At 34.2% G+C, this 60,858-nt stretch overlaps 11 protein-coding genes and 1 long non-coding RNA gene across 18 annotated transcripts in view; 3 read left to right on the top strand and 9 right to left on the bottom strand.

Moving 5' to 3' along the window:
- The first annotated feature begins 858 nt into the window (after window positions 1-858).
- LOC123218786 (MACPF domain-containing protein NSL1) lies at window positions 859-5,831 on the top strand. The gene is made up of 7 exons (XM_044640413.1): window positions 859-1,305; window positions 1,663-1,901; window positions 2,110-2,296; window positions 3,017-3,100; window positions 3,238-3,421; window positions 4,347-4,513; window positions 4,991-5,831. The coding sequence occupies exons 1-7, from the start codon at window positions 1,039-1,041 to the stop codon at window positions 5,678-5,680; spliced, it is 1,818 nt and encodes a 605-aa protein (XP_044496348.1). The 5' UTR covers window positions 859-1,038; the 3' UTR covers window positions 5,681-5,831.
- Window positions 5,832-5,918: 87 nt separating this feature from the next.
- LOC123218785 (putative pentatricopeptide repeat-containing protein At5g52630) lies at window positions 5,919-8,958 on the bottom strand. The gene has a single exon (XM_044640412.1). The coding sequence runs from the start codon at window positions 8,877-8,879 to the stop codon at window positions 6,030-6,032; it is 2,850 nt and encodes a 949-aa protein (XP_044496347.1). The 5' UTR covers window positions 8,880-8,958; the 3' UTR covers window positions 5,919-6,029.
- A 79-nt stretch (window positions 8,959-9,037) lies between these two features.
- Window positions 9,038-10,262, bottom strand: LOC123218787. Its single transcript, XR_006502741.1, has 2 exons — window positions 9,758-10,262; window positions 9,038-9,460 (listed from the first exon to the last, which is right to left on the bottom strand). It is a non-coding gene; the product is annotated as an uncharacterized LOC123218787 (long non-coding RNA).
- Window positions 10,263-13,705: 3,443 nt separating this feature from the next.
- LOC123218762 (protein DEHYDRATION-INDUCED 19-like) lies at window positions 13,706-17,846 on the bottom strand. The gene is made up of 5 exons (XM_044640372.1): window positions 17,509-17,846; window positions 17,287-17,426; window positions 15,333-15,410; window positions 14,915-15,198; window positions 13,706-14,029 (listed from the first exon to the last, which is right to left on the bottom strand). Exons 1-5 carry the CDS (start codon window positions 17,591-17,593, stop codon window positions 13,921-13,923), a joined length of 696 nt encoding a protein of 231 aa, XP_044496307.1. The 5' UTR covers window positions 17,594-17,846; the 3' UTR covers window positions 13,706-13,920.
- Window positions 17,847-18,272: 426 nt separating this feature from the next.
- On the top strand, window positions 18,273-19,256 carry LOC123218763 (uncharacterized protein At4g28440-like). The gene is made up of 2 exons (XM_044640373.1): window positions 18,273-18,718; window positions 18,822-19,256. Exons 1-2 carry the CDS (start codon window positions 18,409-18,411, stop codon window positions 19,028-19,030), a joined length of 519 nt encoding a protein of 172 aa, XP_044496308.1. The 5' UTR covers window positions 18,273-18,408; the 3' UTR covers window positions 19,031-19,256.
- A 93-nt stretch (window positions 19,257-19,349) lies between these two features.
- On the bottom strand, window positions 19,350-22,611 carry LOC123218764 (protein NUCLEAR FUSION DEFECTIVE 6, mitochondrial-like). 3 transcript variants are annotated; one of them, XM_044640376.1, is made up of 3 exons: window positions 22,348-22,611; window positions 22,103-22,224; window positions 19,350-19,651 (listed from the first exon to the last, which is right to left on the bottom strand). In XM_044640376.1, exons 1-3 carry the CDS (start codon window positions 22,602-22,604, stop codon window positions 19,644-19,646), a joined length of 387 nt encoding a protein of 128 aa, XP_044496311.1. In that variant the 5' UTR covers window positions 22,605-22,611; the 3' UTR covers window positions 19,350-19,643. The 3 variants fall into 3 exon arrangements, with proteins under 3 accessions (XP_044496311.1, XP_044496310.1, XP_044496309.1); XM_044640375.1 differs by lacking the exon at window positions 19,350-19,651 and adding an exon at window positions 20,238-20,586 and having other exon boundaries at window positions 22,348-22,596; XM_044640374.1 differs by lacking the exon at window positions 19,350-19,651 and adding an exon at window positions 20,994-21,166 and having other exon boundaries at window positions 22,348-22,594.
- A 262-nt stretch (window positions 22,612-22,873) lies between these two features.
- LOC123218636 lies at window positions 22,874-24,327 on the bottom strand. The gene is made up of 3 exons (XM_044640147.1): window positions 24,169-24,327; window positions 23,375-23,548; window positions 22,874-23,289 (listed from the first exon to the last, which is right to left on the bottom strand). Exons 1-3 carry the CDS (start codon window positions 24,178-24,180, stop codon window positions 23,023-23,025), a joined length of 453 nt encoding a protein of 150 aa, XP_044496082.1. The 5' UTR covers window positions 24,181-24,327; the 3' UTR covers window positions 22,874-23,022.
- Window positions 24,328-29,619: 5,292 nt separating this feature from the next.
- LOC123218221 (protein E6-like) lies at window positions 29,620-31,019 on the bottom strand. Of its 2 annotated transcripts, XM_044639518.1 has the most exons (2): window positions 30,607-31,019; window positions 29,620-30,522 (listed from the first exon to the last, which is right to left on the bottom strand). In XM_044639518.1, exons 1-2 carry the CDS (start codon window positions 30,954-30,956, stop codon window positions 29,868-29,870), a joined length of 1,005 nt encoding a protein of 334 aa, XP_044495453.1. In that variant the 5' UTR covers window positions 30,957-31,019; the 3' UTR covers window positions 29,620-29,867. The 2 variants fall into 2 exon arrangements, with proteins under 2 accessions (XP_044495453.1, XP_044495452.1); XM_044639517.1 differs by having other exon boundaries at window positions 29,620-31,018.
- A 5,299-nt stretch (window positions 31,020-36,318) lies between these two features.
- On the bottom strand, window positions 36,319-39,950 carry LOC123218056. 2 transcript variants are annotated; one of them, XM_044639258.1, is made up of 9 exons: window positions 39,623-39,950; window positions 39,407-39,534; window positions 38,979-39,026; window positions 38,739-38,852; window positions 38,433-38,501; window positions 38,247-38,303; window positions 37,888-38,043; window positions 36,860-36,940; window positions 36,319-36,754 (listed from the first exon to the last, which is right to left on the bottom strand). In XM_044639258.1, exons 1-9 carry the CDS (start codon window positions 39,732-39,734, stop codon window positions 36,689-36,691), a joined length of 831 nt encoding a protein of 276 aa, XP_044495193.1. In that variant the 5' UTR covers window positions 39,735-39,950; the 3' UTR covers window positions 36,319-36,688. The 2 variants fall into 2 exon arrangements, with proteins under 2 accessions (XP_044495193.1, XP_044495195.1); XM_044639260.1 differs by lacking the exon at window positions 37,888-38,043.
- Window positions 39,951-41,688: 1,738 nt separating this feature from the next.
- On the top strand, window positions 41,689-43,893 carry LOC123219391 (dnaJ protein homolog 1-like). Its single transcript, XM_044641337.1, has 3 exons — window positions 41,689-42,065; window positions 42,339-42,763; window positions 43,308-43,893. The coding sequence occupies exons 1-3, from the start codon at window positions 41,901-41,903 to the stop codon at window positions 43,744-43,746; spliced, it is 1,029 nt and encodes a 342-aa protein (XP_044497272.1). The 5' UTR covers window positions 41,689-41,900; the 3' UTR covers window positions 43,747-43,893.
- Window positions 43,894-44,491: 598 nt separating this feature from the next.
- Window positions 44,492-56,363, bottom strand: LOC123218466 (homeobox-DDT domain protein RLT1). Of its 3 annotated transcripts, none has more exons than XR_006502701.1 (19): window positions 55,982-56,363; window positions 55,096-55,557; window positions 54,754-54,833; window positions 53,572-53,937; window positions 53,350-53,448; window positions 53,101-53,265; window positions 52,775-52,997; window positions 51,772-51,872; window positions 51,032-51,118; window positions 50,807-50,956; window positions 50,559-50,714; window positions 49,499-49,708; window positions 48,751-49,422; window positions 48,071-48,631; window positions 47,013-47,639; window positions 46,789-46,893; window positions 45,764-46,006; window positions 44,638-45,526; window positions 44,492-44,585 (listed from the first exon to the last, which is right to left on the bottom strand). XR_006502701.1 is itself a non-coding variant. In XM_044639926.1 (18 exons), exons 1-18 carry the CDS (start codon window positions 56,130-56,132, stop codon window positions 44,795-44,797), a joined length of 5,193 nt encoding a protein of 1,730 aa, XP_044495861.1. In that variant the 5' UTR covers window positions 56,133-56,363; the 3' UTR covers window positions 44,543-44,794. The 3 variants fall into 3 exon arrangements, 1 of the variants encoding a protein (XP_044495861.1); XR_006502700.1 differs by having other exon boundaries at window positions 54,754-54,836; window positions 55,982-56,362; XM_044639926.1 differs by having other exon boundaries at window positions 44,543-45,526; window positions 54,754-54,836.
- A 1,862-nt stretch (window positions 56,364-58,225) lies between these two features.
- LOC123217962 (triose phosphate/phosphate translocator, chloroplastic-like) overlaps window positions 58,226-60,858 on the bottom strand; it is a 4,300-nt gene continuing 1,667 nt past the window's right edge. The window contains exons 5-12 of the mRNA XM_044639071.1: window positions 60,592-60,712; window positions 60,360-60,455; window positions 60,126-60,238; window positions 59,951-60,028; window positions 59,733-59,849; window positions 59,413-59,512; window positions 59,206-59,306; window positions 58,226-58,547 (exon numbers count right to left, since the gene is read on the bottom strand). Coding sequence (XP_044495006.1) covers window positions 58,530-58,547; window positions 59,206-59,306; window positions 59,413-59,512; window positions 59,733-59,849; window positions 59,951-60,028; window positions 60,126-60,238; window positions 60,360-60,455; window positions 60,592-60,712 — 744 coding nt within the window. The 3' untranslated portion in view covers window positions 58,226-58,529. The remainder of the gene's footprint in view (window positions 58,548-59,205; window positions 59,307-59,412; window positions 59,513-59,732; window positions 59,850-59,950; window positions 60,029-60,125; window positions 60,239-60,359; window positions 60,456-60,591; window positions 60,713-60,858) is intronic.

The following is a 60,858-nucleotide window of genomic DNA, read 5'->3' as shown; positions in this document are numbered from 1 at the left end:
AACAGGCTTGAGCTTCAAAGAAGAACTTGTCCAATTGATGATTGTTCAACGAGGGCCAAACCTTTTCTTACCAACAAATTATATATATTTTGGTTCATAGTGTTGATTATTCTAGTGTGTTGAAACATAATTAGGCTCTATCCTGGAAGCTACAATGTGAGATTTGCTGTACAAATTGAAATAAAAAAATTTTGGCTTGTTAGGTGTGATTCGTATTGAAAAAAATAAGCTTTTTGACTCTTTCCACAATCCTTAGTTCTACTACGCCTGTAGGCCCTGACTTGAACGTTGCGTGCACCCTATTTTCTGATCCTGGTGTCATTCTTTATTGTTTTGTTAATTAAAAAAATATCGACCTCTATTGCCTTAACATTACGTTTTGGATAAGGTAACCAAAGTCCACTCTGAAATTTCTGATCTCCTGGACTCTGGCCCAAGATAGTTGGCCCAACTTTAAAACTAGAGATGACATCATGTGGGGTAAAGGAGGAATACTCTAGTCTCTGTCTTTAGGATAATTGAGAATTTTCGTCCCTTCACCACGTTAAAATTTTATTTTCCTTTGAATACATAAATAATAATTCAATTTTTTTAATTAATTTAATATTTATAAGTTTAAAAAAATATAAAAAAATATAAATATAGTAAAAAGATGGACGGAAGATGTAGTTTTCCTCGTCCTGATTGCGTCCCCTCCCGGTTATCTTTGAAGGAGCTCCGCCGATCCGAGAGGACAAGGCGGTGCTAAAGGTTAAATTGCCATCCTACTTAAAAGATGCCACGTGGTAATATGAAAAGACAGCCGCCCACCAGCAGAGGGAACCACATTAACATATTCAGAAAGTCAAAATTCAAAATCAGTGGCATTGTCCATTAACGAGGAACGACGAAAATAAAATAAATATTTCTTAAACCAAAGACCACTTCAATGGGTTGTTCCCTTGTTATCTTGAACCAAAAAGCAACTAAACCTCTGAAAAACCCATTACTCTTTCTCTTAATTTATCTCTTTTCATCGCCTTGTGATAATAGAAATCAATGGCGGCCTCGCATCGCCTGGACCCCCAGTCTGCGGCGGAGAAGGCTGTCTCCGTCATCGGATTTGGCTACGATTTGTGTTGTGATGTCCGATTAACGGCATGCAAACCGGGTCCTTCATGCTCCAGGTTGATTGAAATGGATCAAACCAGGACTCGAGACCTTGTTTTTCCTGGCGGGGTTGTTGTTAAAAACGTCTCCAGTTCCATCAAGTGTGATAAAGGCGAGCGTACTAGGTTTCGTTCTGATATTCTTTCTTTCAATCAGGTGATTTTTATTTATTTATTCATTGTTTTAATGAAGAAAAAACTCTGTGCATGCTTAAAGTCTTTGTAGTTCGAGAAGTGACATGGATGCTATAAGTTTAATGGAGTAAATTTGGAAAGTTTGAGATTTTTATTGGTTAGTAGTAACAAGTAATGTTTCCTAAAAGGGAAAAAGTTCCTTTTGGAAAAAAAAATTGTCTATTTTCATTTTAATTGTATAGTGTAGATGAAGAACGAAGAAACAATTTTGGTTATTACATATGGTTAATTGGGGAGTTTTCTCTAAATTTTGATCAATAAAGGTTTGATCAGAAATTATAAATTCTAACTTGTGTGTGTTCATTTTCAACTATTATAGATGTCAGAGAAATTCAACCTGGATATGTCTTTGTCTGGTAAAATTCCTTCGGGTCTGTTCAATGCAATGTTCCTCTTCAAGGGGTGCTGGCAGAAAGATGCATCTGCAACAAAAAATCTTGCTTATGATGGTTGGTTCATATCATTGTATAATGTTGAATTGGCAAGATCTCAGCTTGTGTTGTCTGAGCAAGTGAAACAAGAAGTGCCTACTTCATGGGACCCTGCTGCCCTTGCTGAGTAAGTTCTTGAAGCTGAAAACTCAACATTGAAGTAAAGCTGCAATTTAATTTAAAAAAAAAAAAGAGTTTTGGTCACTTTGAAGCTTGGAGTTGAAAGCTTGTGAACAAATCTAACCGATTCAATGTTTTCTGTTATACCTTTTTTCTCCCATACAATGTGTGATATCCGTTCTGCATACAATCTAATGTTTAAAATGATTTTCCAGGTTCATTGAAAAATATGGTACTCACATTGTTGTTGGGGTAAGGATGGGTGGCAAGGATGTGGTCCATGTAAAGCAATTACGGAATTCAAATCTTTTGCCCTCTGAAGTGCTGAAATCTTTAAAGCAATCAGCCGATGAGAGATTTTCTGAAGATCCAAACTTTGCTGAAGCGTCAAGAAATATGAAGGTAAGAAGTAATGGATCATTGCAACCTTATTGCAAAGTGGCAATATATTTTTGATTATTTGTGTCTTTAAGACACTTCAAAGGGAGGCAAGATGAAAGTAGATTAACAAGTTCCTACATGTAGGAAAGTTGGCCACTAAGTAAAGATCTATCAATCATGTGAAATTCTATTTCTTGAAGCTTTCATCTGGAACGTTGTATCCCTACTTTTAGCTTCCAAGTCCTTTTTCTAAATCTATAATCAAACTCTTATCACCTAAAAACATTACACGAACTTCAATTTGCCTCATGGAACCATAATATTTAACCCTTTAGGTAAGTTTAGCATGTAATCTCTCAATAATTGATCCTCTGTTTTTTCATAAGCATGCTGATAGAATCATAGAGTCTGATAAAGTTGTCTTTTCCTCAGCTAATAATTTTGATATGGGACTTCTATGTGTTTCGAGATTGAGCATGATTTTTATGCATAATTTTTTATCCTTATCGAAGCTTTTTAATATCTTGTATCTTAGTCATTATGTCTGTGAGATATCTTGTATCTTAGTCATTATGTCTGTGAGATTTGCAAACTAAGAAACAGTGAAGAAATAAAAGGTGAATCGGATGAAACATTATTTAAAAATTAACCTTATATTCTTTATTGAGCCATTGTTTTATATAAATTTTCTAAGACATTGTGACCATGATGTTCTATGCTAACATTCTTGTTTTCTTTTAGGATGATTATCCAAATGCTCGGAGTCTCCAGGGAGCATATGCCACCTCTGTTAGACCACCTGTTGTCATTCATTCAAAGAATAATGTGAGTTTCTTTATTTTCTTGTACTAACTTGTTACAACCTTCCCCAACCCAACCCCCCCCCCCCCAAAAAAAAAAAAGAGAAAAATGTTATGCTTTGTGTAAATAGGAAATGAAATAAATTGCATATCTCTTGTTAGGATACGATGAACATTCTCATTCGAAGAGGAGGTGTTGATCTTAATCAGAGTCATAGCCATTGGCTTTCAACTATACCACAGTCGCCTAATGCCATATCAATGTCCTTTGTGCCAATAACATCACTTTTGGCTGGTGTGCCAGGCAATGGATTTCTGACTCATGCAGTGAATTTGTATCTTCGATGTGAGTGTATATGAATCTCTTTCTGTCAGTTTCATCTCTCTATGTGTTTGCTATTACATTACTAATTTAGATGCCTTAAGAGGTCACTTAGTTGCTAGTATTAATTTACCTGCATCACACATAAATTGAACCATGACCAACCACAAAATGCCAAATAAATATTAGAGCATTAGCCTAGGAAATTAAATAGAAGGGATAACAATACATGGATGGATTGACCTATCGTCTTTTAAATAATAAAAGGATTGAACTTTCCAATTTCTTATTGAAGGGATCAAACTTATATTTTATCACATAAAATTGGAACTGACCTCTAATGCCATTAAATATTAATGACATAAAATTTTCTTTTTATTCACAAAATAATTGTTGGATAATTATTGGCTGACATGAATATTGAATTGCTTACTTGGAAAATTTTAGGGCGGACTTGGATAAATTTAGGGCCAACATGGACAATTTCAATTTGCAAAAATAGCAAAATAACCCCTTTCCCAAAATTTTTATGTGATGATGTGGACAAAATATCAACATCAACACACATATTGTCCATGTTATTGCATAAAAAATTTTCATGTCTATGCCCTAAAATGCCCAAGTCAATGTCACTAATGGAAACAATAAGCCACGTCATTGCAGTTTAACATTGTTAAAATACCTTTGAAAGTTTAGTTACTTCAACTGGAAATATTAAAACTTCAGTCCTTTTAATAGAAAAATTGAAAGTTCAGTCCCTACAATAGTAAAATCGGAAAGTTTGGTCCTTTCAATATGAAAAATGAAAGTTAGGTCTGTTCATTAGTCAAAAAAATGATAATTCACTCCCTCTAAGTGTTGTTATTCCAAAGAAAAGCATGTGCCAGTACAGTGATAATTTTTTCAATAGATATTAATATTAGTCTCTAATAAATGTTAAATCATGCAGATAAGCCACCGATTGAGGAACTCCAACAATTTTTAGAATTTCAATTACCTCGGCAATGGGCTCCAGTGTATGGTGATCTTCCTCTGGGTCTAAGGCGCAGGAAACAAGCATCCCCATGCCTTCAGTTTACTTTGATGGGCCCAAAGCTTTATGTGAATACCTTGCAGGTAGCATCTCAAATCAGCCATCAACTACTTGTAAATTTTGGAATGCTTTGTGATAGCACATTATGCTTCCATCACCGTTCAAAGAATTTATGTGAATTGAATTAATGTTTTCAGACTTTGAGGTGTCTAACTATGTTTGTTTTCTTCTGTCTTTTCTCACTTTGGTGGTGGGTTCTTCAGATTTTTAGGAATTTACTAGTTTTCAGGAGGTCTGCTCTGTATATCCCTTGTATTATGGGGCCATTAAAAATATCCTGCATCTAAGTTTGAATTTGACCGGTTACCTACCCATTCAAAATGAGAAGGGTATTTAGGATACTGCAATTGTACTGTAATTTTCTTAAGGTCTTAGATGCTTGTTCAGTCTAACTAGCTTTAAATTTAAGATAATGTTTTTGTTTCTTCATTAAGTGCATCATTTCCTTTCTTATTCTGCCAAATTTGTAGTGTCCTATTTACTAAGTCAGTTACATGCAGGTTGATTCTGGTAACCGGCCAGTGACAGGAATCCGCCTATACTTGGAAGGTAAGAAGAGCGACCATCTAGCAATCCATCTTCAGCATCTCTCAACTGTTCCCCAGACCCTGCAACTCACAGATGATCATAGTTATGAGCCAATTGATGAGCCGACTGAACGAGGCTACTATGAACCAGTTAAGTGGAGCATATTCTCACATGTGTGCACTGCTCCAGTACAGTACAATGGAGCCTGCTTTGACGATTGTGCTTCTATTGTGACAAAGGCCTGGTTTGAGGTTAAGGTTATTGGGATGAAAAAGGTGCTCTTCCTGAGGCTTGGCTTTTCAATGGTGGCATCTGCAAAGATCCGGAGATCCGAATGGGATGGACCCTCAACCATGTCACGAAAATCAGGAGTTTTCTCAATGTTGATCAGTCAAAAGTTCAGTACCGGATTGAGTCAACCCGAGAAGCCTCCTGAGAAAGTGGATTTGAATTCGGCTGTTTTCCCTGGTGGTCCTCCACAGAAGGCACCAAAAATGTCAAACTTCGTTGATACAAAGGAAATGGTCAGGGGCCCTGAGGATATTCCTGGATATTGGGTGGTTACTGGAGCCAAGCTCTCTGTAGAGGATGGCAGAATCTCAGTCAAAGGGAAGTTTTCCCTGTTGACCGTAATGTCAGAAGACTCTATGCTGTTGATCTGAGAAGATTTGAGTAGGAAGCTAAAAAATTGATCTGTTTCTGTAAATGTTGTCATGTATATCATTTTTTCAATATCACATCGGATAATTATCAATTGGCACAAGCAAGCTTGGTGTGACAATGTTGATGTCAATGAAGTGTACTTTCAATCAATCCATGGCCATCTTAGGTTGAAGGAAATTTTGCTGAGAACTGGATAAAATTTTTGAAAAATTAATGCTAATAAGTCGACACATTAACTGTGGTACAGAAAATCTTTGTTTTAAATTAATTAAGAGAGAAAGAGGCTTGTAACAGTTCTTCAATATTCCTCAGCAGGAGGGCAAAGAATACTGTTAACTCAGGAAAATACTACCAATAATCTCTACAGGAACATGAACCACCTCTAAAACGGTGGAATCTGTTTATGTCTCTTACTATAATTTCCCTTGAGACAATTTTTGAAATGAACTTGAACACTGTATGGCAGTCCACACAGACTCGAAGATTTTTTTTCACCCTAATGGTAGCTCCCGGTGGAGTAGCAATCAAGCCAAAAGCCACTGCTAGTTTCTCACTGTGGTGGTATAAAAGCCGCTCCTTTTCACTTGGTTCCACATCATGCAGATCAATCTCTACCATGGGAACATAGCCAGCTTTATTTAAGAGGTCACTTAGCTCATCAAGCTTTGCATAGATTTCCTTGCTTCTAGTATGACTTCTGTCTCCTACTATGAAGGTGTGTATCTTGTCTTTCACTTCAATCCAACTAATCCCAGGCTCCTTCTTCACCTTACTGTCTTTCATTAGTCTTCTAACCTTTGCTACATTTTCCCACATGCCAGCTGATGCATAAATGTTTGCGAGAAGAATGTGGGTGCCCGATTTCTCAGGTTCTAGAGCAAAAAGCATCTCAGCAGCACGTTGGCCTAGTTCAACATTCTTGTGGATTCTTGCAGCACCGAGCAGTGCTCCCCAAACTGAGGTATTTGCTTGAAATGGCATCGTTTTTACAATCTCCATTGCTTCATTTAATTTCCCTGCCCGGCCAAGCAGATCAATCATGCAAGCGTAATGCTCTTGTGTAGGGGTAATCCCAAACAGCTTCTCCATTGATTCAAAATACTGTTTAGCTTCAGTTACCAAACCTGCATGATTGCATGCACACAGGACACTAACTAAAGTAATGTGATTGGGGGGTATACCGGCCTTAAGCATCTGATCAAACACTTGCAAAGCCTCTTGTCCATGCCCGTGTTGAGCAAGACCTCCAATCATTGCAGACCATGAGACTATTCCTCTCACAGGTATCTCAATGAAAGCAGAGTCTGCATCATCAATGCTCCCACATTTGGAATACATGTTAACTAGAGAGTTTCCAGCAAAAATGTCTGACATGAATCCATATTTGATGATGTGAACATGTACTTGCTTCCCTTGTTCATATGCTGAAAGATTTGCACATGCATTTAGGACAGAACTGCAAACAAAGGAATCTGGCTTGATCTCCCTATCTAGCATTTCCAAATAGAGCTTTAGAGCCTCTTCACCTTGTCCATATTGAGCATAAGCTGAGATCATTGATGTGAAAGCCACTAAATCTGCAACTACGGATTCTCTAAATATTTTTCCAGCATCTTTTATTTGACCACATTTTCCATACGTATCAGTAAGGCTGTTTACGACGTAATTGTCAGATACAAACCCGGAGTTCACAGAGAGTGCATGAACTTGTCTACAAACATCGATCCCCTGGAAACTAGCAGCGGATTTAAGGACTGTAGATAAGGTTGTCTCATTGAAGCCGACTCCCTCCTTGTACATCAAAGGAAAAAGTGACACAGCTTCTATGTCTTCACCATTTTGTGAATGTCCGGAGATCACAGCATTCCAAGCAATTAAGTCCTTCTCTGACATCAAATCGAAAGCCAGTCTTGCATCATCCATTAATTCACACTTGGCATACATGTCCACAAGTCCAACACCCACAAAAGAATCAGATTTTACATCCATCTTTATCAAGCTACAGTGCAACTGTCTACTCAATTCCTTGACCCCAAGTCCAGCACAGGCTTTAAGTACACTCGATAAAGTAAACATGTTTGGATATTTTCCAGAAATTTTCATTCGCTGAAACAATTTTATGGCCCAATCATGGTATTCATGAAGAACGCAACCAGCAATCACAGCGTTCCAAGAAACAATATCAGGATGTGAAATTTCCCCAAAAGCAGTAACAGCATCCTCAAGAATCCCTACTTTTGCATACATGTCAACAAGTGCGTTTGCTGAGAATGGATCTGAATCATAGCCAAGCTTTATCAAGAACCCATGAATTTTCCTCCCCTTTCCACTATCTCTCAAACTGGCGCAAGCATTTACCATACCTGACATACTAAACTCATTAGGTCTTGTTCCACTAAAAACCATTTCTCGAAACAGGTCAACTGCTTCTTTATAAAAATCACCCTGCACATAACAAGAAAACAACCCATTCCACGAGACAACACTTGGTTCCGGTATTGTATAAAAAAGTCTTCTCGAATCTACAAAGTCCCCACATTTAGCATACATAACAACCAAACTATTTGCAACATACTCATCAAACTCAAAACCTGTAACAACCACAACCCCATGAACCTGCAGCCCTACATTCAGGTCCTTCTTTATAGTACAGGCCTTAAGCACACTAGGAAAAGCGAACTCGTTACACTTGAGGCCCAACAAATGCATCTCTTGGAAAGCCAAAATTGCTTCTTCACCAAGTCCATTTTGAGCATACCCAGATATCAAAGCAGACCAAGAAACCAAATCTGGTTCAGGACTTCTATCAACCAGTTTACACGCATAACCAAAAACCTGACATTTTGCATACAAATTAATCAAATAATTTATATGCTTCGGGTCATTAGCCAATCCAAATCTGATTAGACGGGCATGGATTTCCAAGGCCGGAGTTAAAGACTTCGAAATAATACATTGTGATAACAGTTTAGAGTAAGGTATCGAAGTGGGCGTGAGCTTAAAATTAAAATTACTGCCGTGGGCTGAGCATAATAGGGTGTTGGTTTGCGGAGCATCAATGAATAAAGAGGAGGTTTGGATGAATTTAAAATGAGTTTTGAGAAAAGAGGGGCTTTTAAAAGTTAGGTAAAGTCGTTGGTGATGATTTTTGTGGAGGGAATTTGAAAGGCTCAAAAGCTTCATGGTCCATCTGATCATTAACAGCTTTGGTGGTATTACTATTGTACTTTCACAGTCTGAAGCTGAGTCGTCGCCGACTATATATATATATATATATATATATATATATATATATATATATCATCCGATTGTCGCTGGATATTGATAATCTTGTAAAGGATGCCACATTAACCCATAAAAAAAATCACCAAATTAAGTGGTTAAATTACTTGTGAGGAGCATTATCCAGTCATAAACTCTCACTTCCATAGTGAAACATCGGAACAAATTATCATACTATGATTAAGGGAAGGAACAAGAAGATTATAAGACAAGTTACGGGTGGATTCATAAACAAAAATTAAAAGGGTTTTTCACAATAGAAAATAGTAGTAGTTGGTTGAGCCTATATTTCAATGCCCGGATCCTTCCATTTATTTTGTTGCTTGCCCAGTTATAGTAGTAGCTTGCCTTCTACAATCTGCTATAAGATTTCATAAATCCTTTACAAATGCGTAACGCCAGGTACTCCATCTTCATCACATGTTGCGTCCAAGAAACAATTTGCTTATCTCGTACCTATTCTTCTTCTCATCTACCAGCCAGCAAATCCCAGAAAGCTGAAACCAATCAAATTAATCCAAAATGTCAACACTTATTTCTCTGAAGAATAATAACATCAGGCTCAAATTACCTTGACACATATGCTTCCTAAGAGCACTAAGACAAAAAGAAAGAATGAATGCAACCCGGCCGGCAGAGGAAGAGAATTTAATACTGAATCACTTCATATAAAAAAACATTTTTCAAGAAAGTTTAAGGGATGAATATAAACAGGAATTAATCTAAACACAATCCGTAAAAATCTGATCATGGAAGTTAAAAAGGCATCGAGGTGTAAAGACAGATGAGCAAACCTGAGAGAACGAAGGGCGAAGTTCTGGGAAATAACATGGAAGAAAAAGTTGGCTCCGTGAAGGAACACCACGACTCCTGTACAACCCAGTACGAATAACCCCACCATCATTTGATCACCTCAACCAAAAAGATAAAACCTTCGATATATAAGATAAGATGCGATCCCTGTGCTGTGGGTCGGTTTGATTAGAAAAAAGCTCTATATCATACATTGTCGGGGCAGACCAGAATTTTATACTTGCTTGGACTTATTCTCAGAGAAGGAGAATATTTCAACAGATTTTAATAGCGGTTCTCATGTCAACATCCATATCCTGGAAACTGTTTTAACCAATTACAGTTCAGAGAATGAAGATATTACCGCATGACTTTGGTGGGTTTATACAGATTGTGCACCTGAGCTGTATGTGAGTGGGAATTGGAATCTTGGCGTGGAGATTAGAGCTGCAATATTTTTGTTGTAAATGTTTTGGAAAGAAATAAGAGCAAAATGAAATCAGCGGGGTTGAGATATAAGCTGAGGGAAAAATATTAATGATAATAACATGTACTCATATAAAAGTTAGTAATTAAGTGTTTAATAATAAAATATATGTAATTATTTAAAATCATTTAATAAGACATTCAACATGCAAAACTGAATATTTCATATAATAATTATCGAATATCTTAGATATAAATTTATTAATATTATTTAGCTATATTTAGGGCTGAATTCGAGCTGAGCCAGCTCAGGCTCGACTTGGTTTATTTATGGCCAGCTCGAGCTCGATTAGAGCCAAATTCTGTTCGGCTCGTTTACGGTTCAGTTCGACTCGTTTTTCATATCAAAACGACATCGTTTTGTATGTATATAGATTACAACGACGTCGTTTTGTATAAAAAATTTTTAAAAAAAAAATCTATCGAGCTAACCCAAGCCAGCTCGAGCTTGACTCGAGCCGAGCAGAGCCCGGCTCGTTTCAGGCTCGAGTCCAGCCCTAGCTATATTATCTTATCAAATAATATGAGAAATATGTTTTTCAATTTGTTGACAGTTTAACATAGACAATATTTTGAATTGATAATAAACAAATGTGAAACCATTATACAAAAACATCTATTAAGACTATAAAATTGATACCTGAAAAAGGAATTTAAAATTAAGAATTTGGAAAAAATGAAATATTATCTCAACGTGTAGATTGAACACAATTTAAATAGAATATTTATATATCAATCAACGTATATTGAAAATATATATAAAATTTATCCTTTGAAGCCCGTAATGGGTGTTTGGTCTCTTGATTTGAAAAAATACTTATTTTGTCTTAAAAAAGAAAGTGAAAAAATACTTAGTTTTGAAGTACTAAACTTAATGTCATTAGTAACTTATTCTATTTGGATCAATATACGAAACTAGATATATTCTTCGTAGTGAATTTATTGATCCGATTTAGCTTTGTATCAATTCGTTGCCACTAGAATATAATCAAATATATACTTTGTTACTTATGTGAAATTAGAGATTTGAAATTATTCTATTTTATCAAATTCCTTAAAAATCCTAGTTTGATTAGATATGCAGATATTGATTATCTTTTTAACTCTTATAAAGCCCGTTCGCAAACGAGATATGTTTTTCCTTATAATGACACAATAATATCATGGTGCTCTACCAAACAAACCTTAGTTGCAACATTTTCAAATCATTCAAAAATTTTAGTTTTCTATAAAGTGAACCGAGAATGTATATGGCAATACTCTGTCATCCATCAGGTCCGAAATACATGCAATATTCCTCCCACAATAAACACATCTTCCATATTATGTGAAGATAATGCGACATGTATTGTCTAAGTCAAAGGAGGATATATTAAATGAAATAGAACCAAACATAACTCTTTGAAATTCTTTTACACTCATTGAGTTCTGACAAAACTAAAATATTGATGTCAAACAAATATGATTTAATGACAACTTTACAGGTTTATTTACCAAGACATTACTGATATCAACATTTGAAAAATTAGTGTATAATATTATTATGTGTTGATTCAACAAGCAATTAAATTAACTCTATTACAAAAGAGAGAACATTCACTAGGGGAGCAAATTTTTTTTGAAGTGTGTCACATATTAGACAATGTGTATTCTATTTTTTTAACTTCATTAGATTTTGTCTCATTAAATTTTTTTAATAAAATTTTTATCGAAACAGTTTAAGCATGTCCAACCCTACTTTATGTGATATTTAACAATTACACTCTTTTGCTTTTGTTTTTTACCTCACTTAAGATTTTTTTAACAAAATTAATATAATTATCTGTAAGTAATAAAAATATAATAGTGTTATATATAAATGAGTTTGCACCATGATGAAGAAAGCTTTCCAATAGATATGGGCAGTGGACCTTAATCCCCCCTCCCCCTGACGGTTCATTTAATTGCTGGTGTAGAGTTGTGTACCCATGCCAGTCAAATTGCATATCTTATTGTATATAAAAAACTTAATATTCTGTAATTATTTGTGAATGAGTTTCAAATCCAATGGTTGTTCACCATCAACGATGGAAATAGGTGATGTTTGTTGGGAGAGAACATTAGAGAGGGAGAGAGAGTATTGGGAGATAGAGATTGATGTTGACAATGCCAGAGAAACTTATTAAAAAGTCTAAAAAAACAATTAAAACTTTAGAGGCAAAATACTTACTTTTTATATCTTATGCCAGCGATAAAATCATTAGTTTTTAAATTAAAAAGAGAAATATAATAAAGTTTTAATTTTTTAAATATTTTTAACTAAATAACAAATTTATCTTTAATTTTATTAATGGATTTTAATAAAATGATAAATTTTTAAATTTTTAAAAATTAATAATGAAAATGGTGCTTTCATCAAACCTTGGGCTGGGAACAAGTCTTTTGGCCAAACCAGAACCAGTAGTTGCTCGTTACTACTTTGCTTCAGTTGAGACGGCGGGTCGGTGAGTGAAGGAGTGGGAATTCAAATTCCTCACCTCTGTATATAATATAAATACAAAATAAAGAATATCTCGTCGGTAAAGTCGGTCCACAATCCAACTTATTGCAATTATAAATATGGGCGGTTGGGCGGTGGAAGTAAATTGATTTCATTGGCCGTGCGGTGGTGGAACCTGACTATATAATCCCCACTTCAATTGAATTTGAGCAGCCACTCCTTTGCTCATCGACCCTTGGTACTGGCTCGGTATAGTTGAGCTTTGTCTAATTTGGATGACAAAAGAGATTTTTTATGTGTAAGAACGAAAGATTATATTTGAATTTTAAATTTTTTAATAATATTTTAAGATTAAATATTTTATTTGTGTGATTTATTCAAAAGCCTCTCATTATTTATTAACCGTTCAATCTAGTTAAAGATGTGAGTCAGATTAATGTTACAATAAAATTATATATACATATTTTTAGTATATATTTATATATTTAAATTATTTATTATTATTTAATTAAATAAATTTGATTAAAAATAAAATTATATGTAACTATATAATAATATATTATTTATATATTTAAATTATATATTAAAAATATGTAAACATAATTACGTAATTACGCTTGACATGTAAAAGGTGGGATTTAAATGACCCAAAAACACCAAGAAAAAAGTCATTAAATCGATCCTTGGGCCTCTCTGTTCAGAGAAACAGAGGAAAGTACATTTATTAAAATAGGATGAAAAGGAATGAGAATAACATGATGAGGCACTAATTGAATAGATCCATATTGTTCTTGAATAAGTAACATTCATTTTGATTTCAAAATGGACAAAATGCTAATAAATTAATATATAATCTGAAGGATTGCATATTCTTTCTTCATTTGGTCCTATTCTGCAGGTACCAACTAGAGCATAAGGATCCATAATGATGCTATGCTGGGAAGTTTGCATTCATAAATTTTATCTACCAATACAACCAGCACAGTTAATAAAGTTTTCAATAGATTAGAAGAGCATTGTTTCTCCAGAATGTAGTACATCTTGGGTAGAGTAGGAGCTAAGGATGGGAATATTATCAGTAAGGCATGCACTGGGTTGTTAAACAACATAAAGCCATTCAAATCTCTCCCAAATATTACCCCATATCAAGATTTTGAACATGTATAATGCCATTATTTTTAACTGACTTACTGTCTTCCGTCAGTCGTTCAACAGAGTTGTCAGCACGAGATCTTGCACAAAACCAACTCTCCCAGCAGCTTGTCTCATCCTTTTTTCCCGTTCTTCGTGACTCAAAGAAGGATCAAAACTGTAAGAAAGAGAAAAGGAGCAAAACAGAGAGAGAAATGGAGGGAGAAAGAAAGAGAGAAAGGTTAAATTTTCAATATAAAGGGCAGTGCTGAAAGGTGCTTAGGAATGCATTAAGTGTAATCTAAAGGGTTAATGCTTGTTCATCATAGAGGTTCTGGCCGGACTAATTTCTAATCTGACTAAATACTTGAGATTCTCAACCAACTCACGAATACTGAGTGCTTGTAAGCTATCTAAACATAAATGGTACTAATTGCAAACCCAAGTCATGCACCCAAAATTTCTGAACAACAATTGCTGGCAACTAGATAAATTATGATAATATTGATGTAGCATAAGACATGCAAAGCATAAGTTTCAGTATGAAGGAAGAAGCCATCAAAGCACACAAGTTTCCTATCACAATATATGTCTGAAAGGAGGCAAGAAAATGATATCAGCCGGTGTAAAACCATTGAATAATTCAATCATGTAAATTTCTAACAGAAGTAAAGTCAACAAAGTAAGCTTTCATCAGGTGTTTGGTTACTAAGATCCTTATTCATGGGCAAAACATCTATGATGAAGTATGATAATTGATGTGACCAAAAACTTTATCTAGAACTTTTAAATATTGTCACTTCTGTTTCTAAAGAGGTCAACGGCTGTCAAGGAGAGCTGTTTGAGTATGCCATGTCAATGGCATCAGCAAAGTCACCACCATAGTTGTGTCATACTGACTCATATTAAATGGATCATAAATCAAATGATTAAAAAATTAAAACAGCCTAGGATGTCTTTGATTCCTTTGTTGCCTTGATGATTAGGAGCTGGGATGGATATGCTTGATGAACATCCTTGAAGCACCTGGTATATGGCAAGAACAAGGGTTAAAAAGTAGTACCTTGATTTCCACATATGTGTTGGTGCTGGATTCTTTGCAGCAGTGTCCTCAGCACTTGTTACAACAGACTTTGAAATTTCCTCTACTTCAGATGTAGGAAAATTCAAAATAAGAGATGAAAGGAAAGGATCAGTTGCTGCATTAGACACATTCACATTGTTTGACCGATGTCCACCACCCCCTAAAAGCACTTGAAGATGAGCTTCCCTGAGATCACGGCCCAGAAGAGACAAAGCTTGACTGCTAGGAATTGCAACTCTACGTAATCTACGACGTCTCTGTAAGTAATCTTCAGTTAAAGAGAACTGAAAGGGCAATTGAGTTTCATCCATAAATATAGCCAGATATTGTTACACATGATTTTTTAAAATCATCAAAAGAAACACAAATTCATGGAAGCTTCCATTGTAAAGGATATCTTAAATAAGTGTCCATGTTGCAGAGTAATATGACTTAACATGTCCCTTGCAACTTTAACAGAGCAAATAGGGCATACCTGCATGAGCAACACAGATATGTTATGAGACTCTTTCACAATGAAACCATCAATCAGGACAGGAAAATAGTCAAACATATATCCTTCATCAAACTCATATTTTTTGAAACAATATATAATAATAAAACTATAGTGATCTTTTGTTTTTAGTCCCACAAGATTGTTCTCATCCACATTCATGAACTGAATGCTATATAGAAGAAAAGAAACCTAATTCCTATTAAGCCAAAATAAGTATGAAATGGAGAATTGATACTTGATGATGAATAATCTTTCAAACCTATGCCTGTTGCCATTAAAAAGTATCTCCATAGTTATTCAATACAAAATTGTAAACCTAAATTAGAAAGCATCTCCTCCAATAATTTAAATTTATTACTTCTCTCTAACAAACTACACCTTTGAAGTGCCTAAGAAATATATCTTATCTTATGTCAACAAGTCTTACGCTATGCTTGAGCTTATCAAAAACAGGCTTAGGCAACATAAATATATGGGGCCAGAAGAGACACATGCTAGAGCTAAAACAACCCCAAAATGAAGTAGGCAAATAATAATGAAAGGTGACAATATCGTAAGGCTATCCCGGAAACCAGAAATTGTTTGCTCAGAGAGAGATAAGCCTGCAGTAAAATAGTGTTAGATTGATGACATGCCCAGAAAATTGTATTGAGCAAGGCCATACCTAGATATTCCTGCCCAACTTCCAAGAAAAAATAATGACTTATGTATCAAAGAAAGAAAGGGGTAGTGCTCAACAGTCAAGACTCCCAACAATCTTTTCAACAAGGACCAGTCACCTTATAGTGTTCACATGATAAAGTGAGTTACAATTGCTTTCCTTGTAAAATAAAAAGCATAAACTCATCCAAAATCCTGTTAGATCACCTTACACAACAAACATCAAATAATTGTTGATATATCTTTGACACTCATTTTGAAAGGCAACCACTCCAATTACTTGCATCTTAAAGAGCCCCACTTATGCTATACAAAAATTAAATCTACCACATCACACGTATCCTTCAAGAGCCCCCCCTCCCCCCCCCCCCCCCCCCCCCCCCCCCCCCCCCCTTCCCACATCACTGATTTGAGCGGCTTGCAGTATTTTCATATATTCTGGAAAGCTTCAGCTTTTTCATTCATAGCTTGCATTACTCATTTTATTATTGTAATTCATGAATAAGACATATGGGAAAAGTTGCAACTCAGTTACAACTCCAGAGGTTATATATCTTCCACCTCAAATTACAGGATTAGAACAATTCAGCTAATAATCTGAGACAGAATTCTTTTGTGCATTTCCAACTCCAAGTACTCTTAATTAATACAAATAAGGCAGCACTGAACACGACCCAATCTCATATATGATTTTGTTCTTCATAATAACAATAAGAAATAGCAAATCAAGCTTTTCCCCTGCCTCCGATAGCCCATTATGCATAAATGAAAAACAAACATTATTTATCCCGAAAAAAGAAAAGAAATAAGGAAGAGGCTCCATTCAGCAAGGACATATCATATATAACTAAAGAAACATATCATTGGTTCTAGTCTCCTGCTATAAACAGAAAATAAAAAAATTCAAGATAAAATAACCCATAAAAAAAATCCCCTTAATGGAAAAGAGGAAAAAAACAAGGCAGAACAGAAAAAAGGTGTATGGATGATAAGGTCAAGCACAAATTTTACCAATACCAGTAGCACCCAATAAAAGGCATAGATCAAAGAAGCACAACTAAATACCAAATCAATAAACCAAGAACATGTAACAAGTCTTAGACATAAAGTCCTTATAGTTCTTGTCCAAAAACAGACACGCATAAAGATGATCTTTTTACCCTAAAAAATAAATAAACAAAAACCAAACACTCACCGTAACTTTTGACTCGCACGAGTGTTCATCTTCGAGATGCGAACAGAGCGAAGCGATGTCGAATTCCTCGTAACAATATGGACATGGGAAATCAGGCCGTACCTCATCTTCTACCTCAAAATCATCTATGCTCAACCGATCTAAAACCAGAAAACAATATCAATAATTAAAGAAACAAACAAAAAAAAACACTTAAACATCCTTAAACGATGCAAAACTAACCCAGTTGCGAGCTCTGATGATGATGCTGTAACGTGTATTGACGCTTGGCAGCGGCCAGACGAGAGGTCCAGAAATCAGAGTCCATTGAAGATCAGAAATCGAGCTAAGCCGGAACTGAATATTATATTAAAAATTACGATTTTTATATATTCACCTAAAAAAATTAAAACAATAAAAAGCTGTTTCGAAAATCTCTTCTCGGTTCTCTTTGACTTATTCTCAGGATTTGCAGGTTGATCAAAATAAGCTTCAGAAATGAGATCAGAAAGAGAGAGAGAGAGACTCGGTGGGGTATTTTTATTATTTAAAATTTTAATATTGCTGCATGTTTTATTATTAAAAAATAAAACTTTTTCTAAAATTATAGATGAAAGATTCAAACATGGAGGACTGAATACTTTGTGGTTATGTGATAGTGACGTAGAGCAGAGGAAATGTCGGCCTTCTTTCTTCGTTATTAACACACGTTGTTGTTTGTTTGTTTTCTCAACTTGCTTTGTTTTTGTGGACAAAAATCCTTCGTTTTTTGTTTCCACTATTCTAGCAACATTCTTTTCTCCACCGCAACTTGCCATGATTTTAGATAGGGAAGAAGAAATACCTTTACTTAATTTCAAAAAAAAAATTAATTACTTATGGTAAATATTTGAAATTTCAAATTATAGAAAAATATTACTAAATTCATTATATTCTCCATGTAAAATTTGATATATAATTAATTACCTTGTTAATTGGTATAGATAATGTTAAAACAAAAATGTTTTAATTTGTGTTACATGAATGCCGGGGAAAAAAAGGATCAAAAGTAGTTTCACTTCTCCCCAACAATAATTTTTCTTGATCTTCTTACAGGACAATCGAACAGAAGCTGTTAACTTGTTCTTATTTTCTTAGGTTTGAATGAATACTATGGACACGACAACAAAATCCCAGAAAAAACAGCCAACACAAAAGCAGCAGGGTATAGGAAACGCCAACACAAATACAAACACAAAGGTTGTAGAGAAGAGAAAGCCAGTTTTTGTGAAAGTTGACAAACTGAAACCAGGAACCAATGGTCATAATCTTATCGTAAAAGTGTTGAAGTCTGACACCATTGTGCCGAAGGGTCGTCTGGCTGCCGCTTCTAATCTACAGAAAACCCGGATCGCTGAGTGTCCTGTTGGTGATGAAACTGCCACCATCCTCTTCACTGCTCGTAATGATCAAGGTCCATATCTCTATCATAATGCCATATGCAGATTCTATCAATGCGTAATTCATATTAATAGATTCTTAAATAATGCTTTTGTTCTTGCTATTGCTTGGTGCAGTTGACTTGCTGAAGACAGAAACCACAGTAATTCTCCGGAATGCAAAGATTGACATGTTTAAGGGGTCGATGAGGCTAGCGGTTGACAAATGGGGCCGCATGGAAGTCACAGAACCTGCCAATTTTGTAGTTAAAGAAGATAACAATCTGTCACTTGTTGAGTATGAATTGGTGAACGTGTTGAAGAATGACTGCAAATCAACTCTTTGATAAGCAACAAGTAGCTCAGCCGATGATTTGCTTTATATATGAATCCCACTACATCGGGCTGTTTCTGTTGAAATTTTTCTTTATGGTCATGTTTTGGTAGATACATATCTTATTAAGCCAATGAGTCTTTTCACCTGTGAATCAATGTCGAGTATCTATGAGGTGTGCTGTGTACGTGAAAAATATGGTCATTTTGCTCAGGAATATTAACATGTGCCTTCGTTGAGGTTTGGCCGTTCTTAAATTTCATCCAAATGTATAAAAAGCCCTCAACTAACTTCCCCCTTACTCCGTAGATGAAAAGTTGAATAGTTGACATTTTACTTAGAAGATTAATTCCGAAGCACACGGAGATATATTAAGGGTAAAAGATAACAACTAGATCTTTTTCTTTTCTCCTAACTTACATCAAAGAATTCGGTCAAGAAAGATGAGTGCTTCACATTTGGGTCATATGAAATAAAACGGTCTATTTCCTCAAGCTATCAAAATCCAGATGCTTAAATAGAAACATTGAACTCTCACTGTTGTGAAAGAATAATTGCTCAAAGATTTATACAAAGTCTGATCTAATTGATGTAGACTACGATCAACCGCATCCAAGAAAAAACAATCATCCATCTACAATAAGGAAAGCACAAAAATTACTCAGGAAAATGATATGTCCACCATATAAATTGCAACTTAACCAAAAGTCCAAATCAACAGAATGTAAATAATTCAGAGGACATTTGAGAGTTTCATAACCAATATTTGAACAGCAAAGAAAACAAGAACGAGAGGCAACAAGGAACGACACCAAGCCGATTTCAGTCAATTAGTGTTGATGAAAGACCACAACAAATAGGCAATACTTTAGGATGGAGAGAAGATGGAAGCTAGAATATGTTATATGTATAAACTATATTATTGGGTGTATACTCCAACAAAATCTTATCCAGTCTGTCTGTCTCCATCTACTAACCCAATTTCACTGCATCTGACCATAACTATCTTCCTTACAAATAGCTTCATTTCTTTCCTAACTTCATCCATGTCAACACTCTAATTCAACTTGCGATTAATTCTATTAGCATCTCATAGTTCTCTTTGCTAATGTAGTACACATGGGATATTTAAACTAACAATTATACAATTGACAGTGCACTATATCTCTAGCAAATAAGGCAACAAATCCTAAGCTTGAGCAAATTATACAACTCTGAAATATGGCAATGCATAATCTTGCTATAAAATTGCATACTTCAAACAAGAAGAAAAATGCAAAATATCAAGCAAAGATACTTGTTGAGGATATATCATTATCATAATTATAAACACCACTCTAATACACAACTTATTTAACTCAAAACCATACTAAAAAACACCCACTTATAACTAAGCTCCTCCAAGTTCCTGAATAACAAAATTTTCTTTCAGCACCTTGTTAATCTTTAATAACGGCCAAGAATCCCTAGAATCCTACTACAAAGCGTTATTTCGCCATCCTGTCTTAAAGCGCATGTACAAAACTTCTCCCGAACTCTCTGACATTCATCATACATCATCATTGCAATCTGAGTGAATAAAATAAATTAGTATGACCCATATGTAGTTACACTGGTGTGGGGATGAATGAAAGGAAGACTTGGTTCATCTCTATTAAAAAACTGAAATACAGCATTTCACTGCCATTTATTGTCTCTATGGTTAAATGAGAAGAAAAAAAAAAATTAAAATAGCCCTCTGCAATAATAAAAGATTGCAGAAGTCACAGATCAAAACACCACCATAACAAACAAAAAAGTGCTAAGTCTCATGCATAACAAGAACAATTTTGCAATAACAAGTTCCATTCTGATCCATGAATAAATTCCTATGACAAAAATTATATTTGATGATCAAAAAGCCAACACACGAAATGCGAAGTGAGGTAATTTGATTTAAACAATTGCAGAAGAAATGATCAAATTAGGAGATCTACTGAAAATTCAAAATTCAGCAAGATCTTATTAATCCTCCAACTCCTTGAAATTATAATAAATAGTGTTCAACCTCTTGCCTTTAAACATTTATATAGAAATACAATCTTCTCACTTAATCTAATCGAGGTCACCTCATCTTTGTTGCTTGATCTTCATCTAGTCTTGTCTTGCCCTACAAAAGGAGAAAGGATATGCATTCTTTCATTGTATGGTAGAGATTGAGAGTGGGAGTACTAACTTAGAAAATAAAAGATACTTATACATATACAATCCAGAGGCAGGAAGATGGTAAAATCTTTTGTCTTTTAACCTTAAGTAGTTCATGTTCAACTGTGCCTGTTTTCCATGCACCTAACTTCTTCGGACTTTTTTTTTCCCAATATTTGCTTTTTTTTTTTTAACAGTTAGCTTCAGTAATTTTCAACTTTTAATTTTAAACAAGCATCCTGCTATAGGAGAGTGATTAAAATGGAGTAATGAACACCTTTTTGGTCTAAATCCAAGATACGTTTCCTTGTAGAATACATTCAAATTTTCCTCTTAGAGATTGGCCAATTTCTTGATATGTCAATATAACCTAATTACCTACATATGCTTCATATCAGTTTACAATTTATTGATCTTGATCATGCTCCATGACCAAACAATTACTCATATAACATTGATACTATGTAAGTAAAGAGAAAACTCTTTCTGACAACCAAAAATAATGGACTTGTGACCTTTCAGTCCAACCATGGACTTCCCTCAAGCGAGTATAAATATTACTGAATTGAAACTAAGTAATGCCTCTCAAGACATAATAAAGCGCAAATTTGAATAAAGAAAAATTAAAATGACACCCCCATATAGCTCAAAAAATTACAAAAGCTCATCAAATTAGCAGTATAAATCCAGCTCACCACATTTTACACACAAATGAAACTAAACTAGATGAATCGATCAAGCAGAGTAAGAACTACTGAACCAGTAAAAGATAATAAAAAAAATAAAGCAATCGAATCTAACATAAAGTCAACAAACCACGTCACCAGAAAAAAATCAAACTAAAGCTCTAACTCACAAAATACAAAATGAAGTTTTGATGCGCTAAAACAGAGAGAATTACCTTTAGTGGTCCAACCGTGGCTTCGACGAGAAATGGAGAGCATCGAAGTAAGCAATGCAGAGGCAGTGGCAGTGTGAAACGGCAGCATGGTTTCGACGCAGCAGCTCATCTCCACAGGGGACCTTTTTTTGGAACATGATTTGTTAACTTTAGCCTTAAGATAATAAAATAATAATAATAATATACGACTTTATTTAACATATAGAGCGAGAAATAGAGAGAACTTGGGTTTTGACAGTTATTACCTGAAAATGCGATGAGAAAGAGGCTTCTGTTTGAAGATTCCAAAAGGAGAGGCAGTGGGTCTGGCATTAGGTTTGAGCCCACCTGTTATTCTTCCGGATACGGCGGCTCTAGTAACGGCAGTGGACCGCAGGGCGGACCTGGCAGCGGCTACAGACATGGCTGTTCTGGGTTTTAAGGAGTTGGCTTGTTTTGCTTGGTCGAGGGTTTTAGCCTTTAGGTTTCTCTTGAAGGAGGGCTTTTCCAGTAGCGTCCACATACGATGTGACACGTGCCACTCAATATTTATTTATTAATTTTTTACAAAATACAATTAAATGGGTCATTTTTCAGTTTATCTCGAAATCCGACAAAGTCTTAGAAGGACAAGCCCATGTGGGCAATTTTACTAAATGAGTGATGCTATTAATTTGGATAAGGGTGATGCTCTATTATAACGTAATTGGATATAATTTTATTTTTAATTTAAAATTATTTAATTAATTATTATTATATTATAATTAATACTCATATTACTAAATATTATTGTTATGCCAAGTACAATATGTTATTCCAAACGGTGCCAAGCAGCCACTTACAAAGGAAAACTTGTAGAAGCAACAATGAAATGAATCACAAATTTCTGAAAACAGGATATGGCAGAAGCCATGAATATTTATTCTGAATCTGAAGATTGATTAGTGTCTTGGTTTGCTTCTGCTTCGGCTCATCTTATGCAGAAGAGGAATACAAATTCCAGCAGATGTATGAACTCCATGTTGATGTGGTTCAGTCGTATTCATACCCATATTGGAGAATGTTCCACCTCTCACTGATATTTTCTGATTACCCTCTTCAAAATGGAATCCATTCGGGAAGTAAAAGCTTCTTCTTCCTTCTCCGGCCTTAAATCCAATCAGTTTGCCTAGTGACACACTATGGTCTTGGAAGAACGATGCTGTGGACTGCCATTGCCAGCACAAGATTTTCTTAAGCCTTCTGCGTTATTAATGTATTTTCAAGGTAAAAACATGCTAACATAAAAGTTACCTCAGTGTCAAGGTTGGAGGATGAGAATGAGGAGAAACTGATTGATCGCACTTGAATGGAGTAAGGTTGATCTGCGGCTGCTGGAGCAGTCTGCTGCTGTCTGCTCTCCAGCACTTGAAGTCTTGCCTTCATAATCTCTAGCCCAAATGGCCATCCCTTCGAGATCTCATGCTCCTGAAAACCAACTGCCATTAATTCACTCGTATAAAGCTTCAAGTTTCTGATTTATGCAATACTTTCATATTATTCCCAATAAAATAGACTTGAAATATTGTACAGGGAAAACTCCACCATTGCCAAAGAAAACAACAACCTGAATTGAAATTTCTAAGAATATTTGGATTCGGGTATTTGGAAAACCACCGACAAACTTTGCCTATTTGGGATCACCAAACATTAGAGAGGAAGAAAAACTGTTTCCACAGTCATCAGTCAGATTTTAAGCATATTTCCATGTAATTGTCACAAAACAACTACGGCAATGGAAGCTATGAACAACCAGAGAATGATCCATTAGAAACTATTCAAATTAGAAATGAATCCTCCTTGAACTTGTAGGCATTTTGAACATAATTCAACAGCGACAGTAGTCAGCATACCCACAAAGAGAAAGAAAACAGTCAATCAAGATTCTTAAACAAAGCACTGTAGATTCATTGTTTGTTACTGCAACATTCCCAGAAACTGATTCTTTTCATGAATTTACACTCAAATAATCACAAAATAAAACACAATAACTTGCAGTTACATGATGAACAGAAAGAAAAACACAGTAAGAGGGAAATGACAAATACCTGAGTGGCCATGGTTTCTCAAACAGTTGCCACAGCACAAAGAAGCAAAATATGGAAAGGGGAGTTGGTGATCACAGAAACTCCACAAAAGTAGAGAAAATTGCTTCAGGAAGACCACATTTTTGGGTAATCGCCATGGAAATTGTTCCTTAAACATGAGACTATTAATGTTCTGGGTCCCATCTGGGTGTTCACCTATTTAAGTCACAGCTTGATTATTTTTTTAACAACTGATAACCACAACTGCTCAGACACAATAACTACACTTTAACCGTTGATTTACCGCCATATTATAAATTTTCAAACTTCTTCAACCCCAATTAAGCCAACCAGGAAAATGTAAAAAAAAAAAAAAGATCTTTTGTCCTATCATGGGCTACTTAAGAAACAATAAAAGCTATGCTGTTGAATCATTAAGAGCCTGAAATGAACGTAAGAGCGCTCTCCATGACTCTTCATCAATGTGTGATTCCTGTGCCCGCGTACAAAAGCAACAGTGTTAGGTCCAAAAAGAACAAGAAGACAAGGAGAATAGTAAGGCTTTCTTGGTTGTTCATTGAGCAAAAAACTAATGAAGATTCTGTGCAGGCTATGGCATTATTCTTTTAAAACAAATGCAAAATACAAAAGAAAACAGAATATGGAGTCATTCAGTTTAAGATTGGAGTGGAGTGACAGTTGAAACTTAAAATCAGGTCGAGTACTCTGATTTCTGAAGAAGAAAACAGAAACAGAGCGTTTCACCAGTAATTGTATTAGTGATGTGAAACTAAGTGTAAGATTTTAGGTAGTCAAAGTCTTTAATTTTACTCAGGTGATATATGGAGCGTAAAACGCAAAAGAAATTATAGTTATGGTTATGGGTTAGCTTGCCAACTCTCGGGCGATGCCGACAGGCCTCCTTCGCAATCATAAACTGTAATCCATACGGCGCTTCAAGTCTACAACAACTCTGCATATTTTTGTTCACGATGATGGTAAAAATTTGGTGATGCGAAGTTAAAAGCCTAGTCAAATTGAGGCCGTTGGATTTGATCAATCTTCCTGATGCCAGATGTTGGCGTTTTGACTGTTAAATCGTGCGACATTTGTGGTTTTAGTTTACTTACAAGTACAAAATTTAATTTTAAATTAAAAATATATAATCATTCATTTATCTAATTATATATTAAAAATTATATAAACATAATATTACTCAAAAGTTAAATATCATTAAATTAATTAAGTATAAATTTAGAAAATAATGTTATCAGGGTATTAATTAGCTAGTTTTAGTGTTTTTTTTTTTTTTATAATTTAACACAATCACATGAATTTAATCTTTATGTAGAATTATATATACATATTTTTAAGTATATAATTGAATATACAGATGATATATTATTATATAATTATATATTATTTTATACATAATTTAAAATTATTTAATTAGATTATAATATATTATCTATATATTTAAATTATATATTCAAAAATATAAATAAATTATTTTGGAATTGCAAATGAAATGTCAGAATATAGAGGCCTTAAGCCTATTGATGCTTGAATTTTGGGCCCAATAGAAAGCCCAATTTATCCGAATATATCTACTAGTTTATCAATTGGGCTTCAGTTTATTGTTGAATCCGTCCATTTTCACTGTGTAAAGAACGGGTTCAAACATTACAAAGAAAATTATTTTTCTCAGAAAGAGGAAGATAATTTTACACAGTTTGCTTCCATTCATCTTATTATTTCAGTGAAAGAAACTAAGCCTCAGGCTTATAACTATGCTGTTTGTAACTGTATATGTTTAAACTTGGACCAAAAATAAAATAAAATAGAAGTTTTTCCCTCATAATATGAAGAACTTGACAGGAAATATGATCAAGCATCAACTTAAAAAATTAAATTTAATAATATATTAATAAAACTATTTATACCCAGTTTTGAGTAGATAAGTGTTATTATGTGATTAAGAGATTTCAAAACCATAAACGGTGGTGGTGGTGGTTCAAGAAATTAATCAAAATCAGTTACAAAATGCACTGTAGGATGTGGGTAAATCCCCAACTTCGAAGGTCTTGTTTGCAAGTGAAATCAGAAGCCTTTACCCCTAAACCCTAAACCTTATAAAAAATAAAACAACACTTAATCATATAATAATATCATATTTGTGAACCTACTTGATTACTTAAAATTGAGTATACATAATATTATTTGTATTACGATTAGAGAGTAGTTGTGTGAAATTAGTATTTGGTCACCAATACACGTCAGAAATCTTAATATCAATTGGGCAATCACTTAATGTTTTAATCTAAATTTATGAAAATTGAAATCAAATGCAGGTGATATTGGTAGCCAAAATTCTGAGGGTTTGGGTTAGGTTCCAGGCCCTTTGGGTTAGCATGTGCAGATGTGCTTTTATAAGTATCAACCAACTCTCGTTAGTTTAGCTAGAGCAACTACACATTTGTAGGTAGACTTTAATAAGAATTTAATTAGCCCTTATTTTTTCAATTTCCTTAATAAGATTTGGTTTGAAATAAATGTTCAAAATGATTCCTCCAAACTGCTTTAGTAAAACAATAAAACTATAATTACCCATTTTGAATACATAAATAAGTATACATTTGATATATGTCATCATCTGATGAGATGATTTTAAATTAAGTCTAAAATAATACCTAATTACATAATGACACATAAAAATATGTATCTATTTGTGTACTTTAAGTGAGTACTCATAATATTGCTTTCTAACTAAAATCCAATAGATGCCCACCTACCTTGGCAGTTCAACTTTAAATTACCCACCTAAGTTGGTGGTAATTTAATTTCATTAATTTATTGTCCACTTAATTCATTTATAATCCACTCTACTATAAACTTATTCAACAACAAATTCTCTACTTTCCTATTCAACACCTTTAATCAATGCTTTTATTTCTTGGAAAATTTTCTGGTTTTGGTGAATTGGCTTAAACCACAAGTGCAAAACAGTATTTGACTATTAGGCCAATTAGTTGAATTTGAATTGAAACCTAACCTTAGAATTATCTTTGACAATGATAAAATATTAGTGCATAATATAATGTTTGCGTTACTGTCATTTTGTAGCAAATGTTGAAACATTTAAATATGTGCCCAACTGAAATCTCAACTCCTATCAATTGCCCATTCACAGTTAATTACAAACGGGTTGGATTGATCTATCATAAGTGGATCAAAACCAAATGTGTAATTTTGATTAACTAACAATGTTATTTTCAAGAAATTTATGCTGAGTTTTTTATGTCTCAAATTCTCCTATTAGAAAGGAAAAATCTTTCTCCTTTGGTTTTGGAAACATCCAAAGATATCCCATTTTTACAATGCACATGTTAAAACTTACTTGTAAAAAAGTGATTTCATTAATTCGTAATCTTATACGAGCAATATTATGTATATTCAATTTTAAGTATTTGATTAAGTATTTAGATAATGATATTTTTTATCTCTAATTTAAAATTATTCGATCATATTATGATATATTATATCAATATTTAATTAGACACCCTAAATATTAAATCCGGAGGTGAATAGAGGAAATTGTCCCACAATTTAATTTAAGACACTCGAATTCAAAATATTAAGAATAATATTAGAATAAGGGGCACCGTGTCATTTCGGATGTACGTGTTGGGATACAAAGTTGTCAAAAGTTAGGAGGCAAAAAGTAAAGTCGAAAATTCGAACAAGTCAAACCGTCAATCACGGCGGAAGATAATCCGATTAATTTATCTTTTTTTTTTTTCTTTTAATAATTTATTAAATTAATCCCCTTTAATACTTTATGAAAATTTAAAGTAGAAGGATGACCCTACTTCAATATATTTTGATGACGTGGCAGTGGGTGACAGTGAGTAACCAACTAGTTTCAGATCTTAAACTAATCTCTTTTTCTTGATGAGCATTTGGAATTGAGTGGATGCCCTAAACTGGTCCAAGCTTCAGATAACTAGCTAGCTAGATTGATATTGACTTTGAAATTTGTATGTAGCTCCATAGCTGGGTAAAAAACGGACGATGAACAAAAAGGATAATTCTGGCTTCATCTCATGGTATGTCAGTCAGTCTTAGGCATTTTGCTCATACTAGGATGACAACAGAACTATTGAAAATGAATACCCAAACCTTCATGTCTATCCCTATAGGATAAATCTTTTTTTATTGTCGTTTCATCTCAAATAGAAAGATAACAAAGAATTCTTATCTTAAAAAAATTTTTCCTCCGTTCCCTCTCTTTGTCGACCCCTCTGGGAAAATTTCTCTTCATTCCCTTTTTTTATTATTATTTGTGTTAGAAAAATAATAAAATATTTACTAAATATCAAGATATATTTGTAAAGGTAATTCAATATAGAAGGATTTATAAGATATTTAATAAAATGAACGAATCAAAAAAAAAATGTGTTGAAGATATATTTATTTTTATTTTTGTCTATTTACTATTATAAAAATTTTAATTATCTCAATATTTATTTTTGTTTTTATTAGAGAATCTTTCTCTGTTAAAAAAAAAAACAGGCCGAAAACCTTGCTTGAAATGTTAAATTGTCGTCACTAGGCTAATGTTTGTAGGATGCAGTAGTTATTAATTTGTTGTGTTTATTAGGTGAAGGTGAACTAGGTCTATGTAGTTGTTAAAAAGCAAGTAAGACTTAGCCGCCTAATCAGAATTATTTTTTCATTCACAGTTATTAATACCAATTGAGTACAATAACCATGCGTGCTTTCTACCAACTTTTTTCTGATACAAAAACCCATATCGCCGGTATAAAACACATCTCTGGACGTAGAAACTTTTCCGATTTAGTCCACTCCGAAATTACTTGAAAGTTGCACCTAAATCTTATCCTCTATATCAACACAGTTCAATGCTGGGCGATGCGAATTCAGAGAGCCATCCTTCAGATTACTTTTTTTTTTCAGACACAATCAATAAACCTATGATCATTTTTAGTCTCTGTAGATCACCGTGTATAAAGAACAGTTTAGTGGAAAATAATGGGAAAAAAAATGATCATCATCTTGCTGAAAGAGAGTCAATGTTGTCATCTTTAAGAAACACTAGCAAGTGCCAAACAAATTAGCACTAAGAAGAAAGACGAAAGTCCAATTTGCATTATATCTCCTAATCTATCGAGAAGTTCTTTCTTTTTTTTGTTTGGTCCCGAATTTGAAAGTAATATAGGACCCATATTTTACAAAAGCAACTCATGTACCCGACACTCCTTCTCATTATAATATGAGATGTTACTTTAATAATTAAATGTTTCCCAAAATAATATCATCATCATATATTGTTAGGTGACCTTAAGCAGGATTATTAATGGACCGCAATTACATACATAGATGAAATGGCATTAAATTTACAGTAATTAATATACTTTTCACATCTTAGCGGGCTATGATAATGGAGGAACGTGAAAGAGAAGCAAGAAAAGCTGTATATAATAATTCATGAACAAGAATTCGAAAAAACCATACATGTTCTCAAACATACCTTAGCATTTCAGAGTGCACGATGATGATGATAAAAACCCAAAAACAAGATCAAAAAATTAATAAAAACTTAATTATCCTAATAAAAACTTAATTTGCAGCTAATTAAACACCATTACTAGAAGTGATTTCACTTTTATGTGTAAACAACGGGTGCTTGGATCGATTCATCAATCATTGAGCTCATCAAACTCATACTGGTTCTGGTTCTTATCCATGAAGTTATTGTACTCGTAACTTTTCTGATTGTTGCTATTGTAATTCCGACTGTTGTACTCATTCTCTGAACTCTGATACCGATTGGGATAGTAGCTATTCTTCTCATTCTGAACGTCGTAATAATACTTGCCATTCTCCAGGAACTTCGTGTCACTCATGCCCTGCTTCTCACCATTGTTGCCGCCATTGTAGTAGTTATAGTAGCCGTTGTTGTTGTTGTTGTTGTTGCTGTTTGCCAAGCTGGTGTAGCCATTTTCCTTGTACTTGGAGCCGCTCATGTTGTCCGGCTGACTCCAAAAAGCATTCTTGTTGTAGTAATAATTGTTGTTGTTGTTGTATCCACGGTTGTTGTTGCTGTAGTATTCTTGGGTTTGAGACTGGGTAGTGTACGGGGAATAATTTTCCGCGGCGGAGGTGATCGGGGTGGTGTAGGGTTCATAACTCCCGGTGGTGGTGGTGGGAGTAGTGTAGGGCTCATAATAGGTTGGTGTGGTGGTAGTGGGGGTGGTGTATGGTTCATATTTCTCTGCGGCGGAAGTGGTGGGAGTAGTGTAGGGCTCATAATAGGTTGGTGTGGTGGTAGTGGGGGTGGTGTATGGTTCATATTTCTCTGCGGCGGAAGTGGTGGGAGTAGTGTAGGGCTCATAATAGGTTGGTGTGGTGGTAGTGGGGGTGGTGTGTGGTTCATATTTCTCTGCGGCGGAAGTGGTGGGAGGGAACTGACCGGTTTCGTGGCCGTATAATCCGTAGCCATTTTCAGTCTCCGGGATAAAAGTGGGTTCTTGCTGTTGTTTCTGCTGTTTCTGTTCTTGATACTTGACTGTTACTGTCTTTTGATTCGTCGTCTCCGGGACAAAGCTGGGCTCTTGTTGTTGCTTGTTCAAGCTTTGCTCTCGTGTGTTGGGGAGTGTCGTCTCCTGAACATTGTTGTTGTTGGAAGTGCTGGGAACTTTGCTGAAGAACTGGCTCTCTCTAGCATGAATTTGCAGAGAGATCGAGAGCGTTAGCAGCAAGAGAAAAGGGAAGAGTTTCAGAGCCATGGTGATACGCGTATAGCTAGTAGAGGGAAAGCTGTGAAGACTGGAACTTTAGGCAGAATATATAGACCTCTGTCTCTCCTTGAGAAAAGAAAAGCAAAGAAATAAATAAATAAATAAAATTTCTATCTCATGACAAATTCAACTCATTAGTTGGAAACAGGATGAGGTTGGGTGATGAGTGATGATTGTGGTCCATATTTAACTAATAGAACTGTTTCTTCTTGTTTCTTTGTTAATCATATTATGGAGTCTTTTAAGAAAGACCCTTTTTAAGTGTAATTTCGCCATGGAAACGATACAAAATTGTGCTTAGTAATAGGGTTAACTTAAGATACCCTCCTCATCAGCCCTTAAAAAAAGTAGCAAAGAATCCCGAGATAATTGTACATCTTTCCCACCACAAAGATTTGATGTAGAAAGCACTCCAATTCATTTATTTATATGCGGTTAATTATGCCTATTTAATTTTAATTATTAATAAATTAAATATATAAGTAATATATAATTATATAATAAATTAATTTTAAATTAAAGGTAAATTAATATCCAATCATAAAATACTATATTATTTGAATACACTATATATGATAACTTAGTATAAGTATTTTGAATATTTAACTAAATATTTAGATTTTTTTTTTTATAACGAAGAATTCTATTTGAACTGAACTATCACATAGGATGAGAAACAACTAGCTTGAGTAGAACAAATCTCACCTATAATTATTGAATTAAATAAGTTTAATCTGATTCAAGTAAGTTAGTTTAATCTTGATATATTATTAGAACAGACTTGAATTTATATTCTCTCATGTATAAAATCTATTCTTTTATTATTTAAATTATTATTTGAAGATACATATTTAAATTTATTACTAATTTAAAATTATTAAATTATATATTAAATATTTAAAATTAAGAATATATAATTTTATTAATTAAATAAGGGTACTTAAGTATTGCGTAAGATTGAAGGGATTAAATAAGAGGGGTAAAATAGGAAATTGAAAAGAATGGGAAGGAGTGGGGAGGGTAATAATGCGTGGATTGAGGAAATGGTGGGGACAAAAAGCATGTGCTCTCTGTTCTTTGTAACATATTTACATACCTACCCACTTTCCTTCTCAATTTCATGGGCCCCATTCGCCACAATCCACGCTCAATTTCTCATCAAATATGAAAATTTTTTCTTCGAAATGATAAAATTTTTAATCATAAAATTAAGCATTTTTATCAATTATATAATTCATCAATTAACAACTAGTTTCTTTGATACTTCTACTGAGTAAAATTAGATTAACTCAAATAAGGTTTTATTGGTCGTAAAAAGAGTCATCAAGAGAGAAATGTCGAAGAAAAAAATTGCCATTCACCAAATTTGTTTTCAAAATCCTAAATGAAAAAAATAAATTTTTTAAAATTTAATCATACAAAAATTATTAATTCAACCAATAAATTTGATCACTTTTTCAGAATTTTTAATGGATTGGCTTGTTATTTACGCAAGAGAGTGAGAAAAAGAAGGCTTCTTATGGTAAAAATAATTGAACATTTAATCTGAAATTGATAGGTTACAGTAAAATTGGTAAAATAAATTTGGTAATATAAAATTAATTAAATGGGTTGGGTTGGTAAGTTTATTGAGTAGCTATTTCAAATGAAGCAACTAATTTTTTGTTGCCAATTAAACCATTTATTGTCAAATATTATTTTTGTATGCAGCAGCAGGTGCCCACACAACATGACTGTTTAGCTGGTCAGGTTCTTTTTGGCACAAACTTTTTTTTTTTTTCTTTGAAGAATATTATCATTTTTCTCATAAATGCATGGGGCCATATTGTAAAAAAGAGGTAACAATGGACATTAAAGCAAAAACATATAATATAATTGGTTAATTTTTATTTTTTTTTCAGCATCATAGAAGAAAGTGATAGAAATGACAATATGGAGATTTTTACAAATTGATTATTTCATAAATTGAGGCCAATGACTAAGGTAATTAAGTCCTGAGATAATGTTGTGTGACCAACTTATGTTTAGATTTGGTTGTCCAAGTTTTTAACATCTTTTTTCAAGCTATTCAATTATTATAGATTCATTTTTTGAAAATTTTAATTGATGATAAGGGATTTATATCTCTATTCTTGACATTCTCCCGTAAGTTGTGAAAAAAAGAATACAATGTAACTTCTTTGTAAGTCCCTTTTTTAACGACATATATGCCCTCCCTCAAGTTGTTGTGTTTGCCTCTTTCAAGCTTGTGTATTTGCCTCTTTAAGCCAATATCATGTGAGAGGGTGTGGAATAGTGCTTCCAAGAGTCTTGGTGGGTATATTTGTTAGTTGCTTTTGAGATGACATGTGACAAAGGTTAGACAACTTCACTTGGTATTAAAGATGAACAGAATGACAATCAATTTAAATTTATCTCATTCATTCATGAAAATCTGAATATAATACAATAATAATCGCAACATTTTCGTTGCATTGTAGGCAAGAGTCAAGAACTTTAACAACCATATCTTTGAGCAAGTGGAATTGTTAAACAACTTCTTCATTTGTTTTGATCACAACCATGTAATTAGTTTCAACAAAGTATAGGGAAATATTAATTGCCTTTTAGATCTCTACATGATAGTTGTATGCAAAAAATGTGACAAATCTCGTGAATTGACTGTCTTATTTAGAGACATATACTTTAATCTACACATCACTATGGACTTAAAGAACATGTGCATAGTTGGTTTGAACGAAGACTTCCTGCTCAATATAGGAGGCGATATATTGAACAATGCATTTAGCTAAATATAAGATTCAATAATTGTTGCAAGAATTGACATCATAAATCGAATTGGGTCTTGTCAAGGTAAAGCAACTTAGTCATCCAATCAAACAATGGTTCTTCCTCATATTGGAAGTCAAGTGCACCAAGCTTTTATTAACCAAGTTTAGAATCTAAAACATAACCATAGAATTACAAATGATCCAATCTTCTTCATTAGGTTTCCAAAGTAGTGACTTGGTAATTTTCCATCCTCAAACCCATTTTTGTACTTAAAGATCAAGACATTCATGATAAACCTCCTCCAAGTTGGGTAATTGGTTCCGTCAAAGATGGGATGCCAGAAAATCTTCTAACTTGTCAACATTACTCAATTGATAATAAGATGTCTTTACATGTTTGCTCAATCCCTTTTTATGTATGGTTGTGGTTCTATTATTTTGTTGAAGGATTTAATTGTCCTATTCCTAAGAAAGTGCAAATAACCTTTTTTTTTTTCTTTTACCCTTTAATTTAAATATGGGTTTGAAAAAACAAAAAAATTATACGTATCAACTTTGAACATACAAATAGATATACATTAAATATATGTTATAAAATGATTGAATGATTTAAAATTAAAGATACAATAATATCTAATCACATAATAATATATTATATATGTATTCATTTGTATACTCGTAAGTAAGTAAGGGTAACATTACTCTTAATCAAAAACAAAAATAGGTGAGACAGTTGGAGGAGACCAGTGGATCCAGCCATCCAGGAACATGTAATGGATAAAACCAACTATTATAAACGGACATTTAATGCAAATGCATTTATTATGCTTAAAGAGAAAGTTTCATTAAATAATTTTGCTTGTGGATACAGTAACAACAACACAACAAAAGCTACAACTCAACTACATCTGCACTTACAGATTTTCACTTTGCAGATTGCTAGCTACATTATTAAATATTCAGCCATAACCCACTTCCTATTTTCATTTTCATCACCTAATAATGTTTCCTTAAATTTATGAGTATGATTGGGGCCATGGCTCAAGCAAGAAAAAACAGATTAACAAAAGGCTAAAGTCAAAAGAGAAACAGCAAAAGAAGCTTCTATTTTTATAAAACTCAAGTGATTTTCCTTATACTTATGATGACAGATGCATTTCTCAATTAGCAAAATACCACTTTCCGACCTATATTTAGCCATTTTCTGTGTAACTTGACTAGTCTAATGCAATAAAATCTTCAAGAAGCTCCAAATGGGTTTCACGAAATTACCTGGAAAGAGCACAATGGTGTCATTATTAGAGAAAAATTTTAAAAATGTACAGGTAAAATCTAAGGGTCTTAAGTAGAGAGGAAAGTTAGGCATTGAGGAAGGAAGTTAAAGGGCACGAGCTGAGTCTCCATCAGTGGGGTTGGATTTAGTAGTTACTGTATTGATTAATAAATGGTCGGTCAAGTGGCACTGAAAGTGACTGGGGAAGAAAGTGAAACCAAATGAAAAAAGAGATATGAAGAACTATGTTCACCCATAGTGATAAGGATACAGAAATAATAGGCTTTTTTTGTCAACGTTGGTGTTCAACAAATCTGCCAAAACTTTTTCCTTTTTCTTTTTAATTTTTATTCATCTGGGTAAAGATTAGTTTTCATCCTTGATTAGTGCTAGAGCAAATTCCAGCCTGTTTCAAAGTTTTTATTTGCTTTGCCGAGATGACAAAGTAAAAGTAAAAAATAAAAATAAAGGAAAAATAACAGGAAAAAGGTTTCCTAGGCTTCTTGTTGTTTTTGAATGGGGGAATATTAATGAGATTTTGCTTTCATTGTCTTTCTCTTTTTGTTTTGGATTTCATTTCAGTCTACAATTGAAGATCTCCTCTTAGGTTAAAATTAGTTGTGATCTATCCAATTTGAGTGTGTTTCTGAAGAAAGCCATTTAAAAAGGGCTAAACCTGGCAGTTTCTGTTCCCGTTGTGTCATCCACTATCTCTTTCTGCGGGCTGAGGTTCAAGGGTCTGCTAATAGTATTAAAAATCACATAATTATATGATGACATACATAAATATATATTCATTTATATATATAAAATAGATATACATAATATTGTTTTATCTGAAATTTAAAATTATCTGTGTTTTCAATTGTACCTCTACATAATTTGATTGGTGTCCAAGAAAGCCATTTTTCGCAAAATTATCTTCTGTCCACAGAAAATAGGAACATTTTGGTTATCATGCTTGGAATGAGAATGAATTCAGCGCGGACGGACGCTGGAAGATCGACTTTGAAATTTGATTGTTTATGGTAGAACACCGTGAAGGACTTTATTACCTTTTTTATTCTTTGCTTAATGGGCCTGAAGTTTATTGAAAATCCAGACACTTAGGTGGAATGCAAAGCTTCTCTACTCTTCGTTTTGCAATTCATGGGCCAAATTGCCCCAATGCTGTTCAGAATTACTCCAAAAATGTATACATAATGAAAGCAAAAAAATCATTAAGCAAGTTAGGAGAATAACAACAGATACAAAACAATGAAGAAAAATAAAAAATTCAAAGTAAAAGTCCAACAAACTTTCTCAATTTTGTAAACATGTAACGCTTTGATTACCTGGGCAAATGTCCAATACCTATCATCATCAACATTAAAAAAACTACTGGAATGATAATATTCATCTGATCAAGGAAACAAGTCTATCCAAAATTATGAAGGAAGACATTATCAGTTGTCTCCCAGAATCATCAATAGAGAAACTTAAGGACATGGGCAACGGTGACGGTTTTAACAGTAATCATACATGTTAATTGATACAAAGGTTGGGAGGGGGGGGCTTTGGGGGTGTTGCATTAAGTCAATCATTCTTGTGCCTTCAATGGAAAAGAAAATGAAGACTAGTTTGGATAATAGACTTGTTTTCATGAAAAGGAAGTCGGCCATTTAAAAGCGAAAAAACTAGCTGAACTTTGATGAGAGCAGCATCCAAGCAGTTAATACTGGGAAGGTTATTAGAGCAGAGGCCTGGAATTTGATAATTTTGTCAATGCCAGTGATTTAAAGAAAAAAAAGGAAAGTGGTTGCATAACACAGAAAATAGTTGACAAATGAGCAACTTAAAGAACATACCACAAAAAATATGAGTTCCTCATTGACAAGAGCAGCAGTCAATTCATTCTTTTCCATTTTTTGTTTGATTAATCCTTGCAACTGCAAATGAAAAAGATATAGTCAGATCCAAGATCATAGATGTTTCCAGGCAAAGTTGGATATAGGGACCGCTTTTCTTAGACTTCTCGTGGTCCACACAATTTAGTGTCTGACAACATAGCAATAACAATACACAATCAGCATAATAAGGAAGTTGAAGTTGCACACACACACACACACACACCGCTTTTCTTAGACTTCTCGTGGTCCACACAATTTAGTGTCTGACAACATAGCAATAACAATACACAATCAGCATAATAAGGAAGTTGAAGTTGCGCACACACACACACACACACACACATAGAAGTCACCAATATAGCAGGGTAACTAACCCATCAAAAGGGTCCCAAACATCACAATAGTGAGAACTACCACTAACACATCAGTCTTTGCAATACTTCCATGGTTTGGGAGATTGCTGAATGAGGTAAAGTAGTGAAGAACAATATTCTGCAATCTTGCAGTTAGCATTTCTCATATTTCTATGATTTTGAGAGTTGAAGAGACTAGTATAAAAGGGAAAGAAGTAAAAGACACATAGAAGTCACCAATATAGCAGGGTAACTAACCCATCAAAAGGGTCCCAAACATCACAATAGTGAGAACTACCACTAACACATCAGTCTTTGCAATACTTCCATGGTTTGGGAGATTGCTGAATGAGGTAAAGTAGTGAAGAACAATATTCTGCAATCTTGCAGTTAGCATTTCTCATATTTCTATGATTTTGAGAGTTGAAGAGACTAGTATAAAAGGGAAAGAAGTAAAAGAATCGGTACCATCATAATAAGATCAAATGTTCAACATGGAATCAAAAATTGACTTTTTACAGAAAAGAAAAACTTTCACCAAGATTATTTTAGAATTTCAAGTTATAGCAACAGAGGCAAAACCCCAATGAACTACTTTGTGCACAATAACTGAGAAAGTTTGAAAGTACAAACCTCATGGTGAAACTTCTTAAAAGCTGAAAAGAATCTCTTAAATTGTTGTTCCGCTTGAAAGAAATAAGACCTCAAAGTAGAATCTCCACCAGAAAAATAAGAATCGAATACCCCTAATAACTTTGGAAGATGTTTTTCGTAAAGTTCATTGACAAACTATAGAGATACATAAGAAATAGTTTGGTTAAGACTTACTTAAAAAATGAGTATATGCAAAAATAAGAAAATACTACCATTTCTAAAAAACTATAGAAACTACAACTGCCATTAATTATACAGATACTTTAAAAGAAAAAAAACAGAACTGAAATAACAAGAGAGATCAACATCTGCAAAATTTTCTAACTATTAAATATTACCTTCAAGAATGTGCATTTTGTAACCCTCAATTTCCTTTGAGCATTATGTGCCCTCATCTAGAAGTAAAACAGTAACAACAATATTAAAAATCGATACATTCATGGCATCAACAGCAAACACAGCAGCCTTTACTTTACATACTGAAAATTTGAACAAATAATTGAAATCATTTTCTAGGACTATACTTCTGTCATATGGAGAGCCTGCTCAAGATGTTGAATTTGAATCCACTGCTCATTGACAAAGTCTGCCATCTAAAATCAAAGTAAACAAAGATTCAACAATGAATTACAACAATAGAAAATCATTCTTAATCTTTACAAAACCCAAAACTGCATTCCTATCAGTCATTAAAATACATTCATTACTACACCTCAGCAGCCTTTACTTTAGATAATGAAAAATTGTACAAATAACAATCAACCAGTTAAATAAGAAATTGTTCCACCGCCATTAGATGAAGTCTATAAGGATAAAAATGAGGGTTGAACCTTTTCAACTTGTGAAGTAACCTCTTCCAATCTATCCTCAGCATCCTGTGCTTTAGATTGTAAAATGTGAAGATCAAAATTGTTTTGTCTGGAAACAGCCCACAGCAGTCGTACCTAAGCATCACAAAGCCTACTTTTCAAATTAGTTAAAAGTTAAATAACAATAAACACAATATCATATATGCTTCTTATGAAAACACAACAGAAATCCTTTCCTCGTTATACATAACAGTGACCAACCTCTTCTTCCAATGCAGCAACCCTTTCCTCGTTATGTGATAAGTCATGCTGCAAATTGAAATACACACAATATACTTGAGGATGAAAAGAACTGTCATATTTAACAGCAACAAGAGATTGATATAGTAAATTTAAGTTAGAATGATTGCTGAATCCTTACAATCTACGTTTGTCTCTGGTAAGAATTCCAAAAAGGCCAAAAAAAAATTTCTTAAATCAAAATATTTAATAGTTTTGCTGCGTTTCAGAAAAGAATTATTTTCTACTCTAATGAAACTCATTTACTCTACTAGAAGTTCAAACCAGTTTGAAGTTACATGGGAAGCTTAATTAAAACCTGACACTTGATAAAACAAAGCTTTATCATTACATAGAAAGTATTTTTTAATCTCTTCATTAAAAAAGAGTAACAACTGAAAGAAATAGACCTTAATATTGGATAGGAGAGATTGCAGATCTTGAATCTTGATTGCCAGTTCATCAATTAGATTGTCGCGCACCTTGATATAATTACTCCTTGCATCGAGTTTCTGCAGGCTTTCCTCCATAATAGATTCTGTTAAAACATCAAAATTCAATGATTCTAAGACTGTTTGGATTGTGATATTTAAAATGACTCTAAAAATTGGTTGAGAATATATCACCCAATCGAGAGATTTTGAGCTTGGCCTCGGCGATCTCATGGTGTTGATTTTGTGAGGTGAGAGTTAATAGGGATGATAAAATGAGGAACAAGCGAATTAGAAAAGCTGCCATTGTTTCCGCTTCTCTCAGTTCTGTGAATTGGGATCCGAATGTAACTGGATTTTCGATTTGGCAAAGGTGATGGGTGACAAAAGTTTGAATTCGTATTCGAATTTAATAAACGAGTCTGAGTTCAACAAAATTGAGTTGAGCTTGGTTTAAATAAACCCAAACTCAGAGCATAAAAAATTATGTTATCGAGCTCGTGCATAAAATATATTTAGACCGTAAAGCTAATGCGAGTATGTGAAATCTAAAAGGATTTATTCCCATTAAAAATATATTTTTTATTTTAAGGTTTTATTTTTTAAATTTTAAAATTCTCAATTATTTATTTATATATGGTTAAAATTAATGGTATTAAAAATAAAATTATTATTTTATTTATAATATTAAAAATAAATTAATATTTTATTTTATTTTTCTTTCTTAAATTTTAAAAATTAAAAGATTTATCTTAACTCAAATATTAAAAAATAACATATCCCTCTTAAGGTTTAATTTTTAGATCTTTGATACTAAATTCAATACCATCATTGATGTTAAATATCTTTTGATACCTCTTATCTCTCTAACAATTAAACTTATCTCATTTGAAAGTTTAGATAGCATTAATTGACGTAAAAAATAACTTAGTTTCGTTAAGAAGATGAATCTGATTTTGTCTTTTTCAACAAAAACGGGAGTCTTGTTTTTGTCAAGAAAGACAAGAGATCTCATCTTCTTCGAGAAAACAATGTTTCATCTTTCTTGACAAAACATTGTCTCATACTAAATTTAAGACCATTAGTCACAGAGAAAGATGGTGAGGGAGCGACCGCTAGAGAAAAAAGAAGAAGATGCCATCGAAGATAGCATCGGATTTTGAAAACCAAACCCTAAGAGGACGTTTGGTTTGGGTAATGTTTGATTACTAAAATATAAAGATTATCTTGAAGATAGATTACTTAGAAGATTACTGAGTATAAATGATTACTATGTTTGATAAAATTTGATAGGTATAAATAATTATTGTGTTTGGTTAAAGGTAATAAAAGATTACTAATAAATTATTTTACTTAAATGCCCTTGAATATAATTATTTTTAAATATTTTTTATATGATTTATCATATTAATTAAAAATAAATTTATTTTTATCTCAAAAAACTAATAAATAATAATATAATTATAATAAACTCAAGATTACCTCAGTAATCTTTAAACACCTAAGGTGAAGGTGGTAATTTATATTACCTGTCACGTCAGCATTGGTAATAGAAGATTACTGTAATATTTTATTACTGACAAACCAAATAAAGGAATAAAAAATAGATTACCCAGGTAATCACAAAATCCCTCAACCAAACGTACCCTAAGAAGGAAATGTTATTTTTTAAAACTTGATTTATATGAGAAATTGTTAGTTTTTAGGGTTTAGAGAGGAAAAATAAATAAAAATTTTAAAAAATTAAAGTTTCGTTAACTTTATATATTTATGAGTGAATAAATGAAATTTTTAAAATTAAAAAGTGAAAATTTGAAATAAAAAGATATTTTGAGTAGAAAATAGTCCTTTGGCCTATGAGAAATTCAATTTAAATAAAATAAAATAATAATATTTTAAGAAACACTTGTTAAAATAATATTATTTTATATTCATCTTGATTTGCTATTATACTCAAATTCAATTTAGACTGATCTCAAAGGAGCCAAACACAAACTAGTCTTGAAAAAGAGCCCCTCCTAAACCAAGTTAAATTCGAATTAATATAAACTCAATCTTAATTCAACTTAAATCCAGTTTAGTGGAGCGTGGCATCAAATGGTTTCCCCTTCAATTCAGAACCCCAACAAGAAAAACTCGTCAAAAACAAAATATAGCCATTTACACATATTTTTAAATATATAATTAATATAATATATTTTAATTTACATTATGAATAAAATAACTTATATTAATATATTCAAAGATTACTGGAAACTTCCACACCCTTCTGGTTCTTTACATCTTCCAGACTTATCCTGCCCTTCCTGTTATCTTCCTTCAACAAATCTAAACACTTTCCTCAGACCCTTTCACCAACATCATAAACAAAATAAGCCAGAACCATCAACGTTTCGCATATTACAATTACTCTTGCTTCCAACTTCCAAGTTTCAAGTTTTAACATAACAAGAAGCCGAGAGCAACTGCTATTATGGGTGTGGATTATTATAAGATATTGCAGGTTGACAAGAATGCTACGGATGATGATTTGAAGAAGGCTTATAGAAAGCTTGCCATGAAATGGCATCCCGATAAGAACCCAAATAACAAAAAGGAAGCCGAAGCTAAATTCAAGCAGATCTCTGAAGCCTATGAGGTTAGCTCTTCATCTCTTTCCTTTTTAGTTATGTTTCTTGCTCTACTTTGGCTACATACATAGTTCGTGATTGTTTTCATTGCTGATATCAATTTTACATTTTATTAAATGGGTTCTATTAATCTTTATGTTTTGATTTGTGGGTTAAAGCTGAAACAATAATTTAGGCCACTAGATTTATTCAAGACTATTTTTTTTTTTTTGTTTTCTTATCATTAGTGATGCTGGGTATTTTCTTAGAACAAAATGGTAATTTAATTGTTGCTTTTGTAGGTTCTAAGTGATTCTCAGAAAAGAGCAGTGTATGATCAACATGGGGAAGAAGGTCTAAAAGGGCAAATGCCACCACCAGGGGAAGGAGGCCCTGGTGGCGGGGCCACCTTCTTCCAAACGGGGGATGGTCCAACAATGTTCAGATTTAATCCCAGAAATGCCAATGACATTTTTGCAGAGTTTTTTGGGTTTTCCAGCCCATTTGGAGGAATGGGAGGAGGTGGCTGTGGCCATGGAATGTCGAGTTTTGGTCGAGTGTTTGGAGATGATTTCTTCACTCCTTACAGCGAGGGTCGACCTACCATGAATCAGACTCTTCGAAAGGCTCCGCCAATAGAGAATAAACTGCCTTGTAGCCTTGAGGAGCTTTATAAGGGGACTACCAAAAAGATGAAGATATCTAGAGAAATTGCTGATGCAAGCGGGTAAGTTTTCTCATGGTACTTCTCAAATATGCTTGTTCCTTATCCTAGTAAGTAGAATGGACAATAACTTAATGATTGTGTAATTCTGCAATTGGTGCTGTCAGTAGAAAATGAAAGTGTTGTTAAAGTTTGAGACTATTTTCCTTTTATTCCATTTCTCTATCAGGTACTTCTATAATTGGTTGAGACCATTCTGTTTAAGCAGTAACAGTTAGCTTCATTTGAATGTGCATCACTGGGGTTTTAGAATCAATGAAGCCTGAATTATAGTAATTGGAGTTTATAAATAGAGAAAATGCTTCCATTGGTCTACTTTTTTCTTTGTAGATCCCAGATTGATTAGAGTTTTAAGAGCTCCTAAGTTTTCTGGTGTTGCATTGGTTTGCTTCTCTAAACTCACATTTCCTGATTGTGGTTTTTGCATTGTATTTTTTTCTCAAAATCTAGTCAAGTGACTTTATAAAGCATTATGGTGTACATGATTCTTTCTATCATATCATTCATTTCAAATCTGCATATTATAAATTGTATCTTTGTAATGCAGGAAGACAATGCCAGTAGAGGAGATTCTAACTATTGACATAAAGCCTGGCTGGAAAAAGGGTACGAAAATTACCTTCCCTGAGAAAGGAAACGAGCAACCATATTTAACTCCAGCAGATCTTGTATTCATTATTGATGAAAAACCTCATAGCACGTTTACCCGGGAAGGCAATGATCTGGTAGTCACACAAAGGATATCTCTTGCAGAAGCACTGACGGGCTACACAGTTCGTCTCACAGCCTTGGATGGAAGGAACCTTACCATTCCAATCACCATTGTCATTCATCCCACCTATGAAGAGGTGGTTCCAAACGAAGGTATGCCCCTGCCCAAAGAACCCTCAAGGAAGGGCAACCTGAGAATTAAGTTCAACATCAAATTTCCGGCCAGGTTAACTGCTGACCAGAAAACCGGTATCAAGAAACTTCTGGCTCCGTAAACTTGGACTGAAGTGAAAAATGCTCAATGTGGTAGCAAGATATTGTGAATATGGTTTTTGAGATTGCTGTGATGTATTGTTAGCTTGTGTTGTATGGTTTAACCAATACATTGATTGGGAAAAATAATAATGCCTTAGTTGATTTTACCGGCTGAGAAAAAAATCAGGCAGGCAGTTGTATTGGCGTTTATGAGATTGTAGATACAGAGATCATTAGTAAAAATGTAATACAAAATGAAAATGGAAAAAAGGATTGCCAATATTAGATTACCAAAAAAGGTGAAATTGTTTTATCCTTTATTTTATTATAGCTGTTTCCCTTTTAATTCCTTTCAGTTTGAATAAGTTTGAAAATGAATTTGGTTCGAATAAATCTAAAGCAAACTTTGCTCAAACAAATTTGAACTTCAATTTGACCTTCTACATGTTATTGGGTTTGAAGGTAATCCGGTTTGTGGAATTTGTAAACTCAAAAAAATTTAAATGAATAAATTAAATTAAATTATTTAAATTATTTTTTATTGAATTACAGTGTCAAATAGAGTTCAAAACTCACAACTCTAATTTGAACTAAGCTCACTGTTTGGTTTCTCTCAAACAAACCAAATTCAAACAATTTTGAAGGGGGTTCAGCAACTGCTCTCAAATTACATTAAACTCAAGTCTAAACAAATTTAAACTTGATTCAATTCGAATCCAATCCTACTTTTGATACCTGGGAAAAGAATAAGTACTGGGAAAATTGTGACGAAAATGAACCTAGTATTGATCAAAATAAGAGAAAAGTTCATAGAAATAAATGGAAAAAGAGCAGATTGCTGCTGGCTAACTTACAGTAACTGAAAGAAGTATTGATCAAAATGAACCTAGTATTGATCAAAATAAGAGAAAACTTCCTCAATTACATGAATAACAATGCCAATCTAATTAGTTACATCTAACTCCCCATTAACTGAAAGAAGGGGTCAAATAACTTTTGTTCTCTTATACACAAATTCAAATCGCTAGTGAAGCTACAATATCAAAAATATTTTGCAGCTTTGCAGTATCAATCACTATATTCTGACACTGGAGAATCCCCACCTTCACCATCACCATCATCGATTCCCATTTGATCAGAGGCTTCACTTAAATCCATGTCTCCCTCTGAATCTTCATCCCCTACCTCTTCAATGCCACGATCATCTCCAGACACATCGGCATCCTCATCACTTGCTTCCATCATATCTCTATTCCAACCATTAGGGGCACCATTAAAACCAAGCTCCCAATTTCTTTGATCATATTCTTCTGCTTGGGCATTGTCATCAGAGTCTACAGCTTCCGCACTGTTGCTGTTCTCAGCATCTCCCATACTTATCATCTCCACCTTTCGAACACCCCAATCATCCTCATCCAAGTTTCTGAATAATTCTCGACTGTTCTTGGCACCCATTTGGCTCTGAAGTGTCTCATTCTCCAATCTCCTTTCTGCTCTCTTTCTAGCTGTTCGGCGACCCCTTCCACCTATCTGACCATTTGTTTTTACTACCTGCTGTTTCTGTCTACTTAGATTCTCATTTTCCCTTGCATTTCGCCTGCCAGGGTTACTACTCATACCAGGAGCTTTTCTCTGATACTTTCTACCCCAACCTTGGTCAAAACGCTTTTTCCCGCGCTTGATGGTTTTACGTTTTCTAGTCAGATTAGCATAATTCCCTTCTTTCATATTTCCATCTTGGTCCAGATCTTTCAAGTCAACCACTTTATTCTTGAGAGTTAAATATCTAGCAGGCAGCTTCTGCATAAGCAGAAAATACCATAGCTGATAATTTGTTCAACAGTAAGATCATAGATAGTAGCAATATCATATAATCAAGAGGGATTTTGACCACACATTGAACAATTTCTAGAACCACAATAGAAATACCTTCAATGTTCTATACTTAGGGCTGTGCAGTTTCAAAAAGCATACATTCTCAATGCATATTTATACAAGCGCACAATAAGAAATAGGAAAAAGGGAAAAGTAACTCACTACATATTCTTTGACTTCTTTATCCTCCAAGGGTTCAGCTTTCTCTGGCTTTACGTACATAATTGACGCATCAAGGTCTAAAAGTCTCAGAGCAACAGCTGCAGTGGTTTTTGGTACCCACGGAAGAATAGGAACTGACCCAGCATCAGCAGATAGAACAGTGGAGCCCAATAATTCTTTTGTTGTCTCAAAGTTGGATGATAAATACTGTCGCTTTATGCCACTCTCACATAAAGTCAATATCTACATAAATTATGGGTATTAGACCATAATGTAAAATGCTGGCCTACAACAAATTAGCAAGATGAGCAGACTTTATATCTACGTTGAATCATATCAGATGTATGGTCAAGATAACTGCATCACTGGACCAGATATCAACCAAGAGAGCAGAACCATATTAGGGGTAACAAATATATACAAGATAATGACAGAATCTTCCCAGCCTAAGAAAAGCAAGAAATCTGATTCTATCCCATGGCCATCACTATTTTCATCTCCTTTCTCAACCAAATAAGGGAACCAGATAGAGAGACAAAAAATCACCCATAGAAATAGTGTATAATAAAAGAAAATATCATCAAGTCTTAGTTGTATGAACTTTTTTCGACAATCAGATGAGTATATAAATGCAAACAAGTATAAGAAGACAGTATGCAGTGGTGGTAAATTCAATAACAAAAGAATGCATCACCAGTAGAAGCAGCAAAAATGGTATCTAAATAATGAAACTTTGACTAGGCATCAATATTTAATGTTATAACTCTTATTTGCATCGACTTTTTTCCACATTCAGTTGAGCTGATAATAGGAAACATATATAAGAAGGCAGTATGCACTGGTGGAAAATACAATGACAACAAGAGAACGCATCACCAATAGAAACAGCAAAAAGGGTATCTAAAATATGAAAATTTGACGGGGCATCAGAATTTTATTATGCAGAAGAAACAAGAAACTTAAGACATACTACAAGAATATAGCCAAAAGTTTCAGCAATTGGATAGAACTGAAAACATGCAAACCTGTAGGACTTCGTCTGCCAATGATGAAATGCTCAACTTGCTTGCTAAAGTCTCTCGACTTTCTTCTGTCCAAAATGATTCCCAAGCTTCTGACGGCACATAGACCTGCCGATTAGTAAACACAGATTATGTACAGGTCTGGCAGAACTATGAACACTTGAAAACAGAATGTAAGGAAATGAAAATTCACGTAAATACATCAAACAAAAAGGTTTGTTCCTCACCTCAATTACGGAAAACAGGGCCTTAAGCAATCTAATTCCAAGCGGAAGAGAAGAGTGAAAAATATGCATATACCCTTGCCCTAGCTTGCTTTTTTCTTCACATTGACCAACATGTTCTGAAAATTTAGAATTGTGATCAACTGCACCAAATGACTGGTGGCAAGATGGGCAATGAGTATCCTCAGAAAGATAGGAATCAAGACAACCATCACAAATAGCCAGCAACTGTTTGCATCTTGGCTTCCCAATTTTTGTAGCATATAGCGGTAGTGAATTAAAACATTCTTTCCACATCCACTGCTGAAAATCTTGGTACCTTTCCAAGGCAGCTTTCTTCTCAATCTCATTTCTCCCCAGCTCGATTCTGAATGAAGATGATGTTTCTTTTGAATCAGAACTTAAACCACAAACAGCACTCTGAGGACTGTCTGAACTCATAAACTCAGAATCAACATCCATTTCAGTGGTTTCATTTTTAATGGTGGTTCCACCACCTAGGGGAATGTCATACTGCAAGTTCCTTCTAACATTTTCTTTGAAGGATGTCTCAATCTTTTGCAACATTATGCGCAGATGAGATTCTCTGATTCCTCGTGAATCCAAAGAAGTCAGCAGAGCATCAAAAGCCTACACAGAATGAATTAATACAGGATAGCATTAGACATGTGAAGCAAGCATCATCAACAACATTGAAACATTCTCTGCCAGGAGCTTAATTAGTAAAATACCAACACATCTTTTTAAATGGCAACATTGACATTCAGGAAAAATTAAGTGTCCAGAGACAAATTAAAAAGAATATACAAGGTTGATCTTTAGAAAGCAGGACCAAAACCTTAAAAATTTGGTCCCTTTTATAATAATTTTAGATAGGAGTTGCGCAATATTTAGATAAAAAGGAAATAAATCACTTCATTCCAACAATTATTGTCTGAACTAGTGCTGACTGATAAATTTAATTGCACCACGTAATTAGATAGAGACCAAGCCATAGATTCAGCAGTAAATCAATATAACATATATCCTCCAGGCTCTTAATACAGTTGCATATAAATTACCTCTTCCGTATCAATGAGCCTCCAATTTCCATCATGCAATTCAACAAAAATTCTGCCAGAACAAGGATCATTTCTAGAAGCAGATGCAACAAACTGCCAGTATCGGTTGCGTCGTCGATCTTGACCAAGAGGCAAGGATCGGTACACATACATTTCTTCTGCTACGTGTGCAATATAAGCCTTCAACTGTGAGCGTGATCTTTTTGAAGTATATCCATGTTGCTGAGTTGCAAGGTTATCCAGACCTGTAGAAAGATCTTGAACAGGTAAAGTCCCCTCAGTAGGAAAATCATTAAGATTATTCTGAATACCTTGCGAACCAAGCAAGGGTTTTTGATCTTCTGCAAGGTTTGGAGATGCCTCGTTCTTATTGTCAACAGTTACAGGCAAGGGACTTTGGCCGTCCTCAACTGCAAAACTACCTGGTTGTGTTTCCCCTTTGCCCCCCATGGAGGTAGCAACATCTAATTTACTCATAATATCTTCTTTCAGACGACTTTTATCTACTTGTGCCTCCGCCCACATTTGCTTTTTAAGAGCATTTGCACCTTCCAAGCGATCCTGAAGACCCCCCAAATCAAATTTAAAACAGATAAAATGACGGAAAAATAGTAATAATATTACCAGGGAAAAGACAAATTAACAGATCAGATCAATTGCTAATTGAAATGGAAGTTTACCTCAAGAACAGCTCGAATAGAGTTTCCTTCATTTGCTAAACCTATTAAGGCAACAAGGGCATTAAGTCGCTCCTCAACACTGAGATGAGAGTAATCACCCTCTGTGAGTCCTTGAATCCATGATTCACCAGGTTTGCTTTCATCAATTTCAACATTTTCTTGATTGAGATTACTAGCCCCAAAGTCTTCACCACCTACATGGTGTGCAGTGGTACTAGGACAGCTTGCATCCTTGGAACCATTCACTGAGAAAGATGAAAAATCCTTGTCAACCTCATTTTGCACATTCAGAGCAACATCATTGCAAATATTGTCTTTTCCACTCCCTGAACAAGCTTTTGCTTCATCATAATGGTCAACAATCTTGTTTGCAGTTGACGGAGTAGCCAAATCTTCGACTTCGGGATCCTCATCAACATCACAGTCCGAGTCATCATCTCTTTCAACATCATCAGCATCTTCTGCACCTAAAAACCCATTTTCAAATATCCGAATTTTCTTTCTAGCTGCTGCAAGTATTGCCTCAGCATCGGCAGGATCCTTCCTAAAAGCAGGCCGTACACAATATGTTGAAGGAGCTATTCTTTCAAAAAGCTTTGTATCCCTTGTCAAAGCAACAGAAATCGATGCCTCTGGTGTCTTGCTTGTTGTTAGGTCACGGAGTCCAGATTTCTTAGAGAAAAGAACTTAAATCAGGAAAGGCCCAAAAAGCATAAGGCTAATTAGTTTTGACAATTATCTAACTCACCTGAATCTTGTAAGCAAGTTCTAGCACAGTTAATCCCTTGCTTCCTTCAAGTGAAAGAACATGGAAAGCAGCAAATTTGACAGTTCCAGGAGTCAATTTATGCCTAGATCTTCGTGGAACTAATAGACCTTTTTCTCGCATCCATGCAAATGCATTTTCAGCAGCTGAACCACTACGAATAGTAGAAACTATATCTTCACAACCTTTACCCTGAAATCCCAAGTACAAACACAAGTTTCTAATCAGATAAACAAGAATAGAAAGTAACTACCCACATATACCAAATTGGTGAAGAAAACAATTCAGACACAAATCTTTCTGATAACCTCCTATACATAACAAAAGCCTCGAAATCTATCATAGAATGATCATACTTAAGCTATTGCATCAACACGTGGTTTATTGGAAACCGCCATGTAAAAAGGGTTTCCTCCACTTTTATCATTATTTTGCATATCAACATGCCAATGGAGAATCCACACCTGGACTATCAGATTCTAAATATTCAGAATACAAACCAACACTCTTTAGCAAAAAGCAGATTGAAATACAGCTTTCCAACAACAATCACAAGTGACACAACACATTCATTTAACATACTCCTTTTGGTTTATTTTAGTACCTTGCAAACATGAATTATATGATATCCCACAAAGTTTGGTATACAGTCGATACCTACACCTGTTGCTCCCCTTAGAAAGCTTAAACAACTAAGCAATCTTCTTGGAGACAATCAGAAGCATCATAGTTATTTTCTCCATGTTTTCATACAACTAGGTTTCAAGTGATACTAAATTACCTCAACACCGCAATGATGAACACAATAGAAAGTGCAATAATGAACACATGAAACAAAATAAGCGCAAAAATGGAAAGAGTAAGACTATGTGCACTTATAATAAGTACCAATTTGTGTACCGATGATATGTCATCATGTGATTGGATGTTACTTTATTTTTAATACAAAATCACCCAATTACATGGTAACACATTATCATTGATATCTAAATTGGTACTTATTATAAGTGTACATAGTTTTATTGAAATGAAAAATATTAACCTCATAGTTTTCACCCAAGCTGGTCCATGAATTACTTCTTTTCTTCAACTGTGGACCAAATCCAGCAGACAATGCTAACTGCCGAAATATTTCTGGCCAAGTTAATGGATTTAAGTGTCGCTGCCAATGGCGTATATCAAAGCCCCAAGAATAAGCCTAATACAATGAAAATATCAAAAAAGGTTCCCAAAAATGTAAAATAAACCATTGAATACATATTTGTGAAATGGAGCCAGGAGGTAGGTTACCCCTTCAATGATTCGTGGATGTCCACCTTCAGGATTAGCCGCACAATATTGACTTATTCCCATTCCAGTAGGAGTCCTGGCAACATCTTCAATATCTTTTATTATTGATTTGAGAAGAGCAACATGTATCTCACCCAACAACCTTGAATCCTGAAATCAAAATAGCAAGATTAGCAAGAAAAAGATATTGCATAAAAAAGAAAGGAAAAAGTCCAAGAAACTCACATAATCGTGAAAAGCTTGCACAAACTCATCCAAAGTAAAAGGCCACAGCCCAAGAACATCAGCAAAGGTGATAATAAATCTCCAAACCTGAAAAAGACAACCACAGAGTTGAAAGCTTAAATATAAAGGCAATAAAAGGGGAGACCATTGTTCAAAGCTAGAAATTTGATGAAGGGAACGCTAACAGATAAAGGGCTCATTATCAATTTAGATATACAAATTTGCTTTAAAAATAGAAATGTGTGAAACATAATCATAACTTAATAGGCACAAAATTTTCAGAGAATTTAAACCTACCACTAAGGAAGATCTGTAATGCTAAAAATTTTCCAGATATAATGGATATCGGAAAGGTATCATGATGATTAATACATAAGCAATACAAAGAACAGTAGAAATTCAACATAATTTTATTTGTTAATTTACTTTTTCCTGGTAAGGTTAAACCTAGGACCTACTCCATGTCCACCTATTAAAACTACAGTTAAAGCTCCAAAGCCAAATGCTACTTAATGGTTTCACATTCTCACCAAATTAAGCCAAACACACATAAGAAAAATAGGAGCTGGTGGAAACAGGCACAAGACAAGATTGCAAAAATTCATCTCATAAAAAGGTCCAAACAGTAATGAGTTCTGTTCTGTATAAATTTTTCCCTGAATACAGTCTCAATTCCTCCAAGACAATACAGAAGGAAGTAGAAGTACAAAATGGAAAAGAAAAATAATATTATGTCATACCATGAGAAGATTTCCGATATTCTCCTCTGAATCACTCCATGGCTGAACTGCAAATGGTCGTTTGAGTTGCACAGACTTGGGTGGGAATACACTTAGAGAATCTAAAGCAGAAATATTTGATTACAGTTAAAATTAACCAAGAGACAGAAAGATGCTATCATATCTAATGCAAAAGAAAGTAAAAGAAACCACATCACACATTTGCAAAGACACTGAATGGATTTAAACTCCAACCAGAAAGATGAAGGAACTAATAATGGAGAAGATTTCCTGTCATAGTTATGAAGATAAAACATCAATTTTTAGCAATCTTTCAGGGCCCGTAGCTTGAATCTACAAATTCAAGATTCATTGTGAACGGACATATATTCAAGAGGGACTTAAAACTAGAATTTCGGCAGCTGTGCAACTAACCTGTGCAAAGTTCAGAAAGTGCCTATTGATTTAATTACAAAAAGCTACTCCAAAAAAAAAATCTGTGAAAAGACATAAATTAAGAGAGATCTGCACTGTTTTCTATAAAAGGAGGCAATGCAAATTTATCTAGCATATGGAAGATTTTAGTAAGTGAAAGCAACTCTGGAATTGAGTCTCTTTAGCAAGTGTTCAGGGAAATGAGAAGAAAATTCCTAAAAAAAATTTTAAATGAATGAAATTCTCAGACAATCATACTCCACATCTTCAGCCCACCCTTCTGACGTATTTCAGGAATTGATATGGTGTTTAAAAATTTATAATTTGTTCAGGTGGGTTTTACAAGTTCTCAGAAGGGATACAAGGAACAAGTCAACCATCCACTTCTTTAGCCAATCCTTATCTTCAGAAATATTTGAGGGTTTGATACAATGCTTAAAAATTATAATTTGTTTAGGTGTGATTTTCAAGTTTTCAGAAAGGGGTGGAAGAAACAACTCAACCAGAAAAAGATAGAAGAAAACAATCAGGTACATGTATAAATTTTTTTATTAAAAATAGATAGAGAAGTATATCAAGCAAAACATACCTCTGAATGAGTCAAGGTTTTGTAAAGCATCAAGATCAAGATGAATTATTGAGGATAATCCCTTGCTTGCAGCAGCCAAATCCATGAGTTCCAATTGCTCATCCTCAATAAGATCCATAGACTCTTTTGCCATTTTGCGGGCAGTAGCTTTCTCAATGGCAACTTTACGTTTTGCTGCCTGTTTTTCTATGCGAAGTTCTTCCCTTAGCCTCCTCTTTTCAGCCTATAGCACAAGACCACAAAGAGAGAGAGCTTTATTGTTTATCCTTAAAATCAAGATGATATTAGTGAGATAACAGAAACTATTCAGAGGCCCGCAGTCATACTCTTAAGTATTCCTTCTGTAAAAACTTTTCCCTTCGTTCAATTTCACGTTTTTGTTCACGCAAGGATCTCTCTTCTTCTCGCTGCTTTTCACGCATTAATCTTTCTTCTTCCTTCCGTCTTTCACGCTCATGCTTCTCCATTTCTTTCCTCATTCGTTCTTCACTCTAAAAGTACAAAGTAGAAAATACAATTATAAATATAATTATTGTTTTCCTGGACATAAAACATCAAGATTTATAAAATCAAACCTTTCGCCTCAGATTATCTTGTCTCTCAAGCTCTTTCCGTATCCGAATCTCATGAACTTCAGCTTCCCTTCCCATTCTAGCTTCATCAATTTGCAAACTCTGCAATGAGGCAACCATAAAATTACTAAACCAACAAAATTTAAGAAAGGAAAAAGAAAGAACATGTAAGTACACTATTGCACAGTGAAGACTGTAGTGTAACAGTTAATCACTAAGGAATACCTTGCGTTTCCTGTCCACCCGTAGCTCAGTATCATTATGGAAGGTTTGGCCATCAGACAATACATAATGATCTTCAGTTCCAAAAATGGGGTTAGCAACAGACTGAGCAGTTATCCTATTGTTTGAAGAGGATTCTCTTTGTGGGACAGAGTCTTCACCCACATTAGGAGATGAAAAAACATGTCCTGGCTTCTCTTGCTGAGACATAACACGAACACGAGATGCATGGCCTTGGATACCAGGAACTCTGGACAAAGGTTCATGTCCATGCGTAAACAATGCTCTAGCCCTTGCAGCATCAACTGGTGAACCATGAAAATAAGGCTGGTCTTGGAGAGATTGATAATCATGGAGAGCCCTTGTGGCCTGGGATTAAATCCACAAAAATTCATTAAATGAATTTAAATAAATCAAGTAAATTTATTTTTAAATCCAAAATCACAAGAATGACTACTGACTCAAAAAAATAATGCAACCAGGGCATGTTATCTGAAGTAAAATTATTGAAACTTCAATTTCTTTCAGATGTCTGTCAATGCATAAGGAACAAGTAATCTTGCAACGGTAAAAAAAAAAAAAAAAAGAGGAAAAAAATGATAAACACAAGCAAACTACATTCCCCATCAGATGTATTAAGACAAAATTGCTGTTTCTGATCCCCATAATCAACAAAATTTGAAGTCACAACCACAAAATTGTAGTAAGCCAAAGATGGATTCAGAACTTTACTGGCAAAACCACAAATGCCTCTTTTACCTAGAACTGATATGTCTTTTTCCTAACAATACTATCAGCACAAGATGGCTTCTAATGTTTGAAGTGAAAAGATAATAAAAAACTGAACCTCGATGTAAAGCCAAAGAAATTGTAATTGCAAACAAGCAAGAGCTACCTTGGTTGCCAAAGTAATAATTGACTGAGAAAAACCAACCTTAAAATTTAGAGGGCCATAGAAACAAATTTAATGACCACTTGATTGATAATAATTTAAAGACATATGTTTTTTTTATTATCATCAGGTTGTCACTGATGGACTCATACAATAGACCTACACTTAGAACTTCAATGGACATCAAGCATCTTAACCATATTGCAACAACCCAAATCTTGACATTAATAATGCATACCAAATACACCACTTATAACAAAATTTTCTAAAAAGAAAGAATTTGAGAAACCAACCTTGCTTGATTTGGTCTCATGTCGCTCATATATTTTGCCTTCATAAGAATGTCCAGACCGCTTCTGCTGATCAGCACTAGCTGCTGAACATGTGATATAAAAAGTTAGCAGGAAAAGCATTTGCATAGGCAATAAAATGAGAAAAACATGGTGCAGCAACATATGTCGTTGAACATACTGACTAAACACAGAAAATAGTAGACAACACCAAGGGACACCCAACGGTATTCCCCATATGCTTTCCAAACCCCATTATATCAAGATACACTTGCATTAACAATCTTCAGTACAGGATATCAAATTTCTAATACTGACAAGTAAAATCAGAGCTTACACCCATACCTATTGGCGCTCCAAATGCATCAGGCGGCAAGGGATCAAACTCCATTCCAAGTATTGGCCCATCCTCTCTCAATGGCTCTCCTAACTGTGCCTCCACACAGGCAATTGCTCTAAGCTCCATTATTGACTGCTGTGACTCAAAAGACCTCCTCACTATCGGTACATCATCCATTAAAGCCTGAGAAGACCCTGCTGCATTCCTCAGCTCCACCATATATGGACTTGAGCCAGACCCCGAGCCAGACCCATAATCACTCCCAGGCTCAGTCCCAGCCCTAAACTCATCTAGAGGAGACTCTGGCATTATGGCAGCCACATTTTTTTTCATTTTTTTGGATGGATTCTCTTTTTCCTTTTTATCCTTCAACCTTCTGTGGCAAAACCACATCTGCAGCTGCCGATCAGACAAGCCTAATTTTTCAGATAGCTGGGCTCGCATTGCCTCCGATGGGTATGTCTCCACTAAATCATACAATCAAAATAACAAGAAATCCACAAATTAAGTCAGCAATTTAAGAAAAATTCAATATAAACAGATATTATAGAACAAAAATATGCAAATAAATAAAAAAACTAGAATTTTTTTTTCAAATCAACAGACATAAGCACATTAAAGCAATAAATAAAAAAATATATTCAATACATACCAACCAAATCAACAAGAAAACACAAAAATCACAAACTGAACAAAGAAATCAAACAAATTTTGAACATATATATATATCCACATAAACAACTACATATATGCATCTCTACCAATCAAATCATCGACATAAAAACAAAAAAAAAAAAAAAACAGCAAATTAGAGCAAACAAAACTCAAAACATCCACATACAGAAATGAAATTTTAAAGAAAAAATAAAAACAGAAAAGATATGTACGGACAAGCATAGGCCTTCTCTAAGGTTTCGAGTTGAAAGGGAGTCTTCATCTGGCGTTTGGGCTTGCTCTGTTGACCATCATTGGAAAGATTACCAGCAATTTTCTTACTTTCATTACTCTTATTCTGATTCTCCACATCCGAATCGGCCTCCATTGACGAAGCAGATCAAGACTTCAGAAACAAAATCTAGGGTTCTCCGAAGAGAGAACGAATTAATATATTTTGGTGCCTTTTTAAAAAATCTCTAAAAACGACATCTCGTGAGACGAGTGAAGAAAAGAAGAAAGGCGGAAAAGAAATAACAAAGAATAATAATAAAAATAAAAATAATAAAAACACTACGAATGTGAGAATAAAAAGAGACGATAAGAGAAAGAGAGATTGAGACGAGAGAAGAAGAATAATAAACTTAAAATTTAATATTGAAGTTAATAATAATAATAATAATGAAAAAACAAAGTGAAAATAGTAAAAAGCAAAATCAGGAACAGAACAACAGTAAACACATTCCATTTTTTTTTTTTTTAAATTTTGGTTTTCTTAATCTTATTTGATTTTGTTTTTCTTTTGTTTTTATTGAATGGTGTGTGTTTGTGCTGTGTGTCAAAACAAAAGGTTCTTTGATCGTTTTTCTTTTTCGATTTTCTTTTGTTTTTATTTTCTTTTTCGGTTCTTGTTCTTTTTCGAAAAATTAAAACGTTTTTATTGGTGGTTGCATTTGGGTTCTTAATGAGTTCGAGTTGTTCCTCTGTGCTTTGCGCCTTCGGGGATCTTCGGGTGCGCCGATTGCGTTCAGCTTTCCAGTTTGTGCAATTTTTTTTTTGCGGGGCCCAAATTCAATGGCCTGGTTTGGTAAAATTCCCTTGATCCCCAACCTATCTTGACATTACAATGTTCCCCTAGATTTCATAAACACCCAATATTACCCTATTTTTAGATTCAATGGTGAAAACTTAACTACGAAATGACAATATTGTCAATTCACTTCACATGTGAAACATTATAAAGACACAAGATCTAATCTAATATTATAAATTGATATAAATATCAAATTAACCATTAAGGTTTAATTCTTAAAATTAAGAAATTGAGATAATATTAGTAAGGTAAATTTGAATTAAATCAAACTTGAATTCGAATTTAATTTGATTTGATTAAAGTGAAGCTCGTCTTAAAGTTTTTCAAGCTCAATTCATTTGACGAGAGTTTGGCTCAAAGTTCAAGTCAAAATGAGCTTTTAAACTAAACTTAGTACCATAATCAGATAAAAAAAATTTAAAAAAAAAAGTCATTTTGATACGTATTAATTAAAACAATATTATTTTAATTAATTCGTATCAAATATTTTCAAGCTTATGCAAGCTAAACATTCTTCAAGTTCGAACTTAAAAATATTTAACGCTCAAATTCGAGCTTAAGCTTGTGTTTGCTTAAGACGAATTCATTTCAAGCTTATTTTCGAGCTCAAATAAACTCTGTTTGACTCTATCCTCAAATATTGGGTGTTTCGAAGCCAAGGGGGACATTGTTCTTTTGCCATATATTAGGGTTCAAAAGTTTTCCAGCCAAAGATGCTAACCCAGAAAAGAAGCAAGGTCAAAGAAAGACATTAAAAAACCTTAACCAAACAAAATATTAACTAGACATAAAATAAAATTGAAAAAGTCATATGAATTTATTATAATTAATAAAATATAAATTGTTTTAAATTGAATAAAATGGAAGGTTATTTATGATTCTTGTTCTTACTTGAGGAAATAAACTACCGTTAGGAATAAGTCTAAGTCTAACTTGCTTTGTAAGGAGGACTCATCTTTCCACCAATTAGTCTTCCGTGGTTATGAATGAATAGTTGACTAGTCGTTTTTTATCTTTAAGCGTTGACGACAATTGATTCATTGAAGGGCCAAGATCAAGTCGTCAAATGCAAGCTGCGCAAGATGTGGAATACAAGGCATTAATTGGCAAACCACTTGTTCTAGTCACTATGTGTAATTCCACAAGTCTGAATGCAAGAAGGATTTTGTTAGAAACTTAAATGAGTTAATGTCCACAAAGGAAAGCTTTGGCAACAAAATATTGAGATTTCAAACTGAAGAATAAATATTTAAATCTTCTCAGACGATATTTTGAGCAAAATTATAATAATTTACCTTACTCCACAATAACCCTTCATTGAAACCTAAGATGGAGGCCAATAGTTATGGTAATTTACGGAACAAATGTAAAAAATGTGTGGCGATTAGTTTAGTTCCAAAAGACTTCTACTCATGCAACTCACTATTCACATATCTCATTATCACTTTCTGCTGAACTCTCAAGAGCTTCTAAACATAAAGCTGGTTTTGAGAGCCAGCAAGTGATTTTATTTCAGTCAACATGAGCTGATTGCAAATTAGCAATTGCTTGTACTCAGCATCAAAGAAAAATTGTCAAAAATAAAAAACGACTTCAGAATGACATATGATACTCAGTTTGTCATTTTTATCTGTGGAACAGTAGAACATGACTTTACATCCTGGGTTTCTTCATGCCTTGCATCTTTTTGTCTCATGCTGCTTTCGTTTGCTGAAAAAAAAAAAAAAATTAATTCATATTAAAATGAAATTCCAGATTGAGTCCTAAAATGTGTAGAGGTGTGTTTTGTGTAAGCTAAACTTCTCTTCAAATAAACATGTACTTGTTGGGAGGGAGCTTGAAACTGAGAATACTGGAAAAATAACTGGCATAATAATAAGTTCATAAATATCCCCATCTCCCCGCCCCAGAAAAACAAAAAACCAAAAAAAAAACATGCACTAACTCCTGCTCTTCCTTTCTTCTCTTTCAATTTATTCTCCTTCGCAAAACGTGCCAACTTTGTGAGATGGTTTTTTTTTTTTTTTGTTGGGAAAGAAAAAGGGTGCGGAGAATCACAAGACATTGTAGTAACTTAAGTTGGAGATAGAAACATCCTCTTTGAGGAGAGAAAATGGCCCCATAGAAGCAGTCACACCAAGCATCTTAAAATACAGAATATTTCAGTTCTTTCACACAGCTTTAAAAAGTTACAAAAGCAAGAGACTGGTGAATTTTTCTTAGATAAATGGGCAAGGCTCATGAGTGCGGGGAGATTATGCAAAATGTGAGTACTATGTAGTTCAATTGATTAAGTCACTTGTCACTTTTGAACAGCTCTTGTAAACTTCTACTACATATGTAGATGAGCATTTGGAATAAAACTTACTCGTTTCTCTTCTTCCATCTTGGCCTTAATGAAAGAATAAATTGCAACTCCAGCAATTGCAATGACTGTTCCAATACCTGTTTGTGTTGAGATCTTGTTACCTGCAAGGAGCAAATTGTTAGATATAGATTTCATTGACTGATCCAAACTTTATTGACGTGTGTGTGTATACATATAGACACACAAAGTAGAAAAGACAATACTTACCAAAGGCCAGTATTGAGAACCCAATCACAAACACACGTTTCAGCACGTTGCCAACTGCATGCGTAAGAGGTGAAACCCGCTCCAATGTGTTGGTAGCCAACTGAAATTTCAGAAGGTAAATTGCATTTTATCATCCCAAAAACCATATAGTGATGTGTTAATTAGAGTAATGTATAGCATTGGGGACAATTCTCAGCAGTAGTCACGAAACTTTTAAACAGCCATTGCAGAAGAAACAAAAGAGCTGGATGGACAACATTACCAGTTGACACATAGTTAATATAAAGCTGAGGTCAGAACAAAGATGCTTAGATGTATACCTGATTGTAGAGATGGTAAAACATTCCCACCCAGAAAAGATCTGAGACAAACTTGAGTGTACCCACTTTTGCAATTGCATCAGCAAAACCATGCTTGACCAGTGAAGGTCCCTCAACCTGTTAAAACAAACACAATGGAAACAAGGAGCGGCTTTGAAAACTATATCATAGACATTTTACGGCAGTAATTATGAAGGGCCTCAAGCTTCTTTACTTACAATAATGGCAGGTGGAATACAGACAACGAGGGCAATGATAGAAATGTAAGCATATACATTAGTACTGTCCATATCAGTCTGCATAAAGAAGAAGCAGTCATTACAAGAATAAACATTTTTTAAATCAATTGGCAGCTGAACATGAAGAATAGCTGAGGGTTTCCTAAAAAGTCACCATGGCTTTCTTTGAATAGATACTCCTGTAAGTGAATGATATGTTGGATATCATAGCACTAATGAAGCCCGTCCAGTTGAATGAAAGTTCAGTCAATGAAGCCATGGACACACCTCCAGTCATGAATCAGACATAAAATAGGCATCATGTTTGCAATCCAAGCGCATATTAGAATTGATTAAAAAAATATAGAGAAGCCATGGTATTGGTACAACTTGAGAGAACAGAAGATACCAATAACAACAGGAGCTAGAGACAGCCATAGAGTGATGGGTATTGATTGTCCTAGTACGAACTGAGAAGCAGCAGCATTGAAGAAGGGCTCAAGAGCTGAAATTAAATAAAAACAGTACTGGTAATGACTCATAAATCAAATTGTCATGCGAAGTGAATGAAACAATGAAAAAGACACGAATAGAAATCAGTTACTTTACACCAAAAAAATTGGCATAATTGTCGTAGTCACCTTTGATGGTATGAGTAAATGAGACAGCAACTGCTGCAAAGGAGACATTGCTGGTGATATGGCCTACCGCATGACACACAGCCACAGGGATCAACAGCTTTAGGAGTTTAGAATCGATAGGCTGCACAGACAACCCAGTCATAAAAGATTATCAGTAAAGTATCAAAAAGAAAAATGATAAAAGAAATGCTAGTATAGAATGTTAACAAATATAATATGATGTTTCTACTTTTTACCGTGTCTCCCATTCCCTAATGTATCCACAAG

The sequence above is a fragment of the Mangifera indica genome, chromosome 6 (genome assembly GCF_011075055.1).
Source record: "Mangifera indica cultivar Alphonso chromosome 6, CATAS_Mindica_2.1, whole genome shotgun sequence".
NCBI lineage: Eukaryota > Viridiplantae > Streptophyta > Magnoliopsida > Sapindales > Anacardiaceae > Mangifera > Mangifera indica.
This window is presented reverse-complemented; position numbering and strand designations above follow the sequence as displayed.

Bases quoted from the DNA above. Each gene is read 5' to 3' on its own strand.
- LOC123218763 (XM_044640373.1), top strand. From the start codon at position 18,409: ATGAATACTATGGACACGACAACAAAATCCCAGAAAAAACAGCCAACA. The intron at 18,719-18,821 runs GTCCATATCTCT...TGCTTGGTGCAG, and splicing joins CACTGCTCGTAATGATCAAG to TTGACTTGCTGAAGACAGAA.
- LOC123218636 (XM_044640147.1), bottom strand. The intron at 23,290-23,374 runs GTAACTTTTATG...TGGCAATGGCAG, and splicing joins CCTCCAACCTTGACACTGAG to TCCACAGCATCGTTCTTCCA.
- LOC123218762 (XM_044640372.1), bottom strand. From the start codon at position 17,593: ATGGACTCTGATTTCTGGACCTCTCGTCTGGCCGCTGCCAAGCGTCAA. The intron at 15,199-15,332 runs ATATCCTTTACA...ACTGAAGATTAC, and splicing joins AACATGGACACTTATTTAAG to TTACAGAGACGTCGTAGATT. The intron at 14,030-14,914 runs GTACTACTTTTT...TCTTTCTTACAG, and splicing joins ACACATATGTGGAAATCAAG to TTTTGATCCTTCTTTGAGTC.
- LOC123218221 (XM_044639517.1), bottom strand. From the start codon at position 30,956: ATGGCTCTGAAACTCTTCCCTTTTCTCTTGCTGCTAACGCTCTCGATC.
- LOC123218466 (XM_044639926.1), bottom strand. From the start codon at position 56,132: ATGGAGGCCGATTCGGATGTGGAGAATCAGAATAAGAGTAATGAAAGT. The intron at 50,957-51,031 runs GTGAGTTTCTTG...TTTTGATTTCAG, and splicing joins TGCAAGCTTTTCACGATTAT to GATTCAAGGTTGTTGGGTGA. The intron at 49,709-50,558 runs GTTAATATTTTT...TTGGGATTTCAG, and splicing joins GCTTGGGTGAAAACTATGAG to GGTAAAGGTTGTGAAGATAT.
- LOC123218056 (XM_044639258.1), bottom strand. From the start codon at position 39,734: ATGGCAGCTTTTCTAATTCGCTTGTTCCTCATTTTATCATCCCTATTA. The intron at 38,502-38,738 runs GTTCAACCCTCA...CTTTGATTTTAG, and splicing joins TTACTTCACAAGTTGAAAAG to ATGGCAGACTTTGTCAATGA. The intron at 36,755-36,859 runs GTATGTTCTTTA...ATCAAATTCCAG, and splicing joins AGGAACTCATATTTTTTGTG to GCCTCTGCTCTAATAACCTT.
- LOC123218786 (XM_044640413.1), top strand. From the start codon at position 1,039: ATGGCGGCCTCGCATCGCCTGGACCCCCAGTCTGCGGCGGAGAAGGCT. The intron at 1,902-2,109 runs GTAAGTTCTTGA...ATGATTTTCCAG, and splicing joins GACCCTGCTGCCCTTGCTGA to GTTCATTGAAAAATATGGTA. The intron at 2,297-3,016 runs GTAAGAAGTAAT...GTTTTCTTTTAG, and splicing joins AAGCGTCAAGAAATATGAAG to GATGATTATCCAAATGCTCG.
- LOC123218764 (XM_044640376.1), bottom strand. From the start codon at position 22,604: ATGTGGACGCTACTGGAAAAGCCCTCCTTCAAGAGAAACCTAAAGGCT. The intron at 22,225-22,347 runs GTAATAACTGTC...TTCCAAAAAAAG, and splicing joins CTTTCTCATCGCATTTTCAG to GTCCCCTGTGGAGATGAGCT.
- LOC123219391 (XM_044641337.1), top strand. From the start codon at position 41,901: ATGGGTGTGGATTATTATAAGATATTGCAGGTTGACAAGAATGCTACG. The intron at 42,066-42,338 runs GTTAGCTCTTCA...TTGCTTTTGTAG, and splicing joins AGATCTCTGAAGCCTATGAG to GTTCTAAGTGATTCTCAGAA. The intron at 42,764-43,307 runs GTAAGTTTTCTC...TTTGTAATGCAG, and splicing joins GAAATTGCTGATGCAAGCGG to GAAGACAATGCCAGTAGAGG.
- LOC123218785 (XM_044640412.1), bottom strand. From the start codon at position 8,879: ATGATCAGATGGACCATGAAGCTTTTGAGCCTTTCAAATTCCCTCCAC.